At 37.8% G+C, this 72,089-nt stretch overlaps 1 protein-coding gene across 3 annotated transcripts; it reads left to right on the top strand.

Annotated features, from left to right (window-relative positions):
• Positions 1–30,191: 30,191 nt before the first annotated feature.
• Positions 30,192–60,950, top strand: GLTP1 (glycolipid transfer protein 1). 3 transcript variants are annotated; one of them, XM_089459496.1, is made up of 8 exons: positions 30,192–30,267; positions 30,659–30,715; positions 31,268–31,420; positions 32,797–32,852; positions 52,825–52,955; positions 59,774–59,909; positions 60,153–60,284; positions 60,530–60,950. In XM_089459496.1, the coding sequence occupies exons 3-8, from the start codon at positions 31,303–31,305 to the stop codon at positions 60,563–60,565; spliced, it is 609 nt and encodes a 202-aa protein (XP_089315622.1). In that variant the 5' UTR covers positions 30,192–30,267; positions 30,659–30,715; positions 31,268–31,302; the 3' UTR covers positions 60,566–60,950. The 3 variants fall into 3 exon arrangements, with proteins under 3 accessions (XP_089315622.1, XP_089315623.1, XP_089315621.1); XM_089459497.1 differs by lacking the exon at positions 30,192–30,267 and adding an exon at positions 30,320–30,561 and having other exon boundaries at positions 31,247–31,420; XM_089459495.1 differs by lacking the exon at positions 30,192–30,267 and adding an exon at positions 30,322–30,561.
• Positions 60,951–72,089: the final 11,139 nt, after the last annotated feature.

The raw sequence follows: 72,089 nt of genomic DNA, 5'->3' as shown, positions 1-72,089 counted from the left end.
ATTATTGGCCGACTTTGTTCAAAGATGCCCATGACTACGTGAGGAAATGTAAGATATGCCAAACTGCTAGCGGGAGACAAAGGAAACCAGCCTTTCCTTTACAACCAATTAACATTGAGCAACCATTTGAATAGTGGGGGCTTGATATTATAGGAGAGATCGTTCCACATTCTTCCAAGCAACACAGATACATCCTCATAGCCACGGACTACTTCACAAAGTGGGTAGAAGCAATTCCACTAAAGGTAGCCAATTCTGATGCGATTATCGAATTTATTGATCAGTTCATCATAACAAGGTTTGGTTTACCTAACACGCTTATCTTTGACAATGCGTCTTATTTTTCTAGAAATAGTATAGTTGAATTTGCTCTTAAGAGAGGTTTTAAGTTAAAATACTCTGCAAATTACTATCCTCAAGGAAATGGCTTAGCAGAGTCAACTAACAAAAATCTCATCAGGATTATTAAAAGAACTGTTGATCAAAACCAAAAGAATTGGCATAAATCTTTAATATTTGCATTATGGGCAGATCGTATAACTCATAAGGCCTCAATAAGTACTTCTCCTTTTAACTTAGTATATGGGAAAGAAGTTGTAATTCCACCAAATTTAGCCCTCCCATCTCTAGCCCTAGTACAATTCATTGAAGAAACTCCTTCTTCCTCTATTCAATTAAGGCTTGATCAAATAAATTGGATGAGGAAAGAGAAAAGGCCAAAATTACTCATGCTAAACATCAACAAGTCATTAAATCTTCTTTTGATGCTAGTTCAGCCGGCTCAAAAACATTACAGATTGGTGATGTCATTTTGAAATGGAACAAAGCACATGAAGACAAAGGTAAGCATACCAAATTTCAGAAGATGTGGCTTGGACCATTTTAGATCGTTTAAAAGATAGTCTCATCAACATTTCTACTGCAAGACTTATCAGGAAAGAGAGATTCTCTTCCTGTGAATGGGCTTATCTTAAAGAAATTATTTTCCTAAGGAGGTAACCCCTTCTTACCTATACATATTCTTTATGCAAATTTTGTTTCCTTTTAAAAATAATGTTGTAAATAATAATCATTGGATTTTTAGTGTTTTGAAAAACTCTTTGAAAGAATATTGTGACTACTTGCTTTTAAAAAGTAGAAACTTTCAAGGAAATGATTACAGTTTTGGAAATTTGATTAAAAACATGAAACTCTGAAATCATCTTTAAATTTGTGAAATCTTTCAAACCTTGAAAACACAGTAAATCATTTTGAGTTTTATCAGTTGAGAAAGGTTCTGTATAAAAAGGTAAATACTTTCTCCAACTAAGCATCTACAACTCTATAATTGTCATCCATAAACTCTTAAGGAGTCAAACGTTCACCCCATCCACTAGGTTTATGATTTTTTAGAGTGTAATTCTAAAATATATCCGATTTAAAAGATAAGAGGTCTCATTACGAGCCTGCTTACCATGATCATAGGGAACTAATTAAGCTAACATTACCAATGTTGCATACCAAAACAGGGTAATGGCTTATAATCAAAAGACAAGGGGTCTCATCACGAGCCAGCTTGTTCAATTTAATTACAACCAGTGAATGGCATTGTCATCTTCTGGCTACCAAACCAAGGCAATGGCTTTTAATCAAATAAAATAATAAAACAAAATATGAAAAAATATATATGTAGATATATCTTTCTGAATTTATCTTTAAAATATTATACTCTTAGATGGATGGGACAATGAATAGTTGATGGTTAAATGGTAACCCTATCGAGACTATAGATGTTTGCTGGCAGCAGTGGCACTACCTGTGACAAAAGAGTAAATTTAAAAGCTAAGTTGGAGGAGCCCCCTACTTTATCTTTAACAACCAATCAAAGCTTGAAGAAACCAAAAAATGTTTTTATTTATGATAAGGGTTTGTAAAAGAAATTGCAAAATTGATATCTTTGTTTTATTCAGAGTAAAAAAAAAAAAATTATCTAACCAATTCCAAGATAGTTCCATTTTCCTCAATTGATTCTACTTAAGAAAGTGTGAGAAACTTCATTATTTTATTTAGAGATAACTGGTTCTTCCAGTGAATCACCAATTTGTTGTCCTATACAACAACCCCCCCATTTCAAATCTTTAATCTTAGTCTAAAGATGCTAAATAAGAAATAGGTCCCCTCTAGGATATAAAAATAAATAAAACCTTTTGAGTAAAAATAGATTTTCCATACTTTTCATATAAAAGTTGCTTTATGAGTGTTTGGAACCGCTCATCGCAAATCGCAATTGCTTAAGACCATTTGAAAAGTTGCAATGCAATCAAAGTCATCGCAAAGTTTTAAATTGAAATGATCCATTTATAAACTTGCTATGTGATATAACTATCACATTTCGCATATTGGTAATCCTAAGGAATAAGTTAGGGCACTTCGTTGAAACCATGTGATGCGATAAGGCTATTGCCAATCCATATGAAAACATTGAAACCACTCCGTTGAAACTTTGTGATGCGATATAACTATCGTGATCGCATATTGCTTATCGCGTTCCCAATAGAAGCAAGTAACATATACTATGAAGACTCACGATATAATGTTAAAACATGATTTACGAAGGAAAAACATGATTTTCCAAGTTTGAAAGGAACCCGCCAACTCTACGTGCCAACCCATCACTCATCACAATCGCAACAATACAAAGAATTCTTTCGGACATAGCACTTGTAACTCCCGATTTGCGATATGCGATGGCTCTACACATATTAAAATAATACAATTTCTAATCACAAAATCGCAGAGTTGTGACACCTGTTCTAAAAGGACCGTTGGAAAACTTGCGATGCGATATATATTAATTTGGCATTAAAGTTTCACGTTATGAGGATACGGTAATTCATTAAGAGGCAGTTATGGTTACAATCCTTTAAGGATTTCATCCTTTGTGACTATGTACTATATGAGATCTTTTGCATCTAATGCGCATACACTCATTTTAGTCTATAATTAGTTGTATTGGCTGCTCTAAAAGTTTTTCGCCTATTAAACTCATCTTTCTCATTTTGCAGTGTAAATCCAGAATCACGTAATCAGTCAAGATGTCTAAGAAAGCTTGAAAGACAAAGGCTCCCCTTACAGTGGAAGAAGGACAAGAAAAATTGGTGTTAATCTCAGATACTACATGTCAAGGCTTTGGTAAGATCTCGTGGGAAGGCATATATGATTTGCTTGAAAAGGAAAATCTGAAGGAGATAGAAGAAGAAGCAACAACTTGTGGAATTGATGAATCAGAAAACACGCTCAATGATTTGGCAAGCTCTTTCCTCCATCGAATAGCGGCCTGTGCAAAAATTTTACCATATAATGATATGGTAAGATGGGTAATCGAGAGCATTAACATAACGAACAGAGCTTTCTTCACAACTGATGGAAGGATGTTCGGATCCTTCAAACCTAAAGATGTCAAGAGAATGTATCACTTGTCGGATCCCCAACGACACTACAACAAATCATTCCTGGAAGCTTTCGCCAAGGAGAATCAGATAGAATCAGACCCTATCAAGCAATGGAGACACTTTCCTAACAAGCACAAACATGAATCTTCTGGTATGTATTCTATGGACTCCTTAGCATCTCCATATTGTTATGCTGCTGCTATGATGTGTAGACTCTTTGGAAGCCCCGATTCTGCTAGATTTTCTATTGAAATGGTTCCATTGATAGAAGCAGCGATAAACTCCTTTGTCATGGATTGGGCAACTATCCTATTAGATAAAATGGCTAGTCAAATACTGGATTATAGAAAGAACAGATTTGTCACTACCTGAGTTGTGCCCCCATTCTATATGAGTGCTTACATAGTTGACACAATTTGTTTTAATTCCAACTTTCCCATCCTAGGTTGGAAATGGATTGTTCAGGATCCAACCCCCATTCATATTTACCATAAATACTTATGGAAGTTTGAATACAAGAATCATTTATACAAGATTTTCCATGGTTTCATTTTACCCATCCATCAAGCTATCTTTAATAAACTTGCTCCTCGGCTGTCTGACGAGGCTAGCATTGATTTAACCTCAATTGGTAGTTGGTTCGGGGAAGAGAGGTTCACCTATATTAGGGTTTTTGGCAGCATTACAAATCCTCATGTCCTTCCACTTTACATTCCAGATAAGCTATTAGCCAGGGAAGTAGCCTACCAGATAGTGGAAAAAGGGATGTCTAGAAATCTTAAAGACTCCAAGAAACAGTTGTGGCCTCCCTTTCCTCTTCGCTGTGGCACCTACTCATTGCATGATTTTAAACATGCCGAGAAAGAAGCAGACAAGACAAAGGATCTGAGTCTAGTTGTTATCCCTAAAAGACAATATGACCCAAATAAGGTTGCTTTCAATTTCACCACTCAGATGAAAGTTAATAAATTCTTGCATGAGAAAGATGAGTTTGATGACTTATTTGCTTCAACAGAGTTATTCTCAACAGTAAGTCATCTAGAAAAATTCAAATTGGGTGCTGAGAAAATGGACAAATTCATTGAATACAGAACACAAAGGTTATTGACAATACCTATGGATTTGTTAAGTACTACACCAATCATTCAGCAAGCATAGTGCAATGGAGAGCAAGTTATAGAAAAGATTTCTGGAGAAGTTGAAACAAGTGATAAGGCTAGTGAACAACTAAACATTGATGTTCACATTGATCCTATATTGATTAAAGAATGGAAGCAATTTGATCAACAGACCAAAAGTTAGAATGATCCTCAAAACATTATCACATCAGCGCCTCCCGGAACACAACCACCCATTATTCCTGATATTGTGATTAAAGAGACACCCAGCAAAGACACAACTAAAAAGAGATAGAAATAATCGCTGAAAATCCTTCAGGAGAGATTACATTGAAGATTGAAGAAATTCCACCCTTGGATGTGTTTTATGGCCCAAAACACAGGGTTATAGTCAAGTGGCCGAGGAAAAAGAGGAAAATAGACCAAACATCATCCACAACTCCTCAATCTGAATTTATGAATGTCATATGGAAAGATTCAGAGGTCAATCCTTCTGAGGATTTGACTAAGTTATCTCAATTTGCAGGGGCATACACAGCTGCTACAATTGATAAGGCAACTGAAGTTAATCAATTGATCAAAGAAAAGGATCAAAAGATTAATTAGCTTGAAGAACAGTTAACAGTAGAGCATCAAAAGATTAATCGGCTTGAGGAACAATTAACAATAGAGAAACAGAAGAATGAGCAGCTTAAAGAACAATTAAACCTAGAAAAGCAGAAAATTGACCAGCAGGCCATTCAAAGACAACAACAGTTGTCTCAAGAGCTCGAGCAACTTAAATTGACACATCAACAAGAGATTAAATCTAAAGAAGAGCAAATCACACAATTACAACTCTCTATAGAACAATTCAAAGATTATCCCAAGGTTGAAGAGTTTAAGAAGGAAGCCTTAGAGGCAAATAAGGCTTTATCTCAACAGCTGAATCTACTCTACCAAAAAATATCTCTTATTGATCCATTATGCATCACAACGACATCACTGATTAACCAAGTAGTCAATACTAGGTTAGAATTTGAAGATGCGGATGATAAAGTCACAAATTATCTCTCCTGGCAAAGCACAGAAGATGGAAGAGCTGCTAAATTACCTAAAATTGAAGAGTCTCATAAAGAGATATTGTTTTCAGAATGGGAAACATAGTTGATAAAAGCAGAAAGAGCTACCTCCAGGGCCAGGGCTATAATGAATAATGTTATTGAGCTAGTGAATGATAACTTATATGGTGCCAATTTAATTTCTGATTGTTCCCCAGGAAATCTTCCAAAGGCAAAAGTTTTAGAGAAGCAATGGAAGCAAGATTTGGACACCAAGGAGGAGCAGCTCAACAAAGTACAAAGTCTTAACTGGGATGCGCATTGGTCCTTTGTGGTCAAGCCACACAACCAACAGATGACTATCAAGTGCCTTGTTGATGTCGTTGATCGCATGATGCCCGAGCTCTCAGATGCCACATACACAGGACAGTTACACTCCAGGATGAGTCATCCTCCAGAAATCCAAACCATGCTCTCAATTTGTTAGTTGAAGATACAAGAGAAAACATAGATGCGATGAATCTCTTCAAAGGTTATCACGATTCTATTTTTGAAATTCAAATCCCATATTTTGATGAAGGCAGTTCCAACAACTCTCAGCAATTTTTATGGACAGTTTGTTTTTAATTTTACTATAAAGACCCTTTCATGTTATTTTAAAAAGGGTCCTCAATTTGTATAAAACTAGACTTGAGAAGTGTGCACTTCTTCACTTCCTAATTTATTTTTTATAAGTCGTGGATCGAGGTTCAGACTTGTTGTGAAAGAGCTTCATAAAGACTTGCATTTTTGTATTTTCTTGGAGTTTTCAGAATAAGGAGATTGAACCAAATTGTTACTTGCATAACGAAACTCAAATGCATATGGTACTTCTATCACTGTTCTTTTTGTCTTGTTTTATGTAATTAGCATTCCATTGATTTGTTATTGTTGATATATTCTCATGTTTCAAACAACTCTATATTATTTCACTTTTGAATGATCTAGAATTGTTATATTGTACACAGATGTCAATGATAAATATTAGTATGTTATGCGATATGTTTTCACATTACTTTGTTTAGTTTCTTATTCAAAGTAATCATCATTTAAATACATTTGTCTGTAGATAAGTGAATAATCTATATTTTCTTTTGTCTGCTAGGAATCATCAATAATCGCATTGTTATGAGATCACTTGGGTTATATAGATATATCTATACATTTTAGAGTTTATAGATTAAACCACTTATCATCTTTTATACATTTAAAACACTCATTCATCAAATCATACTTTATTGGGAAACTGGTCCCATAATATCCAATCAGAGCCACCATACCAAATGCAGAAGGAGTTGCATTAAGGTCCGAACCGGGTGGTTATCCCCCAATGTTGGTGCTACGACTTTAGAGGCATCAACAGGATCAAAGGTACAAATCCAAGGAAAGCCAAATGGATTGAGTTTGGAAGGGTGAGGGAACTGTACCCTCATTTTTTTGTTGACTGAAAATAGTCTTTTGGAGGTCCAAAAGGTTTCAGTGGGGAGGATTGATCCTGTAGGAATTTACAGGGTAAGTTCCTCAGAAAGAACACCAAAAGGACACCGCTCACAACCAGATCTCAAATCAATACACCAGTATTTTTGACGTGGTTAAAACCCTCAAAGAGGGAAACAGTCCACGGCCTGAGCCAACGTGGCCACTTCAGGCAATTTATTAATCAAAGAATGAAAATTTACATAAGCTTTCTCTCATAGACGGATTACCCGAACAATGACCCTCCATGCGCTTTAAATAGAATTCATGGACCAATCGGGTGTCAAGCCACGGATCAAGTGTCGGTAATACCGAGGAGAGAGTGAACCGTCGGATCACTACATATCGTGACCATCGGATTGTAAGTTACAAAATGTACAACGGTAAAGAAACACACTTTACCTAACTCTATACTAGACCAAGTTGAACTTAACTATTTCCTATGTGTCGGAATATCCTAACATCCCCCCTTAAGAACAACTTGGGATAGGATTGAAGGATTTACAAATATGACACAATAGGAGAAGGAAGGAGGCACTAGAGCCTATCCCCCCTTACTGACAACTTCCTGAACTCCAAGCATATATCGAAGTTTAGTGAACTTCGCCTCTGTGAGAGCCTTTGTGAAGATGTCTGCAACTTGATCATCTGTTGAAAAATATTGCACTTCAAGAACATGGTCATGAATGAGCTTTCTGATGAAGTGCATGTGTAGTTCAATGTGTTTGCTGCACTGATGCTGGACTGGATCTTTGCATAGCTGAATGGCACTTTGATTATCACACCAAAGTGTGGTTGGATGCTGCTGCTCAAAGCCAAACTCTGATAGGATCTGACGAAGCCACAAGGCTTCCTTACTAGCTTCCACGGCACCACGATACTCTGCTTCTGCTGACGAAAGAGAAATGGCAGCCTGTTTCTTACAAGCCCATGTAATAGGTCCTGAACCAAGAGTGAAGACATAACCGGCAGTAGACTTCCGATCATCAGGGTCACCAGCCCAATCAGAATCAGTGAAACCAACTAATAGAGGAGCTGCTTTGGCACTGTAATGAATCCCAAACTGTACTGTACCTCGAACATAACGAAGTATTCTTTTAGCTGCTTTCCAATGACTTTCACGGGGGTTTTGCATAAAACGAGCAACAAGGCCAACAACAAAGGAAAGGTCAGGATGAGTATGGGTTAAATACAAGAGTTTTCCTACAAGTTGACGGTATAAGGTAGCATCAACTTCAGGAGAAGTACAAGAGACTGAAAGTTTGACTCCAGACTGAAAGGGAGAAGGGGCTGGCTTACAGTCTTCCATGTGAAAATGACGAAGAATATCACAAGCATACTTGGACTGGGAAAGGGAAATACCCTCCTTGGATTGCAAGACTTGAAGACCGAGAAAATAGTGTAAGTGTCCTAAGTCTGTCATTTCAAATTTCTTTTTAAGGCTGGACTTCACATGGTTTATAAGGTTGGGATCACTACCAGTAAGAATAAGATCATCAACATAAAGAACAAGGATGATAAGAGAGTTGCCCACTTTCTTGGTGTAGACAGTGTTGTCAGAATAACACCTAGAAAAGCCAGATTCTAAAAGAAAGCTATCCATTTTGGCATACCAAGCCCGAGGAGCTTGCTTGAGACCATAAAGGGATTTCTTAAGTCGACATACAAGGCTGGAGTCTGTTTGGATGAAGCCAATGGGTTGTTCCATATAGATTTCTTCATGCATGCAAGAAGGGAGATTTAACATCCATCTGATGGACTTCCCATTTTAAAGAGGCAGCAAGGGAAAGAACAAGGCGGATAGAGTTCATTTTGGCAACAGGGGAGAAGGTTTCAGTGTAGTCAATGCCTTCAACCTGTGAAAAGCCCTTAGCAACAAGACGAGCTTTATGTTTATCTACTTTCCCATCTGGTCCATACTTGGTTCTGTAAACCCATTTACATCTAACAAGTTTGCGTCCCTTTGGTAGAGGAACAAGATCCCATGTATCATTTGCCAACAATGAATGATATTCTTCATTCATAGCTGCTTCCCAATGTGGATGGCCTGAAGCTTCTGCAAAAGTGTCAGGATCATGATTTACTGGAGCTTGAGCCAGTAAAGAAGAGGCTCTTTCAAACTGAGAACGTGTACGTCGCTGATCTGTAGGATCACCGGCAAGATCACCTGCTGCATCCCGAGTAGCACGGACCCATCTTGGAAGTTGAGGATCCTGAGAAGGTGGGGGAGGATTTTCATCCTCACTTTCATCATCTGAAGAAGAAATGTTTTCAAAAGTAGAAGAGATAGGAAGAGGTGGCACATCCGCCGGACTAGGCTCGCAGGCCGATTTATTTTCATCAAATTTTACATCTCTTCTAATGATAACATTTTTGGACTTAAATGGAATAAGTCTATAACCTTTTACATCTTCAGAATATCCAACAAAAGTACATTTCTCACTCTTAGGTTCTAAAGCTTTATGCTTTTCATCTGGAATATGGGCCCATGCTTCACTTCCAAAAACACGAAAGTGACTTACATCTGGTTTAATGGAACTCCAAGCTTCTTCTGGAGTGATATTCTTTAGAACCTTAGTAGGAGTGCGATTGATTATATAATTTGCACAATTAATTGCTTCGGCCCAAAAACTAAGACTGAGTCCTTTAGATTGCAGCATACAATTAGCCATTTCCTTTAAGGTGCGATTTTTCCTTTCAGCTACACCATTTTGTTGTGGAGTGTAGGGAACAGTATGTTGCATTTGAATTCCATTTTCGGTGCAAAAGTTGATGAATGTGTTTTTAACATATTCTCCACCATTATCAGTTCTTAGCTTAAGAATTTGATGTCCAGATTGTTTTTCAACAAAGGCTTTGAAGGCCAAAAATGTGTTAAATACTTCGCTCTTGAGTTTTAAGAAGTATACCCAAGTGCGTCTGGAGAAATCATCAATGAAAGTTAAGAAATACTTGCAGCCAGAGAATGAAGCAACAGGAAGTGGACCACATAAATCACTGTGCACAAGCTGTAAAGGGGCTGAGGCGTGCCAAGAGGCACGTTTTTCAAAACTGTCCCGATGATGTTTTCCGAGTACACATCCGGAACAAACACCATCTCTGCAAGATACCATAGGAAGACCTGTCACCATATTTTCTTTACATAGATGCTGAAGGGAGCAATAGTTTAAGTGACCAAATTGCTCATGCCAAAGTTTGCTCACTTCATCATGATGAGCAACAAATACTGAGGGAAGATTTGATGACCCAAAGTTGTGAAACTTATACAACCTTGTGGAATCATCAGCAATACCAGTAGCTAGAATCTGTTTAGGATCTCTTAGATCCTTGATTACAACATCATGAGGTGAAAATTCAACAATTTTACCTTCACCTGAATGAGTTATCTGATATACAGATAGAAGGTTGCAGGATAAGGTTGGAACACATAATACATCATTAAACTGACCATTGTCTAGATGAACAGTTCCAGTCCCTACAACATTAAGAGATCTATCATCACCAACATATATATTTTTGGTGTTACAATCATTTAAAGAAGAAAACATGACTTTGTTTTTGGCCATGTGATACGAGGCTCCAGAATCAATGAGCCACTCATGAGAATGAGAAGAAGAAGATACATTTAATGCATAACCAGACTGAGATGATTGACAACGACATGCAGAAAGTGCCATTCCTGAAGATGAAGTTGAAGTTGAAGCTGAAGAATGCTCCACATGGATGTTATGTTTCTTCATTGCGGCTTCCAAGGCTTCCATCTTCTTAAAGCATTTAGATTCTAAGTGGCCATCTTGATTACAAAAGTTACAATGTCTATCAGTCTTCTTCCATTTGTTTTTATTGGTCCTATCATTTTGCTGAAATGATCTTTCATTTTGAGGCTGAGTTTGCTTAGGACCCTTGTTTGGTTTAGGACCATTCTTTTTAGGATATGACTTCTTAGGATTCTTTGAATTTGGTTGCTGCTGGGCAGCTAACGCTTTCTTGGAAGAGTTTCCAAGATTAAGAAGACCAAGGTGTAAGAGTTTTTCTTGTTCTCTTATTAAAGAATCACAAAAAGAGTCAAAGGAAGGGGCCTTGTAGTCTTTTCCTTGACAAATGAAAGCTTCCCTTGTAGAATGGAAGGTGGAAACAAATACAGAGTAGGCTGGTCCCAACTTAGTAAGGATGGAATAAATAAGGTTACTATCTCCTTTCTTAACCTTAACACCTTCCAAGAGATATCTAAGGGTCTTGAATTTGGACAAGAAATCTTCAATGCAAGAAAAATTATTATGATCCAATGTAAGCAACTCATTTTCAAGTTGATGGGCTCTAATTTCATTTTTAATCCCAAAAACTTTAGTGATTTGTTCCAATGCTTCATGAGGAGTCTCAAGTTCTGCAATATGGAATCTAAGATCAGGAGAAATAGACATCCCTATCAAACCACGTGCTTGATCTTGTCTATTTTCCCATTTTGCAGCCTTGTCTTCATCTTTTGGTTTCTTCTCTTGGCTTGTGGCTATTCTGTAGAGACCTTTACTTCTAAGTAAATCTTCCATGTAGGCTATCCATTGGAAGTAGTTAGTGCTATCAAGAATGACTTGGCATGGACTTTCCATTTTTTTTTTTTAAACTGAAGCTGAAGATGCTGAAAGTAAGTGTTCCAATGGATAGATCTCGAAAAATTAGGCTGTTTTAAAAAAAACGGCTCTGAAAAAGGCTTCCGGATGAAGAAGTTATGGCTTTTTGAAAAAAAATTGTTGAAGTTGCCGGCAAAGTGCGCGAATGTGCGGGAATAAAAAAACGCCCCCACAAAATCGAGATTTGAACCCAAGACCTCTACTCTCTTAAAATAACTTTGAACCAATTGAGCTATACAAAAAATTTGAGAGAGAGAGAGAGGGGGGGGGGGCCTTGGGTTGCGTGCTTGCCTTGAGAAAGCTCTTTTTTCCTACAAAACAAAAACACAAAACCCAACACGAATATGCAAAGAAAAACGAACCTTACGGCTCAAAGTTAGCTTTAGTCGGAAACTAAATATTTTTCTCAATGTTTCTGATTTGCCCAGATCGCACAGAGTCGCAGGGCAAAGAGCATACGCAGAAATGAAAGGTATAGATCCGGTAATAAAAAAAGCTAAATAAACAGAAACCAAAATAACCAGAGAGAAAATAACAGTAAACTGCAGATAAACACTGTATACCTCCAGATCTTAAAAATGACGCAGATAGGGCTACCGGAAACCTTTTCGCGTGAAACGAAAGGGGTTCCTCACTGGAACAGATGCTCCGAACACAACAGAGCAGTCCTCTCGGCCCGAAAGCAGTCAGAAACAGTAGATCTAGGAAACGACAGCCGCATGCAGTTCTACCGGCTTCAGATTTGGATCACCAACGGACGCGGCCCTCAAATAGCTCTGATACCATGTAGGAATTTACAGGGTAAGTTCCTCAGAAAGAACACCAAAATGACACCGCTCACAACCAGATCTCAAATCAATACACCAGTATTTTTGACGTGGTTAAAACCCTCAAAGAGGGAAACAGTCCACGGCCTGAGCCAACGTGGCCACTTCAGGCAATTTATTAATCAAAGAATGAAAATTTACATAAGCTTTCTCTCATAGACGGATTACCCGAACAATGACCCTCCATGCGCTTTAAATAGAATTCATGGACCAATCGGGTGTCAAGCCACGGATCAAGTGTCGGTAATACCGAGGAGAGAGTGAACCGTCGGATCACTACATATCGTGACCGTCGGATTGTAAGTTACAAAATGTACAACGGTAAAGAAACACACTTTACCTAACTCTATACTAGACCAAGTTGAACTTAACTATTTCCTATGTGTCGGAATATCCTAACAGATCCAGGGGATTAGTAAAGTGCTAAAAAATGAAAGTGTTCAAAAGTGCTTGAAACTGGTTCCAAAACGTAGATCTCGCTGACCTAAATCCAATGCAACCTTAATCGCTCAAAACCGATATCGTATCCTCCAGATATCGCGCTCTGATCATTTTCCCAAACATGTAAAATTTTTGCATGTTGAAGTGCAGTACTACTGACTAGGCAGGTTGACTGTGTATTTCGGGCCAATGGAAGGTTGCCAAGTGGCCTCACTAAATTGGTTCGTCATGTCAGTTTTTGATTGGTTGATGGTTTGATTTGTTGGACCAATATGTGGCACCCCAGGATTATCCAAAATTTTGTTAAGGGTCGAAATGGCCTCCACAGGGTTCGAACACAAAACCTCTTAGTAATCAACACAACGCTCTACCAACGCGTTGTCGGTGGGACTTAACCACAAGCGATATTTAAAATTTTGGTGTATGACCATTGGGGAATGGGGCCGGGGCTAAGCCCCTAGCCCCTGGTCACTTTAAACCCACGAGACTGCAGGTGAAAGGGAGCTAATGGCTCAGGATTAGCCCAAACCCAAGGTTACAGAACCTTCCATATAACCGAAGCGGAGGCAAGGGTTAAGCGTTTGTGGAAAGGGGGCTTGTGACAAGGCCTAGGTCTAGGTCGTATGTGGTTGACGAAACCGTGGGCACGAAAGGGATAAGGTGCCCGACAGATGGGAGTGGAATTCGGGGGCCGTCCCTAGGTTCTATGGCACGCATGGAACCGATGGCGTGGGTACGTGGGGCCTATATTGGCAGGGGCGGGCAATTAGCCCCAACCCCGGACGTATGTCCCATGTGGCCCAAATTTTCCACCCATAGGGGTCATTGGGATTTTAAAGCGTTCAACAATTTGCACTTGAAACAACGTGAATCTCACTAGCACCGGGCGAAAATGTTGCTTGATGGTTCCTGGAAAGGCATAATTCGTTGAACAGTTAGCAAGGAAGTCCAGTTTGTAGAGCAGCTAGCAACAAAACTTCTCTAGAGCATAACTTTACCAGTTTTGGGCCAAATTGAGCCCAACTTCGGGTTTTTGACAATTCTGGAGCCATTGGAGACACATTCTGAGCATTGTAAATCCATGAAATCATAGATTTGAACACTTAATGATAGAGGCCCAACAACGGAAGTTGTACCAGGAGATGTAGCCCAGGAGGGGTGAACTCCTTTATCATTTTGTTGTCTTATGTTGCTGTGTATGGTATATTTGTTTATGTTTTCATGCTACAAACTGAGTTTAAAAACCATTAATTTATGTATTTTTGCAAATTGATCCATTGCCTAAAAAACATAAAAATTTACTTGCAAATTTTCAATAAACCTTGAAGTTTGTAATTCATATCACATAGTCCATGGAATAATTTTCTTCCAAAGTCAAATCTAGAGACATCTTCCATGCATGCCGTAGAGCTTTGAAATTACACCTCTCCTACACACTTTCCTAGAACTTTTTCCACTCACCTGGACCTCCTAAGCTATCAAAATCATTGCATATTGATTCTAAAAGAGCATTTAACGTGGTTTTCTAACTATGTTTTGTGTTTGTTGTTTGAACTAGATTTTGCTCATTAGCTACGGAATCCAGTCACTTTCCGCAGCTGTTTTTGTTAAACTCTATGTTGCAGGTGTCACTAGGCAAAACAAGCCACATGGGCAAATTAGAAATGACCTGGACATGGATCGGGTCCTATTGGTTCAGCGGAATTCATCAAGGGAAGTTGTGGTCAACGGTGGTCCTACGTAAGAGTCCTACGGTAGCCAGACTCTGTTTTTCAGCACGTGAAGGATTCTGAAGGATGTGTGGTCGTTCCTAACTCTCTGGGGTCTGTTGCCACCTGTAGACTGACCCATGACGAGAATCTAACAGCCACAAGTTGATAGATTTAATATTTTCGACAACCAGTACGCTAAATCCGTGGACACTGTCTTTTACGTGTCCCCTATTCACGCAGTTCTACAAGAAAACAGTTATGTAAACAATTATGTAAACTCTGTTATAAATAACGCGTTTCTATAACGCATAGTTAGTTTTTGGTGAATGTAATTTTTGTTGTTCAAGCCCACTGTGTCGTGACACTAGTTTTATTGTTGTAACTGTGTTATGAAATATATGAGAAGACTCTGTTTCTACATGATTGCGTGAACATAATCTTGGATTGATAGCCTGTTGACCGAGGCTATGCAGAGGGCCCCTGTACGCTGAGGTTTTGTTTCTCTTGTTGCTGTAAAGTTTCCTGCATTGTTTTCTTATTTCCATTTGCATATATTCCACCTATGTATATTTCAATTGTCATGGTATTAACATTCCACTTCTGTTCATGATTTTACAGCTTTGTATAACACTGATCAGTGCATGTATGTTTCAGGATAGAGTAAGCAGCCCGAGCATATGCATATAATTTTCACAATGACTAATGACATGGGATTAATTCTCTGCTGACTTTGCTTTTCCTAGTTTTTAATTCCAGTTCTGTTTTGTTGATTTTAGTTTTGCTTCCTTGCTTGATTAGTTAGCTTAGATATTAAATTGCTCATATCATTGTTGGTTACCTCCGAAAGCCATAGCTGGACTACTGGCGAGGGATCGAATTATGAAATTTGATTATAGTTTTACTCTTCTGCAATTAGATATTAAATTGCCCATATCATTGTCGGTTATCTCCGAAAGCCATAGCTAGACTACTGGCGAGGGATCGAATTATGAATGTGTAATTTGATTTTAGTTTTACTTTTCTGCAATTAGATATTAAATTGCTCATATCATTGTCGGTTACCTCTGAAAGCCATAGCTGGACTACTGGCGAGGGATCGATTTATGAATGTGTAATTTGATTTTAGTTTTACTTTCCTTGCAATTTTTAATTTCTTTGAGTGTAGTAGCTTAAATCATTTTTCTGTATTTAGACAGTAGCAGAGATGATAGTTTCATGATCAGTAGTTCATTATTTACATGTTTTAGATAACAACACATTATTTACTTGTTTTAAATAGCAGCACATTTTCATTCTTTTTCAAGTAATACTTTCATCACTAATATGTTCTAAGACCTTCTGAAGTGTTCATTTTTGGGAACCATTATAGAGGACACAATCGCCTTAAAATCTATAACCATACTTGCCTTCTAGAGACTCAGAAATAGGAATTCCATTCACATTATAAAAACCCCCAAAACAAAATAAAAACTGAAAAACGACAAAAACATAAGAAATATGCTATCTTGCACATATAGTGCACCACACTTCATTAGTTTACGACTCCCGGATTGATAATTAATGTAGCAATTTAGCACACACTAAATTGACCAAACGTTTTGGCGCCGTTGCTGGGGAAGTGTAACTAAGTAGCCAATCTCTTAAAAAAAAAAAGAGGAAAAAATTGATAACTTCTTGAAGTATGCTCTCTTTTTGCACCTAGTGTGATTTGGAGGATCAGAAAAGAGAGTTGTTAGTTTAATAATTTCTTGATTATGCTCTCTTCTTGCACCTAGTGTGACCTGGAAGATCAGAAAGAGAATTATTAGCCCGACTTTGAAAAAATTAAAAATAAAAATAAATAAATAATAAATAAAAAATAAAAAAATAAAAATAAAAATAAAAAAAATGACATACATAGAGCAAGAGATTCTAGGGGAAGGTTTATAGCTAGGGCCAAAAGTTCGATTTTTACAACTCCAACTACTTCAAGGCATAGACAAGATACACCTCCATCATCTCCAACTCACACTCCCAGCCTTAGGATTCTGGAATTCAAGGGGCAACAGCTGAATTAGGTGACTCTCCCATACTATCCATCAAATCTAACCTAGGGAAAGAACCTTTCTTCACTTCTACAGGGGAACATATTGTAATCAAAGAAGTAGAGTCACCTGAAGAAGAAGAGGAAGAAATTCCTCCTCGTTTGCCATTAATAGAAGAACCAGAGGACTCTGAGAACTCTGAGGAAACTATCATGACAGAGGAAGTAGTAAACGGATTTGGAGGAGGAGGTAGAGGTAGAGGTAGAGGAGGAGGAAACAATGGAGGAGGTAGAGGTAACAATGGGGGAAATAGGGATGGAGATAACTCATTTTGATTTCCTATAGCTGATGAGGAGACCCATACAACAATGAAAAATATTTCACCATCTCTCCTCCCAAAATTTTATGGGTTGCGAAGTGAAGATCCTGAAACATTTCTATTTGAGTTTGAAGTCTTATGCCGAACCTATGATTATATGGAAGACTCTCAAAATCTCAAACTGTTTCCTTCAACATTGAAAGGAGCGGCTTTGAAATGGTTCATGGGATTAGTCACTCAATCTATTAGCACTTGGAGTGCTATGAAACAAACATTTTTAGATAGATACTTGGATTATTGTACACCCACCAATCATAAAGATGAGGTATTCAAGATGATGCAAAAAGAAGATGAAAACTTGGAGGATTTACTTGAAAGATTTCAATACAACTTAAAGAGAGAAAAAATGAGTAATTTAGATGAGGAAACCTTGAAAGCCATTAGAGATGAATGGATAGATATTTTAAACATAATGGGGAAGGGAGATATTTCTCAACTTCCACTCCATCACATAGCAGAACTATGTGTCCATCTCTCAAGGGGAAAATCTAAAACTGGAAAAGGACCTAGAGATCCTTCTCTTATTAGAGCAAACAAATCTGCAACCAGATCAGTAAGTAGGGCAGAGATTGGCAATATGCTTGATGAGTTCAAAACTGATATTCTAAGGAGCCTTAGTGAACAACTAGACACCCTTAAAATACAAAACAAGCAAAAGCAGAAGTCGAAGCCTTAGCCATCTTTTGTCCAAAATGTAGAAAGAAACATGCTTTAAGGGAATGTCCCTTGGATGCAAAAGTTGTAGAGACATGTGTGATTTGCTCAGAAAGCCATGAGACCAAGGATTGTCCTTCAATTCCTGGGCTCAAAGATGTCTTTCAGGAAGATCCAAATTCAGTAGAATCCCTTTTTTTTGTTTCAAGAAGACCATGGCAGGGGCCACAAAATAAAGGATTTAACAATCCTATGAATTTTCAGCTCCCACCAAATTGGAATTCTTGGCAACAACCTTGGCCCCAATCTCAAAATCCATATCAATCATGGGCACAAGGGATGCAAAATCCTTATGGGAGATTTGCTCAATTTTATCAATATCCTCCATATTTTCAAAATCAACAAAATCCACAAATTCCAAATCAAAACCCACAACTTTCATTACCATTTCCACAACAACAACCTTCTCAACAAAATCCACATTCTCAACTCTTACTTCCATTTCAACAAAAGACAAATCAACTACCAGCCCAGCCATTGCCAAATTCCAATAACAAAAAGCCTCAAAATGCTTACATGGTAGAACGACAACAATTTCCTACCTATATGATTGTTCCTCTCAATGATGTACAACTCAGGTCTGGTAGAGTTTTAGAAAAACCTTCTATAGATGTTCAAGAGCAAGATACCTCTGAGGAGGATTCTCTTAAAGCTAATAAAGGTTCTGAAGAAGCATCTCTTCAAAACCCAACCATTCAAAAAGAAAAAGAAAAAGATTCAACCCCCACAACTCTTATAGTTGAGCAACCTGCATCTTCGTCCACACCTCCTTTCCTTGAAAGATTACAAATTGACAAAGGGGTGGAAAAATAAATCTTGTTGCCTAACTATGATTTCCTAGATGAATTAAAGAATGTATGTATCAAGATTCCCTTACTACAAGCCATTAGAGAGATTCCTATTCTAGCAAAAACAATAAAGGAGTTGAGTCTCAAAAGACCAGGAAGGAAACCAAGAGATACAAGAAGAATCCACCTGGTAGAAAAAATTGTAGATATCATGATGGGAAAAATTACCATGCAGAAATATGTAGATCCAAGAAGTCCAATTGTCAAGACACATATAAATGGGATAGAAATTCCAAATACTTTGATTGACTTAGGGGCCGCTATCAACATTATGAGTAAACAGACTATGGAACAACTAAAACTTCATAATCTTGTTTTTACACCTACCTTACTGCAACTTGCAGATAGATCAATAATCAAACTAGATGGTGTATTAGAAGATAATTCAGTCTCCTTAGATTCTTCAGAATATCCAGTAGATTTCATGATTTTGACTCCCAAGAGTAATTTAGGAGGGCACTCACTCATCTTAGGAAGACCTTGGCTAGCCACAGCTGATGCTTTCATTAGTTGTAGATCTGGGGATATGTACATTTTTTATGGTAGTTTGACAAATAAATTCAATTTTTATCCTCCAACAAAAGCAATTACAGAAGTAGGAGACAATGAATGGGTCGATGATGAGGATACTATACAACCTATCTTTACCATTTCTGAAATCAGTGAAGATAGTCAAATTCTGAACACATTAGAAAATTTTGAAACATCTTCAGAATATGACCACACACAATTTCATTTAGATTTTGACATTGAGTATTTATCCTCCAGACAAATGTCTCTTTACTCTATGGAAGAGTTTGGTAGTTCTACCATTGAGATTTTTCCAGGTAAAACATTGAATATCAACAAAAACTTGGAAAATCGCAACAGGGAGAGCTAACCAAAATATTGCAAAAACATTCTATTGCATTTGCATGGGAGTATACTGATATGAAAGTTATTGACCCTAAGACTTGCATCCATCATATCTATATTGAGGAAAACAGTAGACCAATCAGACAACCTCAGAGAAGGATGAATCCAAATCTTAGGGAGATAGTGAAAGAAGAGCTCCAAAAACTACTCAATGTAAACTTCATTTATCCAATTTCAGATAGCCGATGGGTTTCTCCTTTGGTTATAGTACCAAAAAAGAATGGTAAATGGAGGGTATGCATTGATTACAGGGAATTGAACAAAGCAACCTTGAAGGATCACTTTCCTTTGCCCTTTATCGATCAAGTATTAGATACATTAGCAGGCAAAAAGTACTTTTCATTTCTGGATGGTTTTAGTGGTTATAATCAAATTCAGGTAGCACCTGAGGATCAGGACAAGACCACATTTACCTGTCCATGGGGAACTTTTTCTTATCGAGTGCTTCCTTTTGGATTATGTAATGCACCTGCAACATTCCAAAGAGCAGTACTAGGAATCTTTTTCTGATCTAATCCATGATTGTGTAGAGGTTTATATGGATGATTTTACAGTTTATGGTAATTCGTTTGAAGAGGCATTAGAAAATTTGGAAAAAGTCCTTATAAGATGTAAAGAGACAAACCTTTCATTAAGCCATGAAAAATGTTTTATGATGTTTACTGAAGATATTGTTTTAGGACATCATATTTCAGGGGATGGGATTAAAGTTGATAGATCAAAAGTTGAAGTCATCTCCAAATTTCCTATTCCAAATTGTCAAAAAGATGTTAGAAGTTTTCTAGGATTTACTGGATACTATAGAAGATTTATAGAAAAATTCACTAAAATAACATCTCCACTCTTCAAACTGGTTACAAAAGACTGTGAATTCAAATGGGATCCTGATTGTCAATCAGAATTTGAAACTTTGAAAACAAGAATATCTGAAGCGCCTATCTTGAGAGGACCAAATTGGAAACTCCCTTTCCATATTTCTACAGATGCTTTAAATACAACTCTAGGAGCTGTGTTGGGCCAAAAAGATTTAGTTCCTTATGCCATTTACTATACTAGTAAAAATTTGACTCCCACTGAGTTGAACTATATTGTAACTGAAAAAGAGTTCTTAGTTATTGTTCATGCAATCAATAAGTTTAGACACTATATAACAGGCTATGAAACTTTTATTTATACTGATCATTCTGCGATTAGATATCTAATGAACAAACCTGTTACTAATGGTAGAGTTACAAGATGGCTCCTACTTTTACAGGAATTCAATATTATTGTGTTGGATAGACCAGGGAAACAAAATACAGTAGCTGATTTCTTGTCTAGGATTCTCCTGTAGAGGATAAGTTTCCTGATGAATATTTATTTGCAGTAACTACTAAGACTCCTTGGTATGCAGATATAGCTAACTATTTGGTTACAGGGAAACTACCTCCACATTTATTTCCTAGTGAAAGAAGAAAGATTAATCAGGAGAGTTCAAAATATTAATGGATTTCTAACAAATTGTTTAAAACAGGGCCAGATCTTGTGATCAGAAGATGTGTTAGGGAAGATGAAATGCCTGATATCCTCAAAGCATATCATGATGAACCATGCAGCGGACACTTTGCTGACAAAAGGACAACCTATAAAATCCTCTCTTTAGGATATTTTTGGCCATCCCTCTTCAAAGATGCAAAACAATATATCAAAAGGTGTGACAGCTGCCAAAGAGTAGGGAAACCTACCCTTTCAAATGAAATGCCATTGCAACCACAGGTACTCATCGAACCCTTTGAAAAATGGGCTTTAGATTTCATTGGACCTATTAATCCACCATCTAAACAAAAAAAGTATATATTGGTATGTACTGATTATGTCACTAAATGGGTAGAAGCCAAAACATTAATTTCTGCTACTGAAAATTCAGTTGTTAGTTTTCTTTATGAGGATATTTTTATTCGCTTTGGTGTTCCAGGAGAAATTGTGACAGATCAGGGAAGTCAATTCACATCCAACCTGGTGGAGAAGCTGATGGAAGAATACAAAATCAAGCACAGAAAATCTACTCCTTACCATCTGCAAGCAAATGGCCAAGTGGAGTCTACAAACAAAGTTATTGAAGGCATCATCACCAAAATTGTTCATCTACACAGAAGAGATTGGGCAGAAAGGCTTCCTGAAGCCTTGTGGGCCTACAGAACTACATGGAGGAATACAATAGGACATTCTCCCTATGAACTTGTTTATGGGAAAGAAGTCCTGCTCCCCATTGAGTTCCAAGTCAAAACTTTTAAGATGGCAGTTCAGTTGGGAATGGATCTATCAGAAGCCCAAAAGCACATAATGGAGCAGTTGAATGAGCTAGATGAGATCAGACAAGAGGCAATCTTAAGAACTGATCTAGTTCAATATCAAAGAGCTAAGTGGCATGACAAATACATCAAGGAGAAAAAGTTTCAAGAAGGAGATTGGACATTGCTATTTGATTCCAAGTTTAAAGATTTTAAAGGAAAATTTCAGACTCATTGGCTTGGGCCATATGAGATTGACAAAATATTTAGCAATGGAGCGGTAAGAATCAAAACCATTGATGAACATCAAACTCCTCTTATTATGAATGGCCACAGATTAAAGATCTATCATAAGCCACTCTCAAAAGAGGAATTTGTCAAAATCTTTCAAGATAGTTCTGCAATAAGGCTAGTGAAGAAGAATCCTTCTTCTCCACCAGCCTAGCCTTTGTTCCTTTCTGTTTCTAAAAAAAAAAAAAAAAAAAAAAATTGAAAAAAATGTATAAGCCCGAAAACTAATCACTGATTGGCAGTCTTATACAGAAAATACAGGGCGAAAATCAGAAACTCCTGACGCCCTATATTTTCCAAAAAAAATCTCTCTCTCATTTCACAGTTTTGTGACACTCCACTTCATTTCATTCCACTCCACTTCATTTCATTCCACTCCATTTCATTTCATTCCGCCAATAAAAGTTTTTTTCATGACCATTTTCATTCAGTTAGTTATCATTTATCCATCTCCATTCAGTCATATGATTGCTGTGTCAGTTTGCAGCTGAACCCAGTTTCCGCAGCTAGAAGCAGTTTCTGCAGCCATCACTCTATTTTTCAAAACTAACAGTTAGATGTTAGTTAAATGATCATGAAAATCAAATGCAGGTATGACCAAGGACCTATTTTGAAGATATGAGGCACCTAAAAGCATCAACAAGGAGTAGCTGATCAAAGGTTAATGGACGAAAAGTGGCAAAAATTCCAAGGTATGGGTAAGATTTATTTCAAATAGCATTTAAAAACACATTTTACATAGTTTTGAAACCACGGCTCCATTATATGCAATGATTGGTGTTGATAGCTCCATAACCGTTCCACGACCTCTATATGATTCCTTCACAAGCCTTGCATTTATTTTCAAACGGCCTCATGATCAAGCCTCCGGTTTTAACTCATGTTCGGCTGTACTTTGACACTCCACCTGTAATTATGGGACGTGGTTGATTTGATCACGGCTTTTCTCCGCCGCACAAATTCCATAGCCATTTCTTGAGCATGTTTACGTCTACTTCAGTTTAAAACTCTGTTGGGCTCATTTTTCGTTTGTATTCCTACCCTGTTCACATAAGCCTCTGCTCCGCTGCATAAAATCACTTCCGCTACCTGTACTCTGTTTTCCGTTTAGAGTCACTGGATTTTTTTTTCCATAAATCCTATCCATCTCCCGCTAACCCAGCCGTCTCACCTCCGTTCATCCAATACCCATGCAGACGTGTTAAGACAGGAGGAAAAAATGGGTCCTCTGTTGAGAGCAGAACCGGAAGGGCCCAAATTTATGGAAGGGTATCCGTAAGTGAAAGGTATGCTAAGAAAGGCTCGGTGGTTACAATTTATTCAGAAATTCAGAGGCTACAACAAGGAAGTTACGAAGACTTTTGCGAGGTCCTTTGACGGCATAGAAGCGGAGATTGGAGACCTTAAATTCATAGTCACGAAGGCATCCATAGCAGCTGCAACCGAACTTCCACAGGAGGGAGAATGGTGGTTAAAAAATAAGAGCTTTGACAAGAGAGCATGGAGGGTTATCCTACGAAACCCAGGTATGTAAGCATCTTTAATAAAGGAATCCCTGTCTTTGCTTTACAAGAAAAATGGGCTAGTTTACTATTAATAATCCAGAAATTCATTACCTGTGAGGGGAGATTCGGGTCAATGTACATGTATCACACCCGGTTGCTGATGAATTTTCTAGAGAACCAAACCCTTAATTTGCCCTATTTCTTGCTAAATAGCCTGAAGAAAATGTCCACCATAGTCCAAAAGAATCTGGGGGATGTAGAACCCCACTTGTATCACCACGACCTTGTGAAAATCTTGATAGAAAAACAATTAAAAGAAAAGAATGACACATGGGAGCAGTTTTTGGTCATAAATTTCTTTAAAGATCCACAAGAAACCCCTGAAAGCAACACATCAAGGAGAAGCAGAAGAAAGAGAACAAGTGATAAAATTCAAGGTACTCCTACTAACATAGTTGAAGAAACTAGTAGAGAAGAAAGACTATCTGAAAGTAGGAAGGAAAAGACTGAGGGTAAGAAGCCAAGAAAATTAAAAGGGAAAAGAAGTATTGAGGCTGTGCATCAAACCCCAGAACCTTCCTCAGAAGAAGACCATCAAGTACTGTTTGAAAGACTAGTTTACCTTCAGGAATAGTCAGCCGCAACAAAGAAAAAAGGAAAGAAAAACAGAGTGGGAAGAAAGAGGACACCAGCCCACAAAACTTAAGGAGATGTTCTAGACTTAAGGGGAAGTTGAGAAAAATACAAACTAAAGGACCCCACTTTATTGATTTAGGAGGGGAAACACCGAAGCAGCCTTCAGCAATCCCTCCTGGCCGTGGTCCCCACCATACTCCTATCTCTCAGCCAGATTTTGACATGAGTCCTTCTCAGCCAGATTTTGAAATCAGCCCTTCTCAACAGGATTTTGGGGTCAGCCCAAGAAAGACCACACCTGAGATAGACCCGAACCAGAAAGAAATGTATGATTATATAGAGTCCTTGGAGAAAACAGCTAGAGACCCAGGCACTTCATCTGCTCAGCCTAATACAGCTCAAGAAGCTCAAATCCAATCCCTGAAACAGGATTTTTTAAGTTGGAGGTCTTAAATAGACACATTAAAAATGAAAATGAAACATTGAAGGAACAAAGCAGGTTAGATAAGATCATTCATGACAACACCATGTTGCATCTTGGGCTATGGCAGAAGAAAAATAGAAAATTAAAGAGAAAGAACAGAAGGTTGAACAAGACTCTCATCAACCTCAAGTTCAGGTGTCTAATGAGGAAGCCAAGGATGGTAGTGGTCCCAAGGAAGAAGAAAAGAAGACTGGATGTATTAGCAGAGGTCTCAGAACACATGAACTGAAGGAGGATGATCAAAGTTTTGGTTGCATGGGGACATGCAACACCTTCACAGTGGGGGTATGTAGAGCTTTGAAATTACACCTCTCCTACACACTTTCCTAGAACTTTTTCCACTCACCTGGACCTCCTAAGCTATGAAAATCATTGCATATTGATTCTAAAAGAGCATTTAACGTGGTTTTATAACTATGTTTTGTGTTTGTTGTTTGAACTAGATTTTGCTCATTAGCTGCGGAATCCAGTCACTTTTTGCAGCTGATTCAACTTTCCGCAGTTGTTTTTGTTAAACTCTATGTTGCAGGTGTCACCAGGCAAAACAAGCCACATGGGAAAATTAGAAATGACCTGGACATGGATCGGGTCCTATTGGTTCAACTGAATTCATCAAGGGAAGTTGTGGTCAACGGTGGTAAAACGGTGGTCCTACGTAAGAGTCCTACGGCAGCCAGACTCTGTTTTCCAGCACGTGAAGGATTCTGAAGGATGCGTGGTCGTTCCTAACTCTCTGGGGTCTGTTGCCACCTGTAGACTGACCCATGACGAGAATCTAACAACCACAAGTTGATAGATTTAATATTTTCAACAACCAGTACGCTAAATCCGTGGACACTGTATTTTACATGTCCCCTGTTCACTCAGTTCAACAAGAAAACAGCTATGTAAACTCTGTTATAAATAACATGTTTCTACAACGCATAGTTAGTTTTTGGTGAATGTAATTTTTGTTGTTCAAGCCCACTGTGTCGTGACACTAGTTTTATTGCTGTAACTGTGTTATGAAATATATGAGAAGACTTTGTTTCTACATGATTGCGTGAACATAATCTTGGATTGATAGCCTGTTGACCGAGGCTGTGCAGAGGGCCCCTGTACGCTGAGGTTTTGTTTCTCTTGTTGCTGTAAAGTTTCCTGCATTGTTTTCTTATTTCCATTTGCATATATTCCACCTGTGTATATTTTAATTGTCATGGTATTAATATTCCACTTCTGTTCATGATTTTACAGCTTTGTATAACACTGATCAGTGCATGTATGTTTCAGGATAGAGTAGGCAGCCCGGGCATATGTATATAATTTTCACAATGACTAATGACATGGGGTTAATTCTCTGCTGACTTTGCTTTTCCTAGTTTTTAATTCCAGTTCTGTTTTGTTGATTTTAGTTTTGCTTCCTTGCTTGATTAGTTAGCTTAGATATTAAATTGCTCATATCATTGTCAGTTACCTCCGAAAGCCATAGTTGGACTACTGGCGAGGGATTGAATTATGAATGTGTAATTTGATTTTAGTTTTACTTTTCTGCAATTAGATATTAAATTGCTCATATCATTGTCGATTACCTCCAAAAGCCATAGCTGGACTACTGGCGAGGGATCGAATTATGAATGTGTAATTTGATTTTAGTTTTACTTTTCTGCAATTAGATATTAAATTGCTCATATCATTGTCGGTTACCTCCGAAAGCCATAGCTGGACTACTGACGAGGGATCGAATTATGAACATGTAATTTGATTTTAGTTTTACTTTTCTGCAATTAGATATTAAATTGCTCATATCATTGTCGGTTACCTCCGAAAGCCATAGCTGGACTACTGGCGAGGGATCGAATTATGAGTTTGTAATTTGATTTTAGTTTTACTTTCCTTGCAATTTTTAATTTCTTTGAGTGCAGTAGCTTAAATCATTTTTCTGTATTTAGACAGCAACAAGAGATGATAGTTTCATGATCAGTAGTTCATTATTTACTTGTTTTAGATAACATCACATTATTTACTTGTTTTAAATAGCAGCACATTTTCATTCTTGTTCAAGTAATACTTTCATCACTAGTATGTTCTAAGACCTTTTGAAGTGTTAAGTTTTGGGAACCATTATAGAGGACATAATCGCCTTAAAATCTATAACCATACTTGCCTTCTAGAGACTCAGAAATAGGAATTCCATTCACATTATAAAAACCCCCAAAACAAAATAAAAACTGAAAAACGACAAAAACATAAGAAATAGGTTATCTTGCACATATAGTGCGCCACACTTCATCAGTTTACGACTCCCGGATTGATAATTAATGTAGCAATTTAGCACACACTAAATTGACCAAACACATGCTAGTCGGATCTGTCCTTAAGCTTGTCCTCAGATTTGAAGTAAGATGTAGTTGTCATTGGGACTAGTTCCAAGTTCTTGTCCAACATGTTCCCTTCGTGATTGCTTTTCCTCACTCTCGCTTGGACTTTGTCTTCACTTGAGCTCTTATTCCATGTTAATTTTAGATAACAATGATATGTTCTATGTCTTAGCACAATTTACTTCAATGTTCCATTAGCAACCCGATGAAAATTTCCAATTATATCCAGTAGCAATCACATTAACATAATCACATTGACAGTAAATGTAGATAGAACATAAAAACATGTGTAGAAGACAAGCCAAGACAAGACGACACACAAGATTTTGCGGATGTCAGGGAAAAACACTTTGATCAAATCTTCTTATTATTATTCAATAGTTCAGCACACAGAGAGAGAGAGTATAGAGATCAAATTCACTTGCCCAATACATAGTCAAAACATCACTGTCAAAATCAGTAGTCAACTACATCCCTAACCAGAAAGTCAACGCTGGTCAAATCAACACCAAAACGTCCTCCAAGCAGCTCGGTCAACAACAATCCAATTCGACCTTCAAGGAGAGTCAAAGTCAACCCAAAACAGTTTGGTCAAACCTAGTCAAAGGAGAGAGAAACACTGTTGTAATTTTCTGCAGTCAAATCTGAAGTCAATGTAGAAGTTAGTATTGGTCAAACTGCCCAAAACATCTCGATTTCTGTGCCCAACAACTCGGCCTAGGAAAATCGAAATTCTTCCCTGAAAATTGAAGTCAAAGAAGGTCAAATGAGCCCTGGTCAACTTTGGTATGTTTCTCTGAAATTTGGCCTGCACTTAATCGTGAAATTTTCGGCCTCTTGCTACACATGCAAAGAAGAGAGAGAGGCTGCCCAAGTTGTATGAACCAATCAAGAGAAGAGAGAGAGACGAAATGATGTGATGAGTGATGTCCAAATGAGGAGAGAGGTCGCTCCTATTTATACAATTCTTTGAGGGTGAGGAGACACATCCATTGGGCTTCTTGAGCCTACATTTGACTGAGGCTGACCTTGACAATTTAAGCATGAGAGAGAATAAATTCAAAATTCCACTTTTGCTTGTCAGAATGACATGATCTTTATATCAAAAGTGGACCTCTCAAAAAGAGGAATCCAATGCAATAATCATCTCCATCATATGAGTTGTCCTAAGGTGGAATTTGGCCTTAGTTTCCAATTTCAACACATATCTTGTGTCTTATGTGTGTGAGTTTATTTTGTCGTTCTCTATTTTTCTGCATAATTTACATTCGCATGCATGCACAAATTACAGTTAAATCCACAGATCTTAAAGTTTAATAAACCGTAATAGTGTAAAATTTCAGTGTTTTAACATATTATTATCAGATCTGTTGTGACAAACTATCCAGTGGAATATCCACGACAGTTTACGGATCAATGCCTAAAGGAATTGGCTTCTCGTTGCAACCCATAAGTGTGAACCACCCAACTCCTTTGGTTTGCATGTAATCCAAGCACCAATGTTCTCTATGAAACTCTTGTCCGTCATGCATATACTTTTGGATTAGATGAGTTTATTTTCCATAACCCCCACTTTTCCTTCCCTCATGAAGTCCCCTTCCAAACTTCTCTCGATGCATCCAACTAGTGCATCCTACCAAGGTCTATAGTGCACACACTGAGCAAAAGAACCTAACATGTTTGTGTTGACCTTGCCATATGAAAGGGCATCCAAAACCGACTCTTTTAACCATCAACTTTTCATCATGTCCATCCAAGCCAATCAAAGACCACTAAGGTCATCATGCCTTAGAGGTACCCAAAGTCATTCAAATCTAAGGCCTTACAATAACCTTCTCGAACCTCTAGTTGCTTATGCCATCACCTCTTCTCATACTCAAAGACTGAAGATAAGTCATGTTTCAATGATGCCAACGTTTCTTTCATCATAGGTGTCTTAGTGCACCCTTTTCAAAGGTTTGGAAATTATACCGGGTGTAATGTTCCTCAACCCTTTAAACTTGAAACACAAATAGGCATGCAGAGAAAGTAATTGCAAAATAACTAGAAATAAGATACAACAAGATGAAATATGTAAACGATACCCTTATTTTATGATAACGCAAAAGGAGGAAAACAATGTTCACTTGCCTCTTAAGGTGGGGCAACTTTTGAATGAACATATCTCAAACTACATAACATCAGACAAACATTCCATAGTCTAGTATCTTTTTAATTACAAAAACCTTAACTAAACTTATAGTATACCTTTTTACATCTAATAACTATTTACTACTATCCAATAAGTCATATTAAAAAAGAATAACCACTTATAATAATGACTTAGTCTAACTTATAGACAAATACACTTTTTCACCAAAACTCTACAAAACAATTTCAAGAAATAATGTGATTTTTTGTTATTTAAAATGCATTTTGAATGTATAAATGGAATGGACACCTAAAAAACCCGGAGGCACTCAAATTCTAGATTAAACAACTTAAATTCAAGTTTTTAAAAATTGTTATTGGATTTCGTTTAAAATTAACCAAAAAACATGTCCTGAAAATGCCATTTCCCCGATAAATTAAACTACACCTATAATAATTAATTAACTCCTAAATAACTATATATAAATAATAATTAATTAACTCCTAAATAATTTTATGTATGGAGATTATAATAATACCTAACTATATATTCTTCTATTTTAAAAAATACGGGTTCCTAAATAATTTTAAGTATGGAGATTATAATAATACCTAACACTTAACTATATATTCTGCTATTCCTATAATTAATTATAAAATGAATAAAAAATAATTTAACCACCCATTTTAAAAAAAAATCATAAAATTTACATTTTAATATTTATTACCATATTTAAAAAAATTAAATAGGGTCAATTTATAAAAAATAATATAACTATACAATTTTCACAATTTCAAAAATAATTGCTATTTAAACACCCAAGTCCATATACCATAACGACCATATACAAATCACTCCATATCTAAACATAAGGGAGAAAAAATAAAATAAAAAAAATAATGCTCCCCGGCATCTTTAACTTCCCAACGAAACGAAACGTGAACAGATGTTGCCCCACGACGCCGCGTATCTGGATGGAATCGTGGATCTCAGACTACATGGTAACTACGATTTTGACAAAATCCTTCTAATGTCTTTTCAATAATTGAAAGGCCAACTCCTTGATTCCTTCGGCACGCGTTAAAGGTACGCGGACCAAAGCATCAAGGCCCGCCCGTAGATTTCCATCTGTAATATCGCATTAATTCGTTTGAATTACCATTTTTCTTCTGGCAATTTGCTGAGCTGGGCTTTTAGATCTCGAGAATTGGCTCGACTTGTTCCCTTCTTTTCGTCTGTTGGCTTTAAATTCTTGAAATTTGGCCTTAGTCAGGGTGGTTGGTGTTTATGTGAAGGTAAATTGGATCTCACTTACCCTGTCTTCAAATTGTGTTAAAGCTTGCCCAGCAGTGACTTGATTTCGACGGATCGATCCAATTTTTGTTGGTGCAGGTCTAAGTGCAGTGTGAAGATCAGAAGTGTTTTTCTGCCCGCGTCAAACAGTTGACGGTATGAAAGCGCTTCTGTGCACTCAAACTCTTTGTTATTTAGTTTATAAAAGCATTAGATCTGTCGTAAGTTATTAAAACATCAGAGCGAAATTTGATTAATTCTTGGACTGAAACATGTGAAGATCGGTTTATGGTTCTGAGTATATTACTTGATCAGTACTTACTTGTTCTTATATGGTAGTTAAAGCTACAAAATTTATCGATTTTCCTCGGCAGGGCCTCTTAACATCAGGGGGCTCTTTACATTCCCATATATTTTGATGGTGAATAATTCAGAATAGTCTTTATTGTCTCACTTCAACTTGGACATTGTTTACAGTTTTTCTTTGTTCTCATTTTTTCCCTACAATACTTTCTTAATTAATTGATTTGTTGGTCTTTATTCGCCGTTTTTAACATTTCAATATTTAATTTAAATTTTCGTTTAAATGGTAGATTTTTGGCAAATGTTGTTTTGCATATTTCTTAGCCGAACATCAATTTTAGGTTGATGGATTTCCTGTGTTATCTTTGTTTAATTCATTTACAGATTGCCTATTTGCTTTGGCAGTGACTAGGAATTTGGCAAAGGGTAGGTGCTTTGACATGGAGGGGACTATTTTTACTCCTTTTTTGGAGGCCATACCTCATGTGAAGTCCTCCGATGGTGATATACAGACGAAGCCATTCTTGGATGCCTGCAAGCTTTTGTTGCCAGTCATTGGTATGCGTGCTTTTCTCCCCCCTTTTTCCTTCTGTTTTAGAATAAATATCAATTGTCAAACAATAGCCTACTCACAATGCCTTAATGATTATACGTAATAACGTCCACAGAATATATACCGCAAAGCAAACAGTGGATTATACACAGACACAAGAAACAGGAATAGATATCTCGATGAATTTGGGAGCTTGGGACCTTGGGATCACATTTTGATTCTTATTTCAAGAAACTGTTGTCTTTTACCATGTAATTTTCTCTTGTATTCCAAAGCTCTAAACTTAATGACAAAGGAAGAATCAATGTCCAAATTATCGAGCTTTGTTGGTATGTATCCCGATAAAATATGACATTTGAGTCATTAAAGTTAATTCTCAAAGGTATGATGAGCAATCAAGTATGAGAAAAGCAAAAAAATGACAAAGATTAATTGTGTTTGTAACATTTGAAGAATTGCTCCAGTTAATGAAAATTTAAAATTGATTTTTACACTCATGTTTTCAAAGTACAGAATAACTCCATTTTCAGAAAATGTTCTCCCTTCTATCCGTTAATTTAGAGTTAAAGGTGTCTTTTTCAATTAATTCAGGTGACTGCTTTTTCAATCAATAAGCTTCTTTGCTAATTGGACTGGAAGACTCGTAAAATTTTCCATTTTTAATTATCTTAGATCTGTGTTGTTCTGTTATCATCAATTTCCATAGCACGTTGAAATTGGAGTTTGAAGTCATTAAAAGAGTTGATGAAATCATGAATCGTGTTTCTCTTGGCAAGATTGTAATTGTTTCACAAAGTCACATAAGTGGGTCATCTTAGTAATGTGCATCCTTTTCTTCTATTGGATCCCATATGTGCACTCTTATCGTGGCCTTTTAAGTGTTGTCCATCTGTCAGTTTCCTTGTAAGGGTTATATGAGTTGTTTGTTATTTTGCAAATAATACAATATTATCTTCATTTTCCATTTGCTGATATTCAACTGTAATTGTGGTTCTAGGCTGATTAGTGATATTCTTCTAGTAGCACATTTTTAATCACCTTTTCTTTAATTTAAAATGTCAAGGTAATGGTATTTGATAGTATATATAAAAGTTCTCCTATTACCCAGCCATTTTGTAGTGTCTTAAGCCCACCCCTGCTTTTGATCTGTTTCGATTGGGGTTTTTACTTGCATAAAATGTTAGATTTGTACTGAGATATTCAGTTCATTATTTCGTAGTAGATTGTTCATGCCAACTGTAACTTCTGTAAGTTTTGTCATCTGGCTTTAGGCTTTAATGTGGGAAATAGGTGCTTGATTTTGATCAAGTTTATACTTTTTTATGGAAGTGTTTGTTGGAGTTTATGTATTGATGCTGTTGATATGCTTGACCTCATGCAGACAAGTTTGGCGCTGCTATGGCACTTGTGAAATCTGATGTTGGTGGCAACATTTCGGTAATTTTAGATTCTCCTTGATCCATTTTTCCCAAAGAATCTGATATGACAACATACACTTAAAAATATTGAAAGGATGTTCTTCTCTTTCATTTATCTTTTGATATTGTTCATCTTATCATTTTCCCATTTGGTTGGACGTCTGTCTTAAAACATTTGTAATTTCTGTTAATCTACTATTCATGTTCACATAGGACCTGATTGGTGCTAAATTTTAGGAGATTTTCAAACCAAGAAACTTTTGAATCACCTTCATTTATTTTGTCAAAAATCAATCTATTAATGCTTGGAAGTGTATTATTGCGTTCCACTATGTCTCTTTGTTTATTAGTTTCCATTGGTAATATTCTCATGAATTGTCTCTAGTTATGATGCAGATTTTGAGCTTGGGCCTTGTGTGTCTTAGGACCTTGAGCTAGGGCTTTTTTTAGATCTCGCTGCTCTCTCCTTTCTTGTAATTTGCATCTCTTCTGTTTTGCTAACATTGTAGCATCTATGTGTGTTCTAGAGTTCGGGTATTCCCATGGTCTGCTGACTACTGGTTCTATTCTCTATTTACGTTGACATTTTCTTGGTCTTTTGTGGATACTAATAAAAAAATTATGTTTATTTACTTGGTCCAGCAGGGAAATATTATGCCATCATTAGTATATATTGCCAGGGTCATCGATGCAGCTTTTGTTGCTATATGTTTGATCCTAACATCACCTTTACTTTATTGCCTCTGCTAGGCAACAGTTCTTCAGTTTTATAGCATTTTATGATCATTATATCCTCCATCAGGAAACATACAAATTGAAATATACACACCAGGGATGTAAATTGTTGCTTTCTTAGTTGTAATCCTTATTCAAGTTATCTTGATTTGGTCATCATTGTTTTAGTTGTTCCCTGCTTCTCTCATAATTACATTGTCGCCTGCTAAAGTATCTGTAGTGCATATATCATAAGAATCCCCTGTTGAAATTGTTGAAGGTGACACTGCTTTTTATTTTGTGTTTTTCAACATCTCCATGTCATGTTGCTTGAGCCGTTTCCCCACCTTTTACTGGGAATGTACCTTATCGCTTGTATATCCTTCCCTCCAACTTTCACCACTTGAGATGGCATTTTCCTCTTTATTTCAACCTATTCAAATATGCATGCAAAATAGCGTGAGGAGATTTCTTATCAAATAACAAATAGGGATTGTAGACCACCCAACTCTTGAAATAATTTGGTTTGTCTTGTTGTTGTTTAATGTTTACCTGCTAAAGCTGGTCCTCGAATCATTTACACAACCACAGTAGCAAATGGAAATCAGGCTTTCTTTTTTGCAACAACAGTGGTCTGAGAAATTGATTACCAAATCTTCAATATTTAATTGATTGCTGACAATCGTTGCTTTGCGGTTTGCCTGCAAAAGGATGTCCTCAAATCAGTTGTACAACCACAGTAGCAAATGGAGATTAGGTTTTCTTTTTTCAACAACAGTAGTCTGAGGCCAACTGATCAATCATTTTGATGTAACCATGGTTAATAGTGAAACCCAGGCTGAGAAAAAGGGATTCTGAGCATTGATGTGCTTTGTAGTCCTAGAGAGTTGTTGCAGTCTGCAACCTAGGTGTGCATATTTTCAGCTAGCAGCATGCTCCAGCTGTGATAGATGCTGATAGCAATGTTATTTTGCATTATGATGAAATTATATTATGTAAATATTGAAAAAAATGATTTTAATGGAATCTGATGACCTTGCCCATAGCAATGAAGCAATCGTTCTGCTGGTTGCATTGCTTTTTTTTTGTTATGACACCGTAATGCAATTAAACTATGTATTTTCAGATTCATCATGCACCATTTTGTTGCTGATAACTTCTTGTTTTGTTGTGGATATGTTTTCTCTCTTTTGTTTTCTCCTTATATCAGGAATAAAGAAGACTCAGATTTGTCCAAAAACTTGGTCTTGACAATTTGCAATGAGCGTTTTCCAGTACTGATCTGTTCTGCAATTCTTTATTTCTGGGCAAACTTGCAAAGGTTAGCACCTTGGGATATTCTAGTATCCTTATAAGTTTTGGAGTATGGATAATGCGTCTTACAGCTTGCATTAGGTCTTGTACAACAAAATCTAGCACCCCCAAATGATGTAAAGTCCCAAGCATCAAGGGGCTAGTCTTGTGCAGCTCAGGAAGGCTACCAACTATCACTGTAATAGTGCTTCCTCTCACTTTTGGTTGGCTCTTCTGGAACTCTACGGGACTTCCCTAAAATGTAGGATTGAATAGGCTATAGAGTGGAGGCACAAGGTGATTTAATGAAGAGTTAACCTAAGCAAAATGAGTGGATGTAGTATACTGGAATAATGAGTGGGTGTGAGAAGGAAAAATGAAGTTAGATACCCCAACACCAAGTTTCTAATCACACCTTGGGAAAATGGAGTGAAGGAAGCATGGATCAAAGAGGAAGTGCATGAAAATGTAGGGCAATAAGGGCTGCTATGCATGCGACATATCAGCCCTAGCCTGCTAAAATATATTGTAGAAATTGTTATTGGTAAGCTAGGTCTGCTATTTATAACATTGGTATGAAAGTGATGTCATGTTAATCTAACAGTATTAGGTTTATTAGATGCAAGGATAACACAATAACAATAGCAATAAGAGGGATAATATCCTCACAGTACTATATCCAAATGAAACATGGCAATAAAATCAACAATACAACAGTTTCCTACAATATAAATCAACATGTAAAAAGCCTCTTAATAAAAGATGCTATACCTCCAATATTCCATCAAAGCTCTAGGCATATGATGTACAATTTGTTGATTTTTCAAGTGAAATATAGACAAGCACAATTTTCTGCTACTGATAATTAGTTCCAATGATATTGTTCTTACTTTAGCACATTCCAGTTCATTAAGCAATTATACTTCAGAAAATTTCAACTGTGAATGCAGTAGGACAGTAGAGGTCACAGTATAAGAACAATGCACAAATAGACACCAGAATTTTACCTTGCGAAAACCCTAACTAGGTAAAAACCTAATGACCTTTTCTTAGGAGAAATTGTCCAATTCAACAAGAGATATAATCTAATTTTCTAGTTAAACTAGGTCAAACGGACCATAGAAATTACGCAGGTAAAACCTGGTCAAACCGAGAGATTTTCGGCCTTTTGCAATAGTCAGTTAACTTTGGTCAAACAGGGCAAATTTCGGACTCTGCAATTGCCTCAGAAATTTGGTCAACTTGCCCAGAAAAGATTTGGTCAACAGTGGTCAAACTGTTCAGAACAAGTTTGATGAACCGCCCAAACTTTTGGTCAACTGCCTCAATCAAACTGCGGTGAAACAGATCAAAATAAAGTTTGGTCAATGCATGTCAAACAACCCAGCAAAACCTCAATCAATGCTGGTTAACACGGGCCAAACTTAGCTGATCTTGTCTCTCTCTCCCCTTCACACGTGTGGGTAAAAACAAAAGAATTGATGATTTGAATTGCTTTCCAAATGAGAGATGTTGAATGTCGATATATAGAGGTCAAAGTGGGATGGTTTTAACTTTTGACCAAGGATCAAACCCATTTGTTTGGTGGGGCCGACTTGTCTTTTTGGAGCCAACATGAACTCAAATAATAATTTCTTTCTTTTAATTTGGTTGACTTGAATATCAATGGCAGCTATAAAATTCAACACTCCCTCTTAGCTACGGAGGTATTCACCTTACTTCCTCAGATGTTCTCTTGTTGAAAAATTTCTCCATCCCAAGAAAAAGGTTGAATGAGCTAGCTATGTTGATGTATACATCCACTACATGTGTAAAGCATCTCGCATCAACATCATGCAAAGGGATCTTGTCACCCACTAGACACATACCCTTTGCAAATGGATCTAGTCACCCACTAGCCAAAACCCATGACAAAATGGTTAGAACCTTCTAACCGGGGTCAACAAGATTAGTCCTGGTTCACTAGCTCAACAAGTCGTCACTTGGAGTCATGTCAAGAACCCTCTGACAAATGGTGAAACCTTGGGCCCATTTACCATTCCAACATGTTGTCACATGCTATTGAATGGCAAAATATTGGCCCGATGCTATAAGGCACTCACTCAACTCACTAGCTAAGTAACCTTTGGCAACATGGTTAGGTAACCCCTAATTGGGGGAGCACTTTGGGCCTTGATGCTCTCTGGGCCAATCTCCCTAGCCACATTACATGGCTCTTGGTCAATACCCGTGACTAAGGGAGAATCTTTGCCCCTTGATGCTACAACATCAACACTCCCTTTGACAAGAGAGGCATTCTCAACCACTCCAAGCTTGTCCCTGAGGTTACTAACTTCATCCTGGGCAGAGGCTTTGTGAGAATGTCAACAACCTTCTCGTTTGTAGAACTGTATTGGAGCTTCACTATACCATTTTGTACCATGTCACCGATGTAGTGGTACTTGATCTCAATGTGCTTCAACATGTCATGAAAAACTAGATTTTCTGAAAGCTCCACACAACTTTGATTGTCACAATATATCACGGTTGATTCTAGCACATGATCAAAGAATCTTGCGAGTAGCTTCCGAAGCCACATTGCTTCACGACTCGCTAAGCTAGTTGCAATATACTCAGCTTAAACAATGCTGAGTGCGACAAATGTCTACTTTTGACTCATCCAAGAGATCATAACAGAACCCAAACTGAATCAACATCCCGATGTGCTTTTCTTGTTTTCAGTACTTTCCGCGCAACCAAAATCTGTGAATCCCTGTAGCTATACCTCACCATTTGAGACATCTCAATCCATAACTGGCTGTACCACGTAGGTATCTCAATACATGTTTTGTTGCAAGCCAATGTTCATGCCTTGGTTCCACTTGGAACTGACTCAGAGCGTTTACTGCAAAGCAAATATCCGGCTTTGTATTAACCAGATACATCAAGGATCCAATCAATTGTTGATACATAGAGGGATCCACCAAATCTGACTCAGAGTCTCTCAACTGCTTTAGGTTTGTCACCATGGGAGTGGCCATGGACTTGTATTCAATCATCCCAAATCTTTGAAGGATCGTAATAACACACTTCCCTTGACCAAGGAAGATCTCACCCAACTTCTGCCATACTTCTAATCCCAAGAAGTAGTGCATCAGACCCAAATCCTTCATCTCGAACTCATAGGTCCAATGTTGCAGGAAGCACCCCCCCGGTTCCAAGGCCCGAAGTGCGTCCCGTGTAGATGAGTCCAGGAAGCGTCCCCGGAAGCGCGCTTCCGCCTGCTTTGGACGCTTCTTGGATGCTTCTGCCTGTTTTGGACGCTTCCGCCTATTTGGGATGTTTGTTTTGAGTATAAATGCAAATATATATATATATATATATATATATATATATATTTATATATATATATAGCAGACGCTTTCGCAGACGCTTCGCTTCCTAGATTTTTGGAAAATGAAGCTTCCGCGTCCCCGCTTCCAAAAAATGTCCCTGCTTCATCCCCGCTTCGTGCAACATTGCATAGGTCAACTCCCTCTTACACTGAGCAATGAGATTTTGTGTCCTTGTGAGAAATAAGTCATCAACATATAGCAACAGGATCACAGGCTCACCTTTCACAACTTTGAAGTAAAGATTTGGATCAACATCACTCTTGGAGAAACCAAGACTCATCAGGTATCCATCAATCTGTGAATATCAAGCTCGAGGTGCCTGCTTGAGTCCGTACAAAGCTTTCTTCAATCTACAAAAATGAGTCTCCCTCTCATGTAACTCAAAACTTTGAGATTGTTTTATGTACATTGTACACTACATCCTCAATCACTCCATTTAGGAAAGCGGTTTTCACATCCATCTAATGCAATTTCCAACTTGTAATAGAAGCAATAAAAATAATCGTTCTAATAGAAGTGTACCTAGGAAATGGAGCAAATGTCTCTTCATAGTTCTCTCTCTCTTTTCGGTAGAACCCTCTTGCCACGAATCTTTCTTTGTACTTTTCTATGCCGCCATCCACCGCATGCTTGATCTTGTAGGTCCACTTGGAGTTCACCACTGACTTCCCTTCAAGTCTCGGCACGACTTCCCACACATCAGTCTTCATGATGGATTGATATCCCCCCATCATGGCATCGTTCTAGACTTTTTGTCATGTTGCCTCCTCATAGTTATATGGCTCAGAATCAATGAGGTGGCTCATCAGTGCTTCATATCCTGAGTACTTCGTAGGACGTTTACTTTCCCTGAAAGTGACACGGGGAGATGCATACCCTTCATCTTCCTGTAATGTACTTTGAAGCCACTCTGGCCTCTTCTTGGATTCTAGAGAAATGACCCTAGGTGGGTCCACTGGCTCATTAGGCCTTTCTAGCTCTTCTTAATGGTTTGAAGGATTTTCCACATGTACGGAAGGACTTGAACCTACACCCTTGGGAGCTTCATGCTCTTCATCATCATCAGTGTCCATTTGAGATTCTTTGGGTTTCTAGAAGGCAGTATCCTCATAAAAAATAACATCCCGGTTGACCTCAAACTGTCACTATCCTTGAACGTAAATCTTGTACGATTTTGACGACTCATTTCATCCAACAACTATTCCTTTCTTCCCATAAGGCCTAAAATTAGTTGTCTTCTCCTTGGGAACATGAATGTAAGTAGGACAACCAAAGATCCTCAAATGCCTGACCTTTGGTTTCTCACCCTTGAAGGCCTCTTTAGGAGTCTTATTCCCCAAAATCAAGTGAGGACTTATGTTTTGAACTTAGACTGGTGTCTTGGATGCTTCTCTCCATAAGAATATGGGTAAGACCTAATCATGAATCATTGCCTTAGCAACTTCCATAATAGATCTATTCTTCCTTTCAACAATCCCATTCTATTGAGGGTTGTAAGGGACTATCAACTCCCTCTTAATCCCAACTTCCTTACAGAAGGCAATGAGTTCATTGGAGGTATATTCTCTTCCATTATCTCACCTCATAACTTTAATCTTCTTCCTTGTCAAGTTCTCTACTGGAGCCTTGAACTCTTGAAACTTGTTGAAGACCTCAGCCTTGGCCTTCAAGAAGTAAATCTATGCCTTTCGGGGGAAGTCATCAATGAAAGTCACATAGTACAGAAAACCACCCAAGGATGACACTAACATTGGTCCACATACATTTGAATGTATTAGATCCAAAATTCCTTTGGACCTACTATCATTGCTTGGAAATGATCCTTTGACATTCGTCATTTGAATGTATTAGATCCAAAATTCCTTTGGACCTCCTATCATTGCTTGGAAATGATCCTTTGACATTCGTGCCAAGTGCACAACCTTTGCAAACTCCTTCATGCTCTACCTGGAATTCTGGAAGACCTTTAACCATCTTCCTCAATGTTGGTAAAGCCTTGTAGTGAATATGACCAAATATTCGGTGCCATAATTCGCATAGATCGGTGTTATCATGTACCAATGCTTGAATTGATCGTCCTATGAGTCTGTGCAAGCCTCCCTCTTGAACACCAATCACTGTGCTGGAATCTACGCTAGAGCCCTTCTTCCATACAAGAACTTGTCCATCAACAAAAGCAACTCTATAGCATTTGTCTTCTAGGGATGAAGTAGAGATCAAATTCTTCTCTAAACGAGGCACATACAACACATCATTTATAAAAATGTTACCTCTTGATTCCAATTGGAAAGATGTTGAGCCAACACCTTTGACTGCATACTTGGCATTGTCACCAAGTTCCACTTTTTGTGTTGACTTCTTTTCCACCAATTCTGTGAGACTATCACAGTTTCTTATCATATGTTTGGAGGCACCACTATCCACTAACCAAATGTCATTGTGATATGTAACAGAACCCGTAAGAGCAGAAAAGAAAAAATAATTTGTATCATCGACATTGTCATTCCTTGACTTCTTTTGATGTTGATGTTCATCAATGTTTGCTGCCAAAGCATGTTGCTTGCCCTTCCTTTTCTTATCATCCTTCCCTTCAGGGCACTTGTCTTTATAGTGACCAAATTTGCGGCAACAAAATGATTGAATCTTTGACATATCCTTCTTTCCTTGATTTTGAGTAGGAGCAGGTCTTCTACCTGAATTGTGTCTCTGAAAGTTTCCAAAACTTCTTCTACCTTTACCATTCTTAGAATGAGCTGCAAATGCTTGGGAATCACCATCTTGAGGTCTTTGAATCTTTCCTTTTGGTACTAGTCTAGATTTCTCTTCAGTACAGGAGGTCCATTGTAATATTCCTGATGGAAAATTAACAGTGATAAACAAAGCTTACAATGGTACATGCAATACACAAACCCACACAAAATTAAATGCCCAGAAATGCACCAGAAAATTGCACCACTTGAGCCATTTTATTATAAATCAACATGGTTACATATAAGCATGAAATGAGTGCACACGGGCTTGCCTAAGGCAAGCTAAACAAGTCCTAGGTGGAAGAGATGAGTGCTTGGATGTTGAAGCATCAATTCCCTTTGAGTTTTGTACTGGTCCTAGTAAAACTGCATTGTTGGCTGAAGTAGAACTGTTGTTTGACCCACTTCTGGTGCTCAAAAAGTTTCGGGGCACCTCAGTGATGACCCCTTAAAACCCAAAAGATAGCTGCAATGTCACTCGCTTTCCCCAGGAAAGCGTGGTTCTTTTCTACGCCCTTACTGCTCCAGATAGCCACGAATCTACCTGGAAATCCCCTCCGGAACAACTCCAACACACAACGATGGCTCTCCTAGGATGGCACTCGAAGTCCACCGAAGAAGAGTTGAGATTTCTCCCTGGAAACCTCGTGTGTTGAACAACACTTGCAGACTTGGCTCAACAACTCAAGCGTGCTAGGTGAGTGAGTTTGTCTAAGTGTCAAAAGGTCCCAAAATGATGTGTGCTTCCTCTATTTATCCTTGGGCTGCCTCCTCCTCATGTGGGACCCATACATCGAATTCCTCCATCCAAAAAGCACGAATTGCCCAAGGGGTGTGTATTTCCCTCTTGGGTGGCCCCCACAACCCACTAAGTATTCGATTTGCCTCTTTCTCCTTATGTGAGTGCCTTCCTTAGCCAAAAATTGAAAGTGGGGTCCTCCAACCCACTTCTCCTAAGTTGGAAATACAAAATTATCAAAATTGAACAAAATTGTATTCTCACCTAGCAATAGTTGCTAAGTGGGAATATCACATCCATAACTGCTCAAAACTTGGAATTCCCGTTCTGTCATGTATGCTAGATACAATTGAATCCCATAAATCAAGTAATCCTTTAAGAGCTGTAGTCACAAGTCCTGATTCATTAATACTTTCTCCAATAGCTTGTAGTTGAAATCTGCTCTAGTCATCTCTGAACATCATGAAGTTGGTTCCTCAAGGTCATTTTTTGACCAATGTTGTTGATGGTATACAATCCCACTAGGGCTGAAGTTTGCAGCCCTGAAACATATGGAATAAAGTGGTCTTTGATGGATTCAACAAGAATCCTCTTAGCTATGATTTCAATCTTCTTGTGCTTGGCCTCCCCGCATCATCCTTAGGTTCAACAACCTTGCCTTTGACATATTCCATAACATCATTCTCATTCAAGAATGAGATCAATTCTTGTCTTCCAAGCCCTAAAATTTGTGGCACCTTCTAGCTTATTTCTTGACTTAATAGAGGGAGTCATTTGCTCAAAGATCTGGTTACAGATAGATTGCAGAAGTAGGTGTCTTCAAGAGTGCATTTCCCTTTCCTTCACCAAAGCTCTGATACCATGTTGATTTTTCAAGTGTAATATAGACAAGAACAATTTTTTGCTACAAATAATTACTTCCATTGGTATTGTTCTTAGGAAATTTAATACAAAAACATGGGCTACATAAGCAATCGCCAAGTTGGTAGTACATAGAACTTAAGAGATCAGGAAGCCTAAACCCAAGTACAAATTGCCCTAAAGCTATAATAGTCATATAAAACAATTTTTTAATTAAAGCTGTGGGTTAGTGGGCCACACAATCTAAGCGTAAAAGCATCAATTAAGCAACATAGAGGATCATGCTTGCAATGGGAGGTAGGTCATCATTGTCCTTGGGGGTAGCCTCCATCTGTCCATAGTCAATTTTGGGTTAGTGATAATAGGTTTTTTTGGTTACCTCTCTTTGGATCAAGAAGCTATTTAGCCTCTATGATAGAAAAAGGCGAGCCTTGGGCACTCGTCTCCGAGGAGTTGGGGGAAGCCAACAATGATGCCCCTTTGCAGTCAAGAATAACTTGTGCAATGGCTAAGCCTCCCTTTAGATCAGTGTTGTGAACATTTCGATAACATCTTGATTTTATCTTGAAATCACGATTTTTTTGGCTTAGCCGATGTTTGCTGTTTTTTATCGATATTTTGATGGTATCTTAATTTTGCTGATTTTTACCGATAATTTCACGATTTTTACTTTTTTTTTTGGTTTTTCTATACCCTTGCCGATTTTATCCTGATGCTGATGTTTGCAACATTGCTTTAGATCACTATGATTGGTGACAACATGTTGATGGAGTAGGGGAATTGGTAGGTAGTTCTCTACTTAGTGTAGGGAGCTCCTCCCCCAAAATTTTTGCATTATGGCTGTAACATTAAAAACTAAATTGAAAAAATAATTGAGTCCGTAAAATGGAAATCGAAAAATAACCAATCATCGTAATAGAAAAATCTTAAAAAAGGACCATAGTTACGAATCTATAATAAAATAAACGAACATGGATTCATCTTAACATTGGCCACTGTAAGCATCATTAGAATTATATCTCTATTTTTGTTGGTTCCTCTTATTGCTTATTATATTTGGGATTAAGATGGATCTATGTTAGTATTTTTCAAATGAAGATTTACACACATTAGGGAGTTTTCATACTAGTTAAAGCATTTATTGTGCTAAAATTTCATGAAAAAGGTTTCATTCCTCAGTTTCCAAATAAGGAAAAATATTATTTTGTAATGTGTTGCCATGTTGATTTGAACTTGATGACCCAAAGGAGTTTGTCTCCTAACAAGGTGGCTTTCCAAGGAATGGGAAAAGAGAGAAGCTTGCAATAGAACACAAACACCCATGCCTTCCAATCTCAATTTTGGGAGTTGAAGAGGTCAATATTTTATTGATGCCTTCTTGAGAGAGGGTGAGGATGAGAAGTGGATGTTTTCAGCCAATGTTTCTCCATTGAAGAGCATCATTAGCAATCAGTATATACAATGTTCATTTAAAGAGAGCCCATATTTGAGAGAGCTACATTTTAAATAGAGCGTTGACTTAACAGAGTCCTAAGCTTTCCAAATGGTTTTGGCCACAAAAGTGCTTTTAATCTCAACTAGAAGTAATGCAATTTCTAAGCGGGACTTTTCATGCCTCCTTCCCTTTAATTGCTCGAGTAATCCATTTGTCCCATGATTCTTGGCCCTCAATGTTGGGAAAATCCCCATTCCTTGGGAAGGTAGTGTAGTTTTCAATTGACTTTGTGGAAGTCTTTTTCCTCAGCAGTTTTGGCCCAAAAAAATTGGAAAGTACTTTTCAAACCTTTGGTAGGTACTTATAGAAGAAAGTGACATAACCCAACAAGAGGAGTAATAGATATGCATGCCAGCTCACACTTCAGTGCAAATATAAAATTTGCAGCCAAGGTCATGAGTTTGGTAATTCATTTGTTATATTTTCTTAACCCTTTGGGTGAACACATCTTAGAGCTCTTTTCAAGAGGCCTAAAATGTAGATTGGACCCTTAGAAATAGGTTGGATTCAAGGCCATCCTTGAGAAGCTGGAGAGGTTGGTACCTCACTCTAGAGGAATCACAAAAAATTTGCAGGCAATGCATGGTATTTTCCATCAAAGATTGATCGTCAAAGGATTGTGAGGAGGGAGTCATCATCAAAGTGACCATTGACCATTTGCATACATTTGGTTTTGGGAGATGGATATCTTTGATAAGGTGTTGAATGATTTTGTTGTGTAACAAGTATTCCAAAGCCTTGATAACCATGATGTAGATGGCAAGGGAAAGAGGACAACTTGGGCAGATTGACTTAAACAAATTGATTTTCTCAGACATGGATTAGTTAATGGAGATAAGGTTGCAGCCTTTGTAAACAAAGTTCCCACATAACTTGAGGAAAACTTACCAAACTTGAGTTCCTTAAGCATGGCTTTTTCAAAATAGATATTTATGGAAACGGCGTTGAGGCTAAGACATTGAGCTTATTCCTTTCCTTCCCAATACAAATTATGAACCTTGTTTGTTGTTGGTGCACTATCATGGGCTAGATAAGTTTGATGTATAAATCTAGGGCTTTGGCCATAATTTTATGATAGACATTTAGTAGGTTTATATACCTCCAGTTGGTGATAATATTTGGGTCACTAGGCTTGGCATTGAATTTTATTGACCTTGTTGATGTTCTCTCCTGATGATAGTTTTAGGATGACCTCTTTGTACACATTGAGCAAGTTAGACTTGACAAATCTTCATTTGGCTTTGTAGAATTCATAGGGGAATCTATCAAGTCCTAGATATTTATCGTTTTCCATTTCAATAAGAGCTGTTATTAGCTCATCTTATTCTCACATCCTCTCGTGTTTAGGAGAGGGACGAGTCAAGACTACATCTAGGCAAGTTTGCATCACCACTTTATATTCTTCTGAATTCAATAAGGTTGGAAATCAATGTTATAGTGATTAACAATTTTGTTCAGTATCTTATTGCTTTGTGATGCAACCCTATCCCTTGATTTACTCCGATGAAATTTGGTTTGTAGAGGGATCCTCGAGCTCAACTAAATTAGTACCTCTTTGGGAAGTGAGAAGGTTTGTCTGCTTAGGATTGAAGCTTTTACTCAAATTAAATTGAGGCTTCTCGTTTAGTTGTTCTAACGCATCCTTGATAGCTTTGTGATGCTTGTATCTAATGGATGCAATCTGCTTCCTGCAGACATGTAGAAATGGAGTGATTCGGCTGATGGCATCTCCTCACTAGTTGATCCAACACTCTTCCCTCTCAACATGGGGAACAAATTCCAGATGCTTTTGATGAAATTCATGCAATGTAGGAGTTGGAGGTGTGACACATTAAGGGGAAAGTGGATTATGTGAATAATAGATTCTCTTAGGCCCCTTGAAATTGAGAATATGATAGGATGGTGGTTTGAGAGAGCCAACTTGCCAGTTACTTTTATTGGCCAGTTTTTGTTCCAATAAAAAATGAAAGTATTCTGCTAGGCATGAATCTATCAAGTCATCCCAAAACTCGTTTGTTTCTTTTTCAGGAGTTTAACTAAGTGAATGTTTCCTTTTCATAAGTTCAACTAAGTGAACGAAAGTTCTTATGCATCATGTCTCCTGAACGTGCTGGGGTTGTATGAGCCATTTCTGGCTTTAAGGCCATTCCAAGCCACCAACTCTCCTTGGGGTATTTTAACAAGTAGCATCCCCTCTTTATGAAATGGTTGACCCTTGATTTCGCTATCTGAGACGGGGATTGACACTGCCAATAGCACCGTGCTGAGACCTGTAACCCTTTCTCTTGCTTGTGCTTGAAACCCCTTGGGCAGAGTATCAATCTGACTGCATGGCTGTCTTCTAATGCCAATGCCAGGGTTAGAATCTCTGCCTTTGGCATGAAGCACTCACCGCCAAAGGATATTGCATGTTGTTGCGAAAGGGAAAAATTAACTTCACTTAATTAACTGTATCCCAGGCCTAACCACCGACACCAAATACTTGTAGGATATCAATATCTAGGAACAAAACATGGCTTTGATCTCCACTAATTTGCATAACTCTTCAATCAGCTGGGCATTTCAACCTTCTGCCTGTATGCTGGAGATTTCTGGGGGTGTTGGATTCCAAGGTTACAGTTGCATGGGGGTTAGATGTACCAATTCCCCTAAAGAGTAGCTGGGGGCTGCCTAGGGATCTGGTAGAGACTATTACCTTGCTAGATTCTTTGAAAAAACTTGATGAAACTGACCGTGGGTGTCATGAATTCTACTCCACAGGCCTTATTATGATGAAATGTTTTCCATTTAGCATTTAATGGATATATGCCTCATTCAGGGTCTTGCATAATTTGCTCTTCGACACCCACTGTTACGTTAATCCCCAAATTTCTCGGTATTGCCACAATTCTCACAGTTAACCTCATTTGTATGTGCTGTAAATGGAGTGGTAGTTTGAAGATGAGGCATTTCAAGCACGAGTTTGAGGAACACAAATTGCTTGAGCATTGGGTGTCTCTGGTTTAACAATGAGGGGACAATGCTGGATTGTGTGACTGGGACTCTGGTATGTGAATAGATATTTTTGAGGTTGATATACCTGACCAACTAGTTAAATACTTTGCCCCTGTCCTGGATATAGTCAAATTCTTTCAAATATTTAGATAGGATAGCCTTCAAGTAAAAAAAATATCTAGGGCCTAGGTTCATGGCAAATGAGACCCTAATAATAGTCTTTGAAATATGGTCCAAAGTCTCCCATGATTGCGAGAAAGTTATAGGAAATCCACCTAGTCAAGGCAACAAAGTTGATCCCACTGCTTAGGCGAGAGTTCTTCAAACCACAGGGACAGAATTATTAAGGTATCACAACAAGCCCAAGGGTGTTGAGAAACAATAGCAGCACAAGAAAACCTTTTTGTCAAAGTACAACTACTCTGGTGGTGCCAGTCATGTGGCTCGTTGAATTCTTTAGTACAGGCCTTAATAATGGACTCAGGTGGAATTTGATTGACAACATTCTCGAGGTGTGTGTCTTGAATCTTGGTTTGGCGTTTAGGGGTGTTGAAGGAAAATTAACAATCTATAATGACCCATGGTTTTAGAAACCTACATCTACTGGCAAATTACAATGCCTGTAACTGATCTAATTGGCTTGTCTCTAAGTAAAGGAAAGAGTGAGGGTATTTAACTTTTGTTTTTATTATTTGAGGCTTGTAAATGGTCTAGAATTTAGGAGTTTCAAACTTTGGCATAACAATTTGAATAGGATGGGTTGTTAGCTTATAGTTTATAATTTTCCGAATAGCAGTTGCTCATGTAAGTTTGTTTAATACTTTCTTTAATGTGTTCTGATTGTTCTTCTTCAAGGCTTGTTTTGAAAAGCACATTCGTTGAAATACAGTTCCCATACATCTCCTTGTGGATGCATCTTCTTTAATACGAGCCTTAATAATCTTGTTTATTTGCAGTTTAGGGGTGTTGAAAGAAAATTAATGGTCTATAAAGATCCATAGTTTTAGAAACCTACGTCTACTGATCTAGTTGGTTTGTCTCTAAGAAAAGGAAAGAGTGATAGGGTATTTAACTTTTGTTTTGGTTAAGTCTCGAATTTAGGAGTTCCAAACTTTGGCATAACAATATAAATTGTATGGATTGTTAGCTTATAGTTTGGAATTTTCTGAAGAGCAGTTGCTCATATAAGTTTGTTTGATACTGTGTTTAATGTGTTCTGATTGTTCTTCATCATTAGAGAGATTCATCCACAATGAGATGTCTGGGAAGCGTATCTCAAAAGATTCCCTCTGGCACTACGAGGGAGGTTTGCAAACCTATGATTTGGTTGCAGTTTTCTGTTTTAATGATGGAAATCAAAGCTTAAATTGGACACCTATGTAGTTTGAAAAGGTGGTTGTATGAAACTGTGCAAACCTTAGTCCAAGGTTAGAATTAGTTATAGCATATATAGACATAGGGTGAATTACACTTTCCTACGCATGTTTATTCTCTATACATAGTACACAAGCATAAAGAAGATAGCATTGCATAACTGTGAGATTGAGATCATATCTTTATTCCGTATGCATACCATACATCACATATCCATGAGATGGAGACATTTTCATAAATTTGTTGATGACAAGAGGAGAATTATCTACGTGATGCACTTCACTACTTACTGTAGGCTGATTTCTACTAGTCGGACATTTTATATTTATGCCCTGTAATTCTGCCCTCTCTCAAAAGGTGGGACTTTTGTTATAAAATTTGTTGTACATAATTGACCTCAAACATTCAGCTAATATTTTTTGACATGAACTTTTCTCTTGTGTGTTTGTTTTGATTGATATGCTTTCAGTGAACAAGTGATGGCTATTTGATGTGAGATATTACGTTGTGGCAAAAAGGGTCTCACAGGCTATGAGGGCATCTCGTTGGCTAAGCTGACACAATTGAGGGTTATCTATTCTTCCAAAGTCATTTGTGTCTTGCACTTGGCCCCATCTATAAACACAAGCATAAGCACTAGCACTATCACAAGTGGCCCATGAAGGGCAAACATGTCTCTGGGGAGACTTGAACCTTGGTGGGGGCATCAATGGCACCTCACATTGAAGGACCCAGAAAAGTTTCTTTGAACATATCTCATTTGTGTTCAACTAAATCATAAACGTGTTTGCTTGGTTGCCTGATATGTTGTTTTTCTGGGTAACCTTCTGTGATGCATGATTGGTCTTTCTTTTTCTCAGTTAATCTTTGGAATGAACACCTTATGTTGTTTGGTTCTTAACTTCTTCTGTTTCACCCAAGTGGTCGATCTTCACCTACAAGTTGGGTTGTATCCTGATTGTTAACTGGTTGATATGTGTTAATGGTCAGTTGTAACTTGTAATCTAAATTTGAATATGTCTGGCCTCAAATCTCACTCTTGCAAGTAAAATTGTAAGTATCCCTCCAGTTTTCAAGTCCTTCAGAGGCGGATAAGGGGTTTTGGACTTGTATTGTCTCAGAATAAAGCTATGGAAGTCATTGAACAGTGATGCAAAAATGAAATTATTATGTTGTTTTCCATTAATTATTGGAATAGGTCAATGGGACTGGAAAGTATAGCTTGCCAAAATGGTCAATGGGGAGTGCATCCAAAGAAAAAGTTATTTTGGCTAGAGGAATAAAAAGAAAAACCCTACTTATTGTGGGTAGCCAGGGTAAATACAATCTGAAAGCAGTGGAAGAATAGTCTGTAAATAAAAAGAAACAGCAGGGGCTATTGTACTCAGAGCCAAGAATGGTAAGCCCACCCAAGAAACTTGTCTGATAGTGGTCCCCGTGAATTTCCAGACTTGTGAAAAAGGCTCTCAAACTTGTGAGTTTAAAATGGTCAATGGGGAGTGCATCCAACGGAAAAGTTATTTTGGCTACAGGAATAAATAGAAAAACCCTACTTAATGTAGGTAGCCAGTGGTAAATACAATCTTTAAGTAGTGGAAGAATAGTCTGTAAATAAAAAGAAGCAGTAGGGGCTATTGTACTCAGAGCGAAGAATGGTAATGCCCACCCAAGAACCTTGTCTGATAATGTCTCCTGTGAATTTTCAGATTTGTGAAAAAAAACTCTCAATCTTCTGAGTTTGACTCTTCTCATGAGTGAAACAAATCAAATTAATTGGAGGGCGAGTCATTCATGTGTTGACTAAGTTTGACTCATTTATGAGTACTTGTCAGTAATCACAAGCCAAACTCACTAGTGATTAGTTGTGAGTAATCACTAAGATGGATTTGCTTAACTTGATTTTGACTCGCTAAACTGCTTATAAAAGCCCAGAAACCAATCCAAATGAGTTTTCTTTATATTTTTGTACTTGCCCAAGTTTTTGCTGATTTTTCCCTGACTTGTTTACCTATTTCAGACATGCTAAGGAAACTGCAAATAAAAGTTTACAAACTTGATCAGGCTTAAAGCGCTTATATTCATGTTAACATGTAACTTATTTTGAACTTAGTTCCAATTTATATAACTAGTACAATATAATATGGTCAATCGTGGGATTGGTCAACATTCATTACTTAATGTCAATAACAAATTTGATATTGAATTGTTAATTGAGGGATCTCTTTACATTTAAACACTTCATTTCATCTTTCCATACACATGCAGATCCTACTTTCCAACTTTGTCACTTTCAAATTCTTATGATAAATATCAATCATTTATAATCTATGGGGCTAGTTTTTGGCATTTTCTCATAATTTGAATTTCTGACTAGCTGGGGATGGGTTTCTAAAGGATAGCTGTTAAGGTAGAGTGAATATTTTTACTATAATTTTGTTAAGTTTAGGTATGTTCTATGCTTAGAGCAATTTATTTCAATTTTCATAGTTAGCTCACATCAGCATTAAAGTAAATTGTAGATAGAACATAAACATAAATCTTAGGAGACAAGCGAAGACAAGAGGACACAAGATGTGGCGCTAGCCAGGGACAAACCCCAATGTGGGGAAACCCTTGATCAATTCTTCTTATATGTTCTTCAATAGTTCAGCAGAGAGAGAGTACATTTACAACAGAAGTCAGCACTTTGACTTATCTATATAAGAGCATAGATCATCTCTAAGAAGATGATACATGAGATTAGTTGAAGACATGTTGCTTCAACTGATTCTCCAAGGTGACTCTTTCAGCTATCATTGTGCTGCATGCTGCACCCATCATCACAACGCTAGACCTTATGACCATGCTGTACACATCATACTGTTGCATCTTATGTTGCATTGCTGTCCCAATGTTTAGCACTGCTGTACCTTGTGCCACTGCTGCACCATTGCTGCTTCGTGTACTTGCTGCACCAAGTACCATACTGCTATCCCATGCATCTTGGCAGCACTATGTCACCATGCCGTCCCATGTATCTTGGCAGCATTATGTCACCTTGCGGTCCCATGCATATTGGCAGCATTATGTCACCTCGCTGTCCCATGCATATTGGCAGCATTATGTCTTGCTGTCCCATGCATCTTGGCAGCATTATGTCTTTTTGTTCGATGCACCATACTATTATGTATAGCCACCAATTTGGCTCCCACAGACTGCCCAACAATCTGGTCCAAACTGATCCTCAACACCTACAAGAAATGTCATAGACAACATACCTTAGCTCACTGTTTTGAGGTCTGATTTGTTTGCTGCAACTTAGGTCTGGTTAGGGCATATCACAGTGTCTTTGCCAGCCTTCTTTTCCTCCTAGATTTGCTCCAAGGTGATGCGGCTGCCCTTCCTTGTGGGGATGAGACCCTTCACAATAATCCTGGGCGGTTCTAGCCTTTACAAGGTCCATGGCCTGCCATCACAGCAAGCTTCCATAGATTTGCGGCAAACTGGTTAAGGGTTTGCCTGTCCTCTAAACAGTTGATGCGGCTGCCCTTCCTTGCAATAATTCGTCACCTGAGATGGCCTAAGACAGCCCTTCAAACCTTCGCTGGAATGCTGCCTTAGCTGCGGCTAAAACAGAGAATGTTTAGGGTGGCTGAACAGTGTTTAGGGCAGCTTTGATCTGGACAACGTATAGCCTTGTGTCCACCATAAGAGTTGCCTTCCATGTAAGCTACCACATCAAGACGTAGAGCCTTCTCTTCATTGCCTGCATCTAGATCTAGGGCATGCCTTCTCTATGACAGCATTGAGCTAGGGCATCCTCTCCTTAGGGCTGCATAGATTCTTAGGATCTCTTCCTCCCACCAAAAACCCAAAGACAAGTGGAGAGGAAGAGAACACAAGAAGTGTGTGTGAGAAATGACTCTCAAGTCATCTCCTTTTATACTAAAACGTTGAGCACATGTGGGGTTTATTTGGTTGCTGGCCGACCTTGACAAATTGTCTTATAACACAAATAAATTCATAACTTCATGATGACGTATCGGAATCGGATGATCTTTAGATCAATCTTACACCTCTCGTTGAGAGGGATCCAGGAAAAATATCAACTGCCATAAATAAGATGACCCACATGGAGTTTGGCCCTAGTTGCCAATTTTAACAAATTTGAAAGCATTTATAACTGCAAATTTAATGGTTACTTATTTTTAATAAATATCCATGTTTCTACCACGTTTTTCAGTCGATCTTGCTGCTTGAGTTTGATATTGCATATCATTTTTGTACTTCCTTATATATGATTATTTAATTTTAATTCAGTTATGTGGTTATTTTTTGACAAAACTGCATATACTAAACATAAATTGTTGCCATTTCTATCATGTCAAATAAGTATTTTTCTGAATGTGTTTTTGCAGAGATTGGATACTAAATATGAACAGGATCCTTCCGTGAACCGTTTGATATATGATATTGTGCGTAAGGAGATTGAAGAAAAAACGGCTAAGGGTTCTTCTAGTTGCACAAATGCTCTGCTGTGGTTGACAAGGTGAAGTATGCTCTCAAAGTACATATTTATTTCTTTTTTTCGTATTATAAGCCACATGCAGAAAATTTGTCGAATTTACTTGGAATAAGTTTCATGGTTGTCCTTCATGTTTTGTCACATGAAGTTAGGTATTTATGTTCTGTAATTTTGTTCTCTCTCAAAAGGTCGGAGAAAACCCTTGCAAGCCAGAAACCTTTGGATTAGAGGCTGTGTTTGAGGGGTTTATATTCCACCAAAAACACCTAAGACTTTGACTTTGGCCTTTTCCTTCTTCCTAGTACAGATCACCTCAGCTCAAGTATCTATGGGACATCACTAGATAGCACAGTAGCATGTTCTTCAGGGGATTGAGTCAAGGTGGTTCTTCAAGGGTTGTAGAATGGCTGCTGAAGGGATACATCAGTTCTTTTGTCCCCATCCTGTCATCTTCTGTGATTTGAATTTGTTACGATTTTTCAAAGTTTTCTTCATTCACCAACATGCAGTTTGGCATTCCATGCCACCATAGATCACACAACTGTTGCTGTTGTCAATGGGAACCGCTTCCCATTCACTGGTCAAAGTTGCGAGGGCTTGATCCTATGGTCTAGCTGGAATAACCATCCAGAAAAGAAAGAAAATCCAGAAAATTGGATTGGCAACTCCCTGAAGAATTTCTTTTGTAAAAGGTGCTGGGAAAATGTTCTTTATCTGTCACCCTATCTAACATTTGGAAACTCCTGTAGATATGCATCTTTTTGTTTTGTTCTTTACTAATACAATGATTGGTTCCCATTTGGCATTTGCTTTCATTCACTTGAATAAGAGCTTATGTTGCTTGCAGGTTCTCTGATTCTTCCTTTTCCTTCTTCTTATTTGTAGGGTTAATTTGATATATCCTTTGCCAAATTGATTGAGCATCTGGTTATAAATGAATTTTAAGATTGCCAAAAACTTGTGATATCTTTTTCAAATCATGGTAGCTGAAGGTGAACATGTCTGCAAATTCTTTGAATAGTGGGTGTGCTCGATTTCCCTTGGTCCAGACCTTCCATCTCCTAGCTTCCTGTTTTTGCGAGTGTTGCTATGTGTAGTCTCATTAGAGAGTTTTTAATCTTCTGTTTGTGCCTTTGCAAATCTTTCGTGCATGAGCTCAGATTCCGCTTTGGGCTGATAATCTGCTGTTGAATATACCACTTTTTTTTGAATTTGCAATTTTTTAAAGTTCTCGCAGTGAGTGTTGTTTAATTTGGTGCCAGACCCTAGATGCTTCTTTATAATATGCCAAAGACTATGCTGATCATTGACATGTTTGCCGTTCTTCCTCTAGGTACCATTTATATGAAAAGCCATTGACCATGTAATCAAGAATATGGGGTGACCACTCCGGTGCCCCATCTGTGTGTACCAATCCTTGAACCCCAACACTTGTTTCACAATCCATGGGTAGCACCTCGAGAGGCCTCCTGTTGAGTTGCAGTGACTTTAATTCTCTATAGCAATTGGCACAGACAAATCTGTGTGCATCTATGTCTCAAGAATGTGTTCCAAGCTCCAGCCTTGTGGGTGCCCACTTCAACATTTTGTGCATCCAAATACCACCAGGATTGCCGATCCTCGTTCAAGAGCATTTTGGAAGGTCCATCGTCTTTGTAACTGAGTGTTCGAAATACACATACAAAAATGCAAACCAACACACACACTCGTCTAGATATTTGTACTTGGATCTTGTGAGCTGTCTCAGATGTTTGTTCACCTAGTAAATGAGACTCTGCGTCACTATTCTCCTTTGTTGCAGAATCCATGGGTAGCACCTCGAGAGGCCTCCCATTGAGTTGCAGTGCCTTGAATTCTCTTTAGCAATTGGCACAGAAAAATCTGTGTGCATCTATGTCTCAAGAATGTGTTCCAAGCTCCAGCCTTGTGGGTGCCCACTTCAACATTTTGTGCATGCAAATACAACCAGGATTGCCGATCCTCGTTCAAGAGTGTTTTGGAAGGTCCATCATCTTTGTAAGTGAGTGTTGGAAATACAGATACAAAAATGCAAACCAACACACACACACTTGTCTAAATATTTGTACTTAGATCTTGTGAGATGTCTCAGATCTTTATTCACATAGTAAATGAGACTCTTCGTCACTATTCTCCTTTGTTGCAGAATCCATGGGTAGCACCTCGAGAGGCCTCCCATTGAGTTGCAGTGCCTTGAATTCTCTATAGCAATTGGCACAGACAAATCTGTGTGCATCTATGTCTCAAGAATGTGTTCCAAGCTCCAGCCTTGTGGGTGTCCACTTCAACATTTTGTGCATGCAAATACAACCAGGATTGCCGATCCTCGTTCAAGAGCATTTTGGAAGGTCCATTGTCTTTGTAACTGAGTGTTGGAAATACAGATACAAAAATGCAAACCAACACACACACACTTGTCTAAATATTTGTACTTAGATCTTGTGAGATGTCTCAGATCTTTATTCACATAGTAAATGAGACTCTGCGTCACTATTCTCCTTTGTTGCAGAATCCATGGGTAGCACCTCGAGAGGCCTCCCATTGAGTTGCAGTGCCTTGAATTCTCTATAGCAATTGGCACAGACAAATCTGTGTGCATCTATGTCTCAAGAATGTGTTCCAAGCTCCAGCCTTGTGGGTGCCCACTTCGACATTTTGTGCATGCAAATACAACCAGGATTGCCAATCCTCGTTCAAGAGCGTTTTGGAAGGTCCATCGTCTTTGTAACTGAGTGTTGGAAATACAGATACAAAAATGCAAACCAACACACACACTCATCTAAATATTTGTACTTAGATCTTGTGAAATGTCACAGATCTTTATTCACCTAGTAAATGAGACTCTGTGTCACTATTCTCCTCAGGCATAGAAGGATTCTCAATTCCTTCATCCTTACTGGTTGTACAATCATATGTTTATCCATTTTGATGATTAAAGGAACAACTTTTGTTAAATTTTTAGATTGTTTTTGCTGTATCAATTACTTCAGCCCAATTCAACACTTTAATTAGCTATCTTTCCAATAGCAATTAATCTTTTCAACCATCATAGTAATTGAAGATAGAGCAATAAATGCAATGACAAAGGAAACAATCAACAGATCAACAAGAGACATCAGGTTTGGTCAAAGACTAGGGAAAAACCTCACAAGGGGGAAAACCCTTTGAAATTCTTCTTCTATTAGATTCTCATAAAGTGTTCAGCAGAGAGTACAATATCATTCAGCAAAATAACCCAATAACATTCAGAAATATGTTTCCAACATCAATATATATCAGAGACAACTTTTCTTGTTTGCGGTCAACTTCGGTCAATGGTCAAATTTCAATCAAACTTTCCAGTCGCAGGGAGGAGCTGTGCGAGCAAATGAAGGCTTCTAGTCGCTCCCTTGAGCCTGCAAGCCAGTCACTGCATTCAAATTCATCCTTTGACAAGCTAGAGACTGTAACCCAAAACCCTAAAAACAGATCCGAGCTTTGGACCCTGTAATTTCAGACCTTTGCGAACTTCTTTTGTCGACCCAACCTCAAACCTGTGCGAACCAATCAATGAAGAAGAGAAGTAGAAGGTGCTTGGTGATGTCCAAATGAGCTTGAGGTCACTTGTATTTATAGGCTTTCAAAGGTGACCAATTTACCATTAGGGCCGACTTGTCCAAATGTGCATATGTGGGTTTTTCTTCATAAGTACTGTTTCCCTTCTCCAAATTTGATGATCTTTAGGTCGATTTTGGTCCTCTCGAAAAGAGGAATTCAATGCAATCATCATCTCCATCAGATGAGCTCTCCAAAGTGTAATTTGGCCCTGGTTGCCAATTTTAACAACTTTAATGCTATACCTCAAGAAACATTGTGAATGTGTATGTAATTAGTTAACATGGCTAGATTTGTGCATGTTCATGGTTCTTATAACTTTTGAGTTTTTTTTAGATCTGGATTGGACCCTGTAATTTTCAGACCTTTGCAAACTTCTTTTGTTGACCCAACCTCAAACCTGTGCAAACCAATCAATGAAGAAGAGAAGAAGAAGATGCTTGGTGATGTCCAAATGAGCTTTAGGTCACTTGTATATATAGGCTTCCAAGGGTGACCAATTTACCATTAGGGCCGACCTGTTCGAATGTGCGTATGTGGGTTTTTCTTCATAAGTGCAGTTTCCCTTCTCCAAATCTGATGATCTTTAGGTCGATTTTGGTCCTCTTGAAAAGAGGAATTCAATGCAATCATCATCTCCATCAGATGAGCTCTCCAAAGTGTAATTTGGCCTTAGTTGCCAATTTTAACAACTTTAATGCTATACCTCAAGAAACATTGTGAATGTGTATGTAATTAGTTAACATGGCTAGATTTGTGCATGTTCATGGTTCTTATAACTTTTGAGTTTTTTTTAGGTCTGGATTGTTCATCCTTTCCACCTATCCCATGCTCTTGATGCTGATCATTAGATGAAGTAAGTGCATTGGGTTCCATTTGCCGTCATATTTCAATCTCCACAACTTATGAAATCTACAAGGGAATTTGGTTTCAGCCTTGTATGCTTCATGAGAACATCATATTTGCAAAGTGGGCCATCATCTATCCATATGGTACCTCTCCAAGTGAGTATTGGAACATATAAAACTTTTGTTGCTTATAGATTTCTATTGTAAGACGATTGCATCTCCAAATGTGCTTTGCTACATATTTATTCTCAAATATTAGCTTGACATGATGTTCTGCCATTATTAAGTTAGCATGTTCCGCAACCTCTATTTGGAACATTGAGTGTGGCTTAAGGTACAATTCATGAAGCTCATGCTTCTAGACCTCCAATTATTCATTAGTGTATGTTATTGATTCTCCCAGGTCAATAAGATAAGATGACATTGTTCAGTACCTAAGTGACTGTACATAGAAGCAGTGGAAAGGCTACTTTTATAAAGTAGAAAGCAAAGCTAATCTATGATATCTATAAGCTTTACTGGTGCAAAGCCGGGGTGAAATATATTGCTTTGGAAGAAGGTACAAGGAAAAGAGCATCAAGGCTGAAGGAAAGAATCTTTGGATAGATAACTGGATGGAATAATTGGATTGGCATGGGGAATGCCTTCTTCTCTAGAAGAGGTGGTCCACTGGCTAGGAATTGGAGGAGGTTGCCTAATGGTATGGCATAAACTGTCACAAGAGCTAAGTTGACAATTCCATAGGGGAAAAATTGCCAGGGGCTAGACTGTCTCTTGGGGTTTGATGGATCTGGAGGTTGAAATGGTGCTGCTCTCTGCTTTCCACTTGTTGCCTGTGTCCACTGGGAACATTGGGAAGAAAGATGAGATTCTTTGAGTAGTGTCTCAGTAGTGTTTCACTGGTTGAGTCATCGAAGTATGCAAGATCTGAAGCTTGAGTGCCTCTCCCATATATGATGCCAAGCATCACTGATCCTATATCGGAAAAAAATGGAGAGAGAATAATGTGATTCTTTGAACAATTAGTGGAACTGATGGTGTATCCCATATCACTGAGGCTATCTAAAACTAAGACACTCCTTTGTCTTTGTATTCTACCTTGGTGGAGGATGGAGCTGGCATAATCCATTTGCTGGTGGAATCTGGTCCTTAGTTTCCCCTCAAAGCTGAGGAGAGCTCTGTTTGAACTAGCTTAATGGGACCTTGAGCCCATTAATCCAGCCCTGAAGTGTGTCAAGATGCTGAACTATGAGGCAATCCCTAGGTTCTGGGAAATGCTTTGGATAAAAGGCCATCTTGGTCTTAACCTCCCAGGAGGGGTGATCATATTAGTTTAACTTGGTTAGTCTTTTTCATTGCACCAGGGTGGACATAGTGAGCAGGTACAACAATTGGTCCATACTACAACAACTATGGGAGCAATTTTCCTGGGTTCTTGTCTGCAAAAGAGCGAGGGAGGCTTACTTATCACCATTATGTTATTTCCAATTTTACTGCCACCAGTTAAATACAATTTATTGTTATTCTCGATTTGGCAAGTTCATGCTTCAGTTTAGTTTCTATTTTAATTCGGTTCAGTTCATTTAGACACATGCATGATCTAATCTTAGAAAAGGGAATGGATGCCTAGGTAATTAGACATATCCCAAGGAGTGTCCTTGCCTATACTGCTTTGGGCATGTGGTCAAAATACAAAAACAAATAATTTTTCTGTCAACAATAGGTCATTCTTATTATTTAGAAAATTCTGAACCTATATGAAAAACATACGCCAATTTTGAGTAACAAATAATTCAGTTAACTAGCACATTTTTAGTCATCCATTATAGAAAGTAAAACGTAACTATATATGCCTCCTAGTCTTATGTAAATGCCATACTACCTGCTCTAAACTATAGTCATATGAAGATGCCATGTTATTGATCCCTAGTCCCTCTACATGCCATTTTAAGCCAAACGGTGGTTTATGACTCAACTTATATACTGCCCAATTAGAAGCTCTGGTATAGAAGCTTCAAACTTTCAGAAATTCACTGCGGTAGAGTTATGGAAGACATGTTATCTTACCTCTGCCAAATTACTTGGCGAGTGTTAGTTTTTTGAATGGCCCTTGCATAGGTTGTTTGTCAGCCTTTTTCTTGGGAAGCTGGCCTTTATCTTAGGATGGATTCTTCCATTAAGGTTGCCATGCCTGAGATTGCTAGTGTTGCATTAACCAATTGAGTTCTTACCATGAAGAAGCTGATTTATGAGATGATCCTGAACGCTTTTTATCTTGTGACACCTAGGAAGTATCACTTTTGCTGAAGAAAATATTTGTGCATTTGTTTTGGTGCCTGAAGGAGCTTTGGTGGCTGACTATATTCATTATTGTTTGTATAGGGCTATGGACTTTTTGGTCGAATTGTTTCGCAACTTACTTGAGCATCCAGATTGGACAATGACACAAGCATGTACAGATTCTTATACCAAGACTCTGAAGAAGTGGCATGGGTGGATTGCAAGCACAAGTTTCAATGTGAGCATTGTTTTTTCTTGTTTATCAAGGATGACCTCGCTTGTGCGGATATTATCGATACATATACCATGAAGTAACCTAGATACCTCTGTTTCCGTTGTGGATTTTCTTTTCCAAAGGGAATTACATAGTAGTTGATTGATTTAGCAGGTCACTCGGAACCAAGAGACAATATAATTTCTTGTATGCCTAGCCCCATTGTCTGATAATTTTTTTGTTTGACTACAATTCTTTCTCTTGCAGGTGGCCATGAAACTTGCTCCTGAAAGGAAAAAATTTATGGAAGTAATTGGAGGGACTGGTGACATCACATCAGACATGGAAAAGTTTTGTGCATCATTCCCAGAACTTCTTCAAGAAAACCACAAGTTCCTGGTATGCTATTTCGTGGTCTCCAACTTATCATGTCATGTTTAATGCAGAATTGTCTTCCTATATCCTGAAATTTCTCGTAGTCCAATATGAAATCTAGGCATAAAGTTGACATGCCTGTGAACATATTCTGTTTGTATTTCTTTACCGCATTGGATATAAATGTAACAGGCTTCCATGTTGCATGGAAATCGTAATGTGTAATTCAAATGGCCTTCAATTTTAATTTTTAACTTCTGTGTTTTCAGCAAAGTGTTGGATTGGATAATCTAAAAGCCTCTTGAGGAGTTATTCTCTGCTGTTGGTTTTCTTCAACCCAACTTGACATTTCAAGGAGTTACATATCTTCTTGCTGAATATAGGACTATTGAGGAGAACTTGAATAAGCAATGCCCACAAAGAAGTGTCTACAGGTTGGAACAGCCAGCATTTTCTGTTTGTCATTCATACTTAAGTCCTCTTGGGTTGGAGGATTTGAGGAAGGTAGAGATGTATAGCCAAGGGGTTTTTTAGCTTGTCAAGAGCTATGGATTTACCTCTCTTATCTGTGATGGAGTACTTTCTAAATAACCATATAATATTATTAGTCTGAAATTCTGTGAATCTTGCAAGAGACCAGAATACTTATGTTGATGGTTAATTTAGGGATATCTTTTTATTTTAAGCATACATGATGCTTATGTGATATTCTTTTAATGCATGGTGTTTTCGTGTTGTTTGTGCAACTTTGGAATTTTAAAGGATAGTAAGATGCCATCTTAGAAACAATTAGATGTGTTTTTAACTTTGTTGCGGCTAACATTTCTTGTGGTATAAACTGTAATCAAACCAAGGACCACAGGTGTGATGTAAATTCAAACATATATATACTGTATAGTTCTAGTAGTCCATCCTTCTGTCTGGACTTGTGACTGCTGTTCAGAGTGAAACTTTTTTGAATTGGCTATCAATATCAGGTTAATTGGATGCTCTCCAAGATTTGTGTTTCTCAGTTTTGTAGGTGAGAATTCATCATGGGTTATGCATTCAATGAAAATTGTCATTTGTAAATTTGAAATGAAAACCTTTGTTTCATTTAGAACATTAAAAGTTTTTAACGCTTTTGCTTGATTTGTTAGGATGAAAATCTTGGTTTATCATAGTGCAAGTGTTTTCCCTATTTGTTTCAGATAATGTCAGTTTGTAACATCCGTATTGATAGATTTTTCCTGTTAATTAGTCAAATACTTTGTTGAAGAAGCATACATCCTTTTAATGATCCTATCTCCTGCCTTTTTCCTGTGAATTTCCTTAAATATATGCCTTTTTTCAGACTTTATCATGAAGTTTTTACCTAACATTAGTGGTGGTAACCGCAAAGGACTCTATTGGAGTGGATCCCTTGACCTTGCATTGGCACTATGGCTTGGAATGGATCCCCTGACCTCGCATCGGCACTATGGCATGGAAGGGATTCCCTGACTTCGCATCAGCACTATGGCTTGGAGGATATGGTCAAATCAAATCAATTGAGCTAACCTTTGGGAATGAATGAGAATATTTATAATTTTTTTTTTCTTCTCGGAAAAATAATTGTAACTTCTCATTAATTATAAACAAAAAGTTCATTCTGTAGATTCTTCTAGAGCACTTCAATAATATTAATATCCATAAAGGAATTTTAAAATTACTAACACCAACTGAATTGGGAAAAGAAAATGACGGTCCACCAAGGAAGATTTTCTTTACTCTGACCTTTTCCTCTACTTTTTCTTAACTACTGTTGAAACCTCCATAGGACTGCCAAGCGCTAATTTTACATTAACATTCTGGAGCACCTCTTGCTCGGGATCCAAATCAAGTTTCAGTTACAAGATATCTTTTCATTACCACGGTGAAGTTTCAGTTACAACTTACAAGATATCCTTCATTGGGGAATTCCCCTGATATAGTTCTTCATCTTGAATCTCCATGGACTTACGTAAATATGCAATCTGTTTTCCTCATCCATCAGTGTTCTTTTTTTCAACCTCTTCTGTGTCCAAGACTTCTGTTTCCAAGTCATCTTCATCTCATATGGTTGCCACTATTGGATCTGGAAAGATGGCTCTTTCCCCCTTTGGAATGAACTTCCGCTTGTGGGTAAGAATCCTGTAGCTGACTAACTTATTGGGATACCCAACAACGAAAAGCAATGTTCTCACATTTCAATATCCGAGCCCATTGTGAATCACCCTGTTTCAAGATCATCTTATGTCAATCTGGAAGACCTTTACTCACCAGTAGTCTATTTTTAAAAGTCTTCTTAATAGGTTCCCAACACTGGTAAATGCTGAACCTGAAGGATGCCAAAAGTGAAGGGGAAATTAGGGAGTTAAAACCGTGCTAGCATTTTGAAAACCACCAATATGTTTGCATCAAAATCAGGGGACCACGGGGTCATAAAGAGTGAAGTCACCTCCCCGCCCTCCACGTATCCCACCATAAATAATCTTATGATAATCCTCATTTGGAATCTGTCTAATGAAAGACCCTTCAGAGCAAATATCTAAAGTGTACCTTGCATTAGATTGGTCCCATTCGTAAAATTCCACTGATACAGGTCTGTGGAGCAAGGCCAAAATTTTTAAATTTGCAGATAACTGCACATTGTGTGAAATCTCTGTTTTCTTCGACCCTCGGATAGAACTCTAGAGGTGGCACCCCATCAGTTTTCTCTACTATATAAGGGATTGGCACTGTTGGAGGTTGTGTTGCTTAAGGAGGGATTCAACTGCATCCAGAAAAGAGACTGACTTAAAAGATGAGGGCCTCCCGGATTCCCTTGCTCCTCTTGTTCCTCCATGTGAACGCAGAGCTAATATACTTGTTGAATGCTTGTCGATGTTTTGACCATGATTTGAAATCTATGCAGAATTTCCGAGCATTATGCCGCAATCCTCCACAGAATTATCATTATTAGACCTGTAGCCTGTGCATGGGAAGCGAGTAGTCCTTTAGGCATATGTAAGTGAGAATTTTGATCAAACACTTGGCATGCTTCCTCCATTACTCGAATTCCCAAGAGAGATATCGCCACATCTTTGAGAAATGTAACTAGATCACCGTGACTTCCTTATTCTTCTTCCCCTAACTGTCATGTTGATCTTGTTTTCATACAATCACATTCAAAAGAACCCTCTACTTATCCAATACATCTTTGCTCCTTGATTTAAATTGCCTGTCAACCTATATAGCAACGATTATAGTGAGTGGATCTACACTATGGGAAGATGAAGATGCAGATCTATATTTCCCTTGACTAGTATGTATGGTACAACCGTCATCTCTAAATTTTTGGGCTCATCTGCACGTGTGAGCAAAAAACGATGGCTCTTAGAGGACAAATTCTCTATCAAATTGTAGTGGTCAGTGTCCTCAACTATGAATGCCATTTCCCTAACCCTAGTGACGAATATCCAATCCAGTGAAGCTCCTTTTTTGTGTCCTCCATGCTTCGTTTGTTAGTGATATATATATATATATATATATATATATATATATATATATGAACTGAAATTAATGTAAATCAACCAGATCATACCAGTGTCCCTATCTCTTCATCTATTAACATTCAACATTGAATAGTGCATTCGAAATCTCGGAAAGATAATAAACTTCATTTTTTATCATTTTCATAATTCATTGATAGAAAAACAGTGCACCAAATAATGTTGAGTCTTCATGATATTTCCACAAAATGAGATAACAATGTTGTCGAATACTAGTAGTCAAGGCTCACTGTTCTCTACCGCAAGATCATCGTCATTGAGTAGACTTGGGTCTTCGTTCAACAAGGTCACCAAAGGCATTGGTGTCAAGCATAGAGTCATCCATTGGCAAAGTGGTTTGAAGTAGCTCGACGAGGCCTTTTGATTGTGGATTCTTGTTCACACATGTGCCATCATCTATGCATTCCTCCCATTTCTTGGAGGGGCCCTCCTTGCACCCTTTCTCTTTTTGAGAAACGAGATGAAGTCTGCTATCAATGTAGACCAAGTTTTGTGTTCTTGGATACCCACAAATTTCTCTTTACTGAATGAATTTAATTAAAGAAGTGGTCCAATTCATCTCACAAGAGAGGCACTAGCTACTTGTTATGGTAATCAGGTTATAAATCCTCATGACTCTAGAGCATAACCACCACGAAGTCACCACCAATTCATATTGATCCTTGTTATTACACCCATCTTTCAAAGCCTTCTGTAATCCGAATTCACCTCACCAACATGAAAATTGGGCAAAGTGAGCACACATGTTAGATGCATTATCTGTAGAAACATAAATCTTCTTTAAGACAATGAAGAATCCTTTCACCTCCTCTCTATCTTGGGAAGGAGGCATTGTGTGTTCTCTTAGTATCATGCCATTTTGGATTCTCGGCATAAGTTGTCATATGAAGTGTTCTATTTCTTCCATTTTACCAAATATAAACTTTTACAACAGTGGGTATAAGGTGCAAATTTATTCTTTGTCAATGGATAGACTCTGCAACTGAGTCGATGTTCTCATGAATCTCACCTCCAATAAACATTGAGGAAGATTTTACTAATTAGCAAATCTCATCTTCACCAGTTTAAGCGGCTCCACTTTGGCAAACTAGAAATGGGTTGGCTTGTGAATGGTGGTGGTTGCCTTTATAGACTTTTCAGTCAACTTTTAAATCCAATCGAAAAGATTATAGTAAATCCAGTGGAAAAGATTATAGTAAGCAGCTCCACTTTGGCAAACTAGTAATGGGTTGGCTTGTAAATGGTGGTGGTTGCCTATAGAACTTGAAATTTTGTAGCAATTTTCAGTCACCTGCTAAATCCACTCAAGTTTGTTGATGTCAAGCATTACTCAAAAAATGCATCCCTGCACTCTTTTTTGACCATCAATCTTGCTATTTTGTAAATGAGGGCAACCTCTGTGCTAACGTGGACAACATTAGATGGCTTCACTTGCTCAATCAATTTTCAGTTAGCTGCTAAATCCAATCAAGTTTGTTGATGTCAAGCATTATTCAAAAAATGCATCCCTGCACTCTTTTTTGACCATCAATCTTGCTATTTTGTAAATGAGGGCAACCTCTGTGCTAACGTGGACAACATTAGATGGCTCTGCTTGCTCAATCACTGTTCATCTGGTCCTTAAAAGAACAATGCGTTATTGTATTGACTTGAACAATTGGTGGCATTGTAGAACGAATGGAGCATGCACAGAAGCGAGTGGGTCCATCATTAATGGCTTGGCTAATTTGTAGTATGCCACATGTAATATTTTTTGTTGTTGTAATTTTCAAGTTCTATACCCTCCCTTCGCTTTAGATCAGGTTATTGTGTTATTCATCTTAGTTTTCTTATATGATGAAGATGGAACATTCTTGGACACACTATTGAAGGCACTTGCTTACAACCAGAAGCATAATCATCGGATATCCGTTTAACCTGAGTCATCATTGGCACTAGGGCATGACTTCTTTTGTGATTCACCTTGCACTTGATTTTTGTTTTTACTGTTCCCCTTGCACCCCTAGGCATCTTTCATGTAAGAGTGATTTCCCCAATGAATATCAATGATTGGAATACTTTGTCTAGGTTTGGAAATGTCAAAAAAATTTGTAACTTGTAACTTGATAAAACTAAAATGTGAGGACTTAAGAAGTGAAGAGAATTGAAAGTAAAAAGAATAAAAAAGTGTTTTACTTCTCTGTTGCTCTCTTCTAAATTCACAATCAAATTGGAAACACAAAAGTGTGCATGAAATTAGGGTTTAAAAAAACAATGTTTCACTTCTTTGTTGCTCTCTTCTAAACTCATTCTCACAATCAAATTGAAAACACGACTGAGCATGAAATTAGGGTTTACAGATCATTCTCACAATCAAATTGAAAACACGACTGAGCATGAAATTAGGGTTTACAGATACAAAAGGAACACTTTGTTGTTTTAGGTTTTTCATCGGGCCAATCTTAAATGTAGTATTATCTGGGTTTTTTTCGTCGTTAATAATTATTTTCATGATGGAATTATCGTTGGTGTACCTAAAATCAGAGTATGTTTCCAGATTTCTCCAAGTCATGATGGGGTACATGATGGAATTATCGTTGGTGTACCTAAAATCAGAGTATGTTTCCAGATTTCTCCAAGTCATGATGGGGTACATGAAAGTATTTGAGAGTTGTGTAATATAAGTTTCTCATTGAGGCCACCTTAAATGTAATTTTTTTTTCATCGTTAATAATTGTTTTCATGATGAAATTAGTGTTGATGTACCTAAAATCAAAGTGTGTTTCCAAAGCTCCCTAGGGTATGATGGGGTACATGAAGGCATTTTAGGGTACAGCATGTGTGTGTTTGGGTGCATGAGTATTATCCCATAGATTCAAGGTTAAGAAACAAATGTTTGCTTCCTTGTAGAGGAAAAGGAAATTCTTGTGTTCGTTTTGATTGTGAATGGGGATCAAGATGTGCCATTATAGTGAATACAATTTCTTTACCTCGAGTGAAAGTGTAATCTAAACCATTTGCTTTTGCTATGATAATTTGTTTTTTTGTAAATTGTGAAAAATTACATTACTTAGAAAAAGATTACATATCAATGATAACTGCTCTCTTCATGACTATCCAGAAAACGGGGCCCTTTAACTATCATGAGCCAATTTTGTAGCACAAAGGAGACAATAAAACAAGATACGATAATTGAGCCCAACGCCCAAAGGTGATTGAGGCAAAACAAGTCCACTAGAATCTTCATCAACCTTACAACCAACCTTCCAAAATAACAACATAACCACAATACAATGCCAAAGAGAACAAACAAAGTTCATATAATGCTCATCGCATCGGCTGCAAACATCTCCTTTCCAATATGAAGAGGTTGAACATGGATATCGCTTCACAAAATCACGGTAAAGTCCCATGCGAAAGGTAAGTAGAGAGTCATTAGGGCAAAGAAACACTATGAACTTTGTTATGGTATCAAGCACGAGAATAGTGAGTTGTAAGAATTTCCCCTCTTCAAAACTTCAAAATCATTGCAAAACCAGGGATTCATCACATACAACTTGCTATCACCACATAACCTTGTTGTAGAGAGCAATAGAGCCATTAGCATCACTGAGACAAACTTGTCCATCAAAAATCAAAACTGAAAAACCAAATTCTTCATTCTTGATCAGAGGAGATGATGGTACAGTGGTCACCACTACTATTAATTGGATCAGTAGGATCCCCAGGGGTGTCTGTAAGATCCCCTAAGGTTGAATCCGACACCAAGAAACTCTCCACGCGACTCAGGCGATAATCAATGTTGTTAAGAATAAACCTGAGATTCCATAACATGCGCTTGATATCTTCCGGTCTTGAAAAGACATTATAGTTGTCCACTTGTTTATCCTTGAAAATTAAATGAAGCAAAGTGTCCATTTGTTGATGCAGGGAGAGTAGAGAAAATTGAGTAATCTTTAACGAAATCGACCTAGGTTCGGAATCCATTTCACCCCATCTCCAAAACTTTCTGAATCAGAGAAATATGGACGATCCCCAGATTCTTGAGATTCTAAAACTAGGATTACTTTTCGAACTTCAAGAGGGACAAAATAAAAAAAAAGTTTCCACTGTGTCAAAGGCAAAACGCTGAGACCAAAAAAAGTTGCCACTGTGTCAAAGGCAAAACGCCGAGACCATTTTACACTGACATTCCTCCCACGACCTCATTTGCTCACCATTCTTTGACGAGGAGCCATAATGGAAGCAGTAAGAGAACAATGCGAGCAGCCTAAAAAAGCTCCACATCCAAAATAACAAGCAAATGGAAAAACTATCGCCCCTTCAAAACCTGACCGAAAAACCACCAAGTCGTTTCCCAACCTCCAAACCAAAGGACCCAATTGAAGAAGGGTTTTTAATTCAGCGCACTGTAAGGACACGAGACGCCACAATTGTTGACACCAAACCAATCTACGGTAATGGTAAATACCCAACAGGGCTAGAAGGAACTTCCACACACCAAGAGAAAATGACAAACCACTCAAGGTGAATTTAGACCAAACACAACAATTAGACCTTTCTAACAACCAGAGAGAACCCCAGATTGCAATTCCAGAGAAAGCCAAAGCTCAAAACCAAAAAGGCAAAACAACACCCTTGGTAAATGCAACTCCTCTATTAGAAAATCAGAAATGCAAATTTTTTTCTTTATATAGATAATTATTTGTGACTTTTATATCTTTAAGTTCTTTTTATATTTTAGTTCATCAAGCAATTACCAAAACAATAGCACAAAGATCATAGACACCAGATATAGGTGGACAACCAGGGAAAAACCATTATCTAGGGGAAAACCTAATCAACAACTCTTCCTTAATAATTCTTGAGATAATCTAAGACTCTTGACCTAGACACAAACTTCTTTCACACCAAGTCGGTCCTTTCTTCTTTCTTGCAGATGATAACCCTTCAACAACTTTGACCTTGCAGCAACAACTTTGACTTGACAAGGGAGACTTCGATCTCCTAGAGGAATCCACACGAGAGAGAGATAGATGGCCCAAAATTTCGGTTTTCCCTTTTTCTTTCTCCTCCAACTTCACACTTCTTTTAGCCTTATTTTCCTACTTCACACTTTTCCAACTCTTTCTTCTGGATATCGAACTTATGTGAGAGAGAGCGAGTCTTGCAAATAAATTCGAACTGCTTGTATATATAGGCTTTTGGCGAGGTCGAATTACTTAGATTGAGTCTGACTTGATTTCCTTGAGGTCAACTTGTCGACATGATGTGGAGGGGACAAATAGCCTATTTGACTCAATATTAATTCTTTCTACATGATTGAAAGCCCAAGAAGGGTCTCTTTAAATGGACAATGACTCTAATGACTCAGAATAAATCCTAGAAGTCTTCAATGGGGACTTTGACCTAAAACATGATGAACCAAGCATGAAACCTATGCCTTAATAAGTCATAATAATAATAATAAAGTTTGTTTTCATAAATACATTTCATTGTGACTCAAATACAATTATGAAGACCGAACTAGTTACATTCTTCAACAATCGCTTTTAACTAGGGAGGTATTCATAATAACAAGTTAAAGGAAAATCTCAAAGGATATGAACTATGAAGAGTTTAGGCACCACAATGCTAAAAACTATAATCCTGACCAAGACAATCTATCCAAGGTCCTCCCACAATTAAGGCACTCACATTGAACATTGATTAGATTCCTCACTAGGACAATCTATTTGAGTGGGACAAAGATGGACTAAAGCTTTCAACTATTCTAGGTACCATCAGGGTTACTTGCTATCCATCAACCTAGGGATCCAAGTGTGCATCCGGGGTCAGAGCTCTATGACCAACACCACCCTCCCTACTTAGGGATCCAGACATCAACACAAAGTGCCGACCAGATGTCCTCCTAGGCAATGTGTCTTATACACAAAACCTCAACACTCTTGATTATTTGAACTAGTAGAAAATCTACCCCAATCAAACAAATCGGTAACAAATCTCTCCTGATCAAACTGATTAGTGACCAACATGTTAAACATGCTATCAAACCTCTGAGAGATTTACCTATACAAACACAACTCCAATAAGTAACATACTTTCAAATGTAAATAAGTAAATACAAAACCTCTGAGGTCTTTCAGACAACTTGATGTTGCTTCACAATGTAGAATTTTGTAGAATTTTTCCTACAAATCAGCTAGCTTTGATACGATGTAGAAATTTCCCACTTGTAGATCCCCTGGTAATGCAATGTACTAAACAGAACACTTGATCTACTTCTACAAACAATGTAGCGGAAACTTAATCAACCATGAGCAACATCAATAAGAACACATATAACTAATATGGAGAAATCAAACACAGATAACACAGAAGATATAACCAGGGGAAAGCACCAACCTAAAACCCCATCTCTGTATTATCATACAAGTGGAAATATAGTCCGGATCACACAAAACCTTAGCTCGGAAGCTATCCAGCTCTCAGTACAATCCCTCTGCGGCTCATAGACAGTCAAAGGCTTCTCACAAACCTTCTCCTATGCCTCCAAGCCTCCTATTTCCTTGTGCAGTTTTCCTTGGGGTCCAGTGCTGCAACTATGTGAATTGGCCTCTTCACACACTCACTAACCTCTGATTTAACTGCACAAACCTGAAGGAGATAAATCCTCATCATGGATGAGCGTCCTTTATAGGAAAAATATTCATTCAACTGATAGTACATTGTCCCTTCTTTGATCTCAACTGGGTCTCTGACAGAACTGACATGCTTCAATTATCCATGAGTGAATACACAGTTATCTGAAAATAATAGTTGTCACATGCATGCAAGCATCAACAAACTATATCTCATTAATTTAACTTGTTAAATTAATCTAATTGAACTTGACTAAGTTAAATTAAGTCAACTAATCCTCTCAATATAGAACTCATCCTTAATTCTTCAATTATTGGAGCAAATTAAGGACACATTCCCCAATCAGTGGAGAAATAATTGCATGTTCTCACAAAGACTTCAAGTTTGCTTTTCCTTAACTAATTAACTCAAACTGAATTAATTAATTAATATTCCAAACTGTTGGTAAGACCAAATTCAAATTTACTTCCTATAGATAGATCAGGGACTGCTATAAATGGGAAGGGACCTAGAAATGCTATTTTTAGAAGATGTTATTTTTAGCAGTTTCACCTCTCACCCAAGGTGGCCAAAATGTTCATTGGCCAAACTGCTATTTTTAGCAGTTCTATTTTTAGCACTTCCTAAATTTAGCATTTCTTGTTGCACACTTTTCAACACTCAATTCATCACAGTAGGACTTCGAGGCTTTCCAAACAAATCTTGACAAATTTATCCCCAATCATTTAGCTTCCTTATCTACTTCACATATAACAACCAAATCCATCTTTCCTTCTTTTAGCAAGACCTTAATACGCGTTCTCCAATTTCTTCTTCAAGATATCCATCATGACTATAGTATGCCCTCCCTCTCAACTTGGGAGATATACTTCTTTCTTTAGACAGGCTCCCTCTTAACTTAGGGAAATCAACTTCTTTTCTACGACATCGAAGAATCTTTCATCGCTTCCATCCTTCTTATCAGAGTTATCATGACCATCATCATTCATATAACTTTATTCATCATGCTTATCATATAACCCTTACTTACGAATATCTTCACCATCTTGAAGATTATGTACCTGCAAAACTTAGATAGCAAGTACAACCATATCTATAGAAGCATGAAGTTAACTATTTTAGAATCATACAATAATGGAAGCATTATTACTTAGGTTTACAAACAAGAAGCACATACTGCATGTCAAGGTTTTGTCATAAACCCTAAATTTCATTATCAAGATTTCAAGCACCTCAATCAAGGTAACAACCTTCATTATATCTAGGGGTTCAATATTTCTTCGAGAGATATGACATACCCTACTACAATATTTTTCAAATGCTAGAAGAAATTCAAACAAATATAGTTCTACAACGCATCCAATAATTTTGAATTCATATGCTAGACTTCTACTAGGATTTAATGCAAATTTTAGATTCCATACATGAGATAATAAGCTTTCAACAATCAAAACCAAACACAGCGTAATTTCAGATTACAACAATATTTCATAAATCTCATATTATCACATTGTCATCATATATTAGAGAATTGAATTGCTACTAAGGTTTAGTTACAAAACTCTAGAATTCACAAATATTATCATCATAGAGAATAAAACTTTGACTAGGGCTTAGTTCCAAACCCCTAGACTTATGACCATCAACAATTAGGTCA

Source organism: Pinus tabuliformis, chromosome 7, assembly GCF_031772625.1.
Source record: "Pinus tabuliformis cultivar Carrire ecotype Pingquan chromosome 7, CPIR1, whole genome shotgun sequence".
NCBI classification, from domain to species: Eukaryota; Viridiplantae; Streptophyta; class Pinopsida; order Pinales; family Pinaceae; genus Pinus; species Pinus tabuliformis.
This window is presented reverse-complemented; position numbering and strand designations above follow the sequence as displayed.

Coding starts and splice junctions, on each gene's coding strand:
- GLTP1 (XM_089459496.1), top strand. CDS start 31,303: ATGGAGGGGACTATTTTTACTCCTTTTTTGGAGGCCATACCTCATGTG. Junction 59,910..60,152: donor TTGCAAGCACAAGTTTCAAT/GTGAGCATTGTT, acceptor TTTCTCTTGCAG/GTGGCCATGAAACTTGCTCC. Junction 60,285..60,529: donor AAGAAAACCACAAGTTCCTG/GTATGCTATTTC, acceptor CTGTGTTTTCAG/CAAAGTGTTGGATTGGATAA.